This window comes from Phalacrocorax aristotelis, chromosome 10 (genome assembly GCF_949628215.1).
Source record: "Phalacrocorax aristotelis chromosome 10, bGulAri2.1, whole genome shotgun sequence".
Taxonomy (NCBI): Eukaryota; Metazoa; Chordata; class Aves; order Suliformes; family Phalacrocoracidae; genus Phalacrocorax; species Phalacrocorax aristotelis.
Window position 1 is genome coordinate 14,820,024 of NC_134285.1, and position 72,089 is coordinate 14,892,112.

The following is a 72,089-nucleotide window of genomic DNA, read 5'->3' on the forward strand; positions in this document are numbered from 1 at the left end:
AATGCAAGTCTTCCTTCAAAAAATGTTAAAAAAATGAACACGGACTGTGAAAAATCCCTGCTGCTGAAGATTTGGTACTTAGTCAAGAGATCAAAACATATATCTAAGGCATATTGTTAAATAAAAATAAATATTTTCCTCAGATCAGACTAGTAGCAAATCTTATCCCCATACATCAGTATACATAACGAAATAGTAAGAAAACTGTTAACAATCCTTCAGAAAAGTTTAGTTACAGAAGATTTATTTGCCACATGCAATTGTGCTGTGTTATACATTTTTGTAGACCATTTCAGCAGCAAGTGGATGAACTCATTTATTGATTCCTTACATACTGACATAATAATTTGTTCTTTTAAGCCATTCATATTTTAACAAACCACTGCTCACTTGTTTTCCTGACCTCTTTATTTACCTTTGATGTGAAATGATTGAGAAATGTTTGGAGGGTTACTTAACAGCTGATTAAAATAGCAACTATCTGAAAGACAGAATTACTGGGGCATCAGGAATCTATTAAATGAGCTGGAAAAAATCATGTGGAGTGTAATATATGCATGTGATTAAGAGCTCTCCACTGAATGGATTTCCTTTCCTACTGTCTATTATAAAGGCATTTGGAAAGTTGCATCAATTAAGACACGAGGCCTGAAATATAAAAGTACTCCATTTTTCAGGGAAAGCACAAATAAAGGACAATGTGAAATCTCTATCTCACTTGGTATGACCTTCCTCATGAAAGCAACCCAATGATTTGCACAAATTTTCTTGGGATTCCTTTCAAACAGCCATTCAGTGAACATCCTGTAGAACAGTCACCAAGCAGTCAGTATAAAAATTCAGTTTTAAGCTTTGCTGAGGAGATTCTTGCACCTTGTTTTATTTGTCAGATCTCTTAGAGTAGGCATTACCACTGCCCTTTACAACAGAGGCTACAAATACTTTTTGCACAAATAATCTTGTTCAAATTTGACAGTTAAATGACTCAAACTCAAGTGAATTTTCTCTGACACTTATATAGAAGAATGAAGTATACCTTGTGTATGTTTTCATAAAATGCATAAAACTCTGGAGTTTTAGAATGGAAATTTTCTTCACAGTGTTAAAGAGGTACATTAAATGAACATCAAAACCTGTTGCAATTGGATCTTATATTTTTAGCGTAAAAACATTTTTGAAAGACTGTGTAACTGATTCCACCAGTTGTATTGGCATTTCTTTATTTCTCAGTGGACTTAATAGTCTGGGAAAAGCAAATACCTTCAGCTAAATCTCAGCACTAGCCTCTAGTCAAACTAGAGATGGTAAAACTCATGTTTCCTTTGTTACCAAGCTTCCTCGGAAATACTTCCAAAGGATTTATCACAGAGCTATCTGGAAAAGTAATTTATTTTGTTATGTTCTCCTATAACAACAGGAAATGCTCATGGTCAGTAACATAATGTATAATCTCAGTCACAATTAATTCTAATATGTTTTTTTACTTCCTTTATTTTGTTGGTTTCTATTTTAGTGGGGATTTTTTGGTTTTCTTTTTTTTTTTTTTTAGCACTACATTACTGCATACCTACCTTCACTTTGAAAAAACACTAGAAAATAGGGCCAACATAGTATATTTTAAAATGTCAATTGTAAGCAGCATCTGTGAATCATTGAGGCATTCACCGTTTGCAAAAAGAATCAAAGAGAGTGTAATGGCAAAAAGAAGGAGCTGCCAGTCGTCCTGAGACTAGAAGGTGGAGACATGGAAACAACATGTAGCAATCAGCTGTTTGTGTTTTTTTTTTATTTAACAGTCTTGTATCCAGGACTGTCAAGAACAGAAAGATGAAAGTGGTTTGTTTGTTTGTTTGTGTTTACATCAAGTGATGACTGGCAGCTGAACTCAGTTTCTTCAGGTCTCAGAATAAAGAGATCACAAAGATGTGGTCTTTAATGATTGAAATAGCTCTATTTTAGGGTCCTCTTTCTCAGAGACAGAATACTGACTAGTCAGTAGACACATCAGGCCAGCACCTGCCCCTTCCTTTTCCTGTTGGTTTGTTTGGTTTTCTTTGTTACATAGAAATAACTAAGCTATTTCAAAAGATCTTTCCAGATTGTGTCAGCACTGTATGTTTCTAGGAACACGAATAGTTCCCTGGGAGGCTTCTGCATCAAAAATTTTCCTTTACCAGTGAACCCTACCCTGTCATGACAAGAGCATAAAAGGGTGTCTAACACCCTTTGTTCTCTAGACAGGTCCAAATTTTATCAAATAATACACTCCACTTTAACAATGGGAATCTGGTAAAGGACTTCTGTCATATCATCCTCATATGAAAAGTTGAGCTAAGATCCAAGAGGACAGGGACCGAGGAAGCCATGGATACATGCATATAATGGGTCCATTTCCTACAACTCCTCACAGATGATGTTCCACTGCAAGCAGCTCTTTACTTGAGAAGACAGGATCTGACCCCTCATCTGTTAATGCTTGCACATCACTTTGAAAACACAAAGTGCTCTCTCTAAATGGGAAGTGTTGTCATACTTATTATTATAATCTAAAAGAATGATTTTTTGGAGTACTCATATAACTGAAAACAACACCTTGTTCTTAGTACAAACACATTATTGGATATGATATGCAGGCCATAATGGAATCTATATAAAAAAGGCAAGTAATTCATTAAGAGGCTGTGCCACATGAAAGAGAATATGTGACTCCTAAGTACTTTCTCTTTTTTGCTTTAAAATAAAATAATGCACATTTTCATCAGAATCTAAATTATCTTTCTTGTTTTTAATTCTATTATGATTCAGAAGATCTTATTACCGTAGTAAAACAAAAGAGTAATTAAAAGAATTTCCAAAGGCAGCAGTGTAACATTGTTGACAGTAGAGTGCACATTGTTAAACAGCTCAAACGAGTAGTATGGGGGACATTAACAACCTTAACTTACCTTACAGTCTGATTTTCCTTCCAGACATCAAATAGAAATCTGGAAGAAGAAGCCATCTGCCTCTTTTTCGTAGGTCAAGAGGACCAAACAGGAATGGGATATGCTCTGTGATTCAAAACTGCTCTTTGTAACTCATTTTCCCTCATACAAATCAAGCAGGGAAAAGCAAGCTGCCTCCCTCACCCTACAAAAACCCCTCTCCCTTTCTCTTTTTCCTCACTACCTCATGCTCTTACAAATTACATGCAGGACTGAACAGCTTTAAATAAAGATAAGCTTTAGCACTTTTTTAGGATGAAGCACAAAGCAAGGAAGACAGTGGGGCTACCTGTAAATTCTGCAGTATTCACATCTCACAAGTATCATCACCCATTGCAGCCACAACTCCTTCCTCTGTGCTACCTTTATTGGCTTTGTATTTGCCCTGTATTGAACAAAAGCAAGTTGGTAGTAAAACACCATTATTCACACAAAATGTAGGCATCCATCACTAATTCTTTGCTTTTATCGCATTCAAGCAGAACTTTTCATCCAATATTTGAAATCCATATAGTTCAATAAAAAATTTCTATTGCCCAATTTTGATCTGACACGTCTTGAATATTTTACAATGTTAACCAAGCTTCAGGGTTACTGATGCTTGATGGATTCACATATTAAATTTTTTCAGGGTAAAATTAGCATCATGTTAGCAAGAGATCAAGCTCAAATAGTCTTGTGTAGAGAGACCTACCAGTCAGTGTGGAGTTGGGGAGTTTGTAGCTTGTGTTTGCAGTCACTTGATGTCAATCATTCCTTCATCATTCGTCCTCTGTTCTCCCTTGAACATGACATGTGCAAAATACAGCTCTCCCAAATTAAAGTAAGAAATCCACATACTCACATACCTCCTGGCTTTCTTGACCTCTGCTACTTGTATGCTTTTAACAGCCATTTTACCCCAGCTGAACTTCACCTGTACCAAAAAGATGTCACACAGCAAAGTAATACCAGATGCAACATGGGGCAGGTCACTGTTAACAAGTGATATCTGGCTATCTTCTTCATTCAGGCTCTGCCTTTTTATCCAAAAAGGGTGTGCCAGCCATGGGAATACAAACACAAACTTGACAGGAAGTTTTGTCCAGTAAACAAAATATGAACTGCCAAAGAAACCTAAATTAAGTTTACCTTTTTAACAGTGAATCACAGAATGCTGAAGAAATGTAAAAGCATCTTTAATTGAGGGACATTTGATCACAGCAAGTTAATGATTCCACTAAGGTTACTTTAGGGATATCTTAGTTTGATACAAATGGAAATATCTTTACCCCATTCATCCTTACAGTATTCTACATCTAACAAAACTGACATTAAGTAGATTAAAAAACAAAACAAAAAACAAGCCCCAAACACACAGCATTTTTATGGCTAATGAACAATAGCCATTTACTGACTCTCATCTCATTAAAGCACTAACACAATCTAAATTAATAGATACTGCAATTAAGATTAAGTATTGAGAGGGCTAAAAACTGTTCCTGGTGGCTTCTTATTTAAATAGGGAATGAAAAAACCAACAACAAAACATTTGGAAACAACACGTTATGGTTATGGTACCTGATTTTGTAGATCTGAGTTTTATTTGGTGAGACTGCAGTTAAACTATGCTATGAAAACGTTAAAAATTAAATATTTGTGCAAACATAAAATTGATGATTTGTTGATTAAAACTCCCTTTAGCAGCCAGTTTGCCTAAACATTCAATAGGTTATATTGTGAACTTGTTCTAAAATCCATTGTTTTCTTCAACCCAGCTCAAAACAATTGTTTTTTCTTCATTAAGATCCTGGGATGGATTAGCCCATATATTTTTCTTACTTTGTAAACAGGGATTTTGAAGATCTCTTTGGTCATTTGGTACTTAGGCCTGAACAGTTTTAAGTGTGGAGTATGTTCTGTATAAAGGTGGGACTAAATGTGTAAGCTTACAGCCACATCATTCTGAAGAAATCACACCAGAAGGACTAAAATTTGACAGGTCTAGTTAACCTCATCATGTTAACTGTTGCTAGCAAGGCCAATTCTCCTTAGACGCATTCATTCTCTACCACGCCTTATAGCTGAGCACAAACAAATGGGGAGTGTTAAGCATGGCTTGAAATGTACTCCATTTGACATGCACCAATATACACCAAACTGCTGTTCTTTTGCTCATGTGTAAGAGATGACTCGCATCCATGCTAGAATGAAATAATGGTATTGTCATTACATTAAACACTATACAGCCTTGCGGCAACAAGTTAAACTTGGGTTGAAATATACTCTGATTGAAATACAACAAGATGACAATATGAACAGAATTACTGTAGCCGTTACCAAGCGTACTTTGAACACAGGGCAAATAAGGGGTCATATACCGCTAAAAGGAGGGACTTAAATTAAGTGATAACATGGCAGAGCTTCTGTTGTGGCATCGGACACAGTCATTGCACAGCACAGGAAAACTGTTATTTGTAAAGAAAACCAATGCCTTCTAAAGAATGTAGTAAAGAACTAGATCAAAGTGTTTAGCTTGATCCACAGCTGTCATTCCTAAAACAGGGTTGTAGAAGATAAAACCTATTCATAATAACAGTCTTCATATCTATTTCTTATTCAAAATGCTTCCCTCCTGCCATGAAATTCAGTTTACAGCAGAAAGAGACAAACTGAAATAAAGAGGGTCTTAAAAAAGGTTTCATGTTTGCTGTGTTTTCAGGACGCACTCTGATGCCCTTTAGTATTTTGGTGTCAAGGGATGCTTTTTTGATATATGAGCCAAAAGAGAATTTGTCCAAGGAGGATGGTATGTGACATGGCTCTTTCCGTGCTTCGCTATGAGGTCTTCTAAGGATAATGAGTGCCCTTATGCTAGTGTTATTATAATGTCAAAAAGCAGGTGTTTCTGAGGTTAGAATCAAACAGAAGTAAAACTACTGCTGATGGTTTGGTCCAGTTTGCCATTTTCACATTCCAATATAAAATTATTTTTTGTCCAGATCCTAAGGGTAACATCAAGAGGAAGATTTATTATCTATTCCAACAGTACATAGATGCTTAATGAGCACTTGATGATTCATCTAGAGTATAAAATTTCAGCTGAGAGCCTGGTGTTATTATTCAAGCCCATTTCACAGTCAGACAGCTCCCACTCTTCTATAAAGTACTTTTTTACTCTGTGAAAAACAAGGCCTTGGAGGCAAGTCAGGGACTACACAATGGCATATTGAATTTACTGGCTTTATCTTGAACATGGCAGAAATATTTCAGTGATGCAAGATCTAATCTATAAATGACTTGAAAATGCGCTAAAAGACTGTGCCAACAGATTGTTGAAATCCCCAGTGGTTTGAATGGGAGTTTACTGGAGAGAATTCCTAAAGGGTTACAGTTTCAAGCAGAACTGAACCAAATAAAAATAAAAACAGGGAATCTAAAATGTCACTGCGTAAAGGAATCATCTGATACAGCAGGGGAGCAACACTCAGTCACTCCTTAGCATTTTACAATTTCAAATATTTTTATTTCTTTAAAGTGATTAATTTTCCCCTCCTTTCTTTCTCCCGTCTCCCTTTATTAAATAGGAGTGCATTTTAAATATGTGCACCTTAAGCCAGGAGTGGGAAAATACAGCCACAGTATCAAAGAGTAGTCCAAAATGAAGACGGCCAAATGAGCCATCAGAGCATTAAATACCCCATTCTCCTCCCCCATCTGTTTGCTGGTCATGATTTCCCAGCATCTTCTATTCTTGCTCTGCTTTGCTTGGCAGCTGCTGCAACAATCTTCACCCTAGCCAAAAGTTGAAGCTAAGAGGTTCTTTTCAGTGCTGATGCCAGCGTGGCTCTGTGGAGTCCTGCACCAGGAGGATACAAGCTGCAGAGCTGGCACCTGGCTGCAGCCTGTCAGTCTTGGCAGTGCAGCTCCTCTCCTAAACTTGGATCTGTACTTGAGAGCACAACACAGCAGGGACTTAGACAGCAGTATGCACATACACCTCCAAATGCAGCTCACTATTGAGAGAAGCTTGAGGGGAAATATATTTTTCCCAAATTAACCCTTCCTTTATACCAAGAAAATCTAAACTGGCAGCTTCGACTATCTAGAAGCCAAGCAAGCTGTGATTACAATCATATAGGAGTGAATCACATCTCAGCTACTTCTATACTTGCAAAAAGTGTATTCAAAGCAGCAGGTATTGCATAACAGGTTAAACTTGTCACCTTCCTCTCCTTTCTGAGACACTGCAGTGACATCAGGAGAAAGAGAAACTGGATTCAATTTAAACCATACTAAACTTAAACATTTGAGTTAAAATTCTGATACAAAGCTTGTTTCTATTAGGGGAGCAGGTGAGGTCAATTAGCAGATTACCTAAAAAAAAAACCCCAAACCTGACATCTAAAAGAAATTCAAGATGATAAAGCTGGTTTCTAGCTCCCTGGTATCACCTTCTACCCCAAGATCTGGTTCTGTCCTGGTTCAGGTGCCATTAGGAAGAGAGGCTTTCTGTTGTACTCAGCTTCCTTCTTCCCTCTTCCACATACACTGTTCCTGCTGGTCTTTGAAGAAGGCTCAATTCAGTTAGGGAATTCCTGTCCTCTTAAGATATACTCAGGCTTTCACATCAATTAAACTAATTGGCAGCAAATACAACAGGCACCTTTACTGTAACTGCAAACTCTTTTTCATATTTTTAATTAAAAGATTGATAGCTAAAGTGGGCTGATCAACATCACTCGAACATGAGCCAATTGCAAAGTGCTGTTTCAAATGCGAGAGCTAGGCAGGGCTGCATCAGAAACAGAAATTCGAGGGGCGCAGAGGAGTTAATGGTCTATCCCTGAAAGAGCCTTAAATCAGCTCCCACTCAAAGCACCTGCAGAAGACCTTCCCAACAGTCTTCTAGCTCTCACTAACAATCAGGAACAAACAAGATCCAGGAGAGGAGCACACCACGCAAGCAGCTGCTCTGCCTGGGGCAATAGATATCCCAAGAGAGCTAAGTCACTAGGGAACTTTTTTCATCATTTTCCCACCACTGCTAACACTGATTCAGTTTCACTGATGTTAGCAGCATTGAAAGCTGAGCAAAGTCAGGCTCTTACTGGCAATTCAAACATCACTTTGATTTAAACCTATTTTGAGCTACATGGAATGAAGATAGTGACTTGTCTGTGCAAGGATTCCCAATGTTACTGGCATTAGAAATGCTGCACATCATTTACAGGAGAATCAGGTGAGGCTCCTTCAGGAGACAACAGAGTGGAAGAATCGGGTAACCAAAGGCACTGTTGACAGCACATTGTGTCCCCCCCATGTAACAAAGCTGGATCAAGACTTTTGTGGCCATAGACAGTCTAGAGGAACTGCACCAGTGAGCGCACTTATTTTGAAGTGCAGCCTCCAAGGAGACTGCTAACTGAGCAAGTGGGTTACAACTGAAGCATCTATCCTTCCTTTTATAACTGCCTAAGTCAGACAACATTCAAATTGTTTCCTTAGCATCTTTGAAAAGAAGAAGGCATTATTTCGGGGGAGAGACATCACTGCACCTCAATGCAAGCAACGGTCATAACTGGCTCCATGCAGAATCTGAATGGAAGCAGATGGAGAACGGGAATAGTTAGTCTTCTATTGCCAAGCTGGCAGTTCACACTAAGTTGTACTGCTCTGGCTTCAGACATTCCTTCTGAGCATTCTAAGTTCTACTACAGATATCTGAAACATGTGGGAAAAGTGCTCGAGTGGTTTTGTTTTCATCTCTACTTAACCTAACTGTATTTTCAGGAAGAGCAGTTTGTTATCAGACACATCTAAGTCCTTTCCATCTCGCTGCACTTTGAGAAGCCAGGTTGGTTTAACAGGGTGAGGTATACTTGCTCTAATTTTGCTGGATGCTGTCAGTCACTTGATAAGAACCTGACCTAAACTTTGATTCTCAATGTGTAATGCCATAGCTTTGGGTAGGCTTATTATAAAAGCCTGAGTTTTCATAAATGCAAATTTTCAGACATCCTATGCTTAGGGTAAATTTATTCTAATGTTACAACATAAATAGGAGGAGCCATTGAAGGCATTTTCTATCATGCTTTTAAGGAAAACACCATCCATTTTGATTTGGTTTTAAGTAGTAAGTGAGAGGGAAAGCAGACACGTACACTGATGATACCACCCAGGAGGAGTCCTTTGGGAGGCTCAGCTGGAGAAACATCTGCTCCATTCAGATCTGGCTACCCTAGTCTCCAAGAGGCTCAGCCCTGTGAAGGCATTTCTCTGTGCACAAAAGCAGAACATTTAGACAGACAGCAGTCAATGGAAATGTCAGGATTTCCACTTTGACACTTGAGTCCACAAGTACACCTTTTTTTAGCACTTTAAGGTGAGCAGGCTTCTCTCAGTACTGAGAGAAATGATTAATGCAGAAGAATGCATAACAAAGTTTTATTATATCTAAGTGGTTCACAGAACAATCCTCTTTCAATTAATATAATATTCCATATGAGATGAAAACTTGCTTACAAGGATTGCTAATTGAAACAACATTATGCACAACATGACCAGTTATTGCCACTTCTGAGCTCTACCTTCCTCAGAGCATATTTTTCTTAGCATGCCATTGCAAAGAGTTACTTCGAGGTAATGAAGATTAACTGAAAATGTACTTCAGATAACTTGGAGACTGTAATCTCTTCAGCTATTCCTTAGTTTAGCAAACATCAATACAGGATTATCATTATTTTGAAATTATTACATGAAAAAAAGTCAGAGCTCTGAACTTTCAAGAGTTTTAAAAAGAAAAGTAAGAAGGAAAATTCTTACGGTGTTTTTACTAAAATAGCAACAGCTTGCTTCACTCTAAATAACTTGGAAAGAGAATGCCCTGAGATACTGTGTGGAAGATCCAAGCATAAAAAGGAGGAAACTTGATTATTTTACTTCCCTTCATGCAAAATTAATCTTTGCTGGGCAGAGACGCAAATATCCACTTTCTGTCCCCAGTAGCCAGGATAAATGATATGGCCACAGGAAAGCAAATATAGCTTCAACATCCCTGACAACCATAGGGTATAGATAAAAGTGTAACTACAACTTAGAGGGAATTAGAATAAATAGGAAAGGTTAGAGGGCAGTGTGAAATCACACTGATAACCCACCTAACTCTTCTTTTCCAGAAAGGCAATTTGAAGGATTTTTGGTGGTGGTCTTTATTGGTCTTGGTTTGTTCTTATTTTTTTTAGTGTTGGAATTTGGGGTGATAATTATGCTTATTCCCATGCAAGTGGAAGTAAAAAAAAAGTAAATTACAACTTATAGCTTGCAGTTGGCAGGGTTTTTAGTATTAAAAACATGTACATATATATAAATAACAATTTTAATGAGGAGAGTATCATGAGCAACAATGAATGAGATCCGATTATAAATGATGTCAGGTATTCAAGGGACGTTTTCACTATAATTAAGAGATGATGGTGGAAGCAAAACAGGTTTCAGAAATCGAGACCTTTTACACAATGAAGTTCAAGTAATTTAGATTTGTTCTCATTAAAGGTCTCTCTTCTTCCATCGTTTGCCATTTTGAATTTAATCTTTTTTCTGTCTCTTGAGTTATGCCATTCGTTTTTCTTGCAGGATCTTTATAGGCTCCGTTTCTGCAGTGGCTGTATTTCATTAGTATTTCTCCATAGGGAAACTTTTTTTTTTTTTTTAATAGAATATTAGAAGACTACCTACTGGTGAAATATACTGGCTCTAGTACAATCTCACAATGAAAGTGTCAAATGCCCTATCGCTACAGGCATTTAAAATTTGACTGTACAAAACCTAAAAGAATTTTCCATAGGAAAATGAACCCACATCAGTGAGGGATTACACAAGACCAAAAACCTAACAGTCACTCTTCTTTCTCAGATTTTTATATGCCCTTTTGTCTGAAAATATGTAGCATATGTCAGTAACTTGTGTTCCTTGCTAGTCATCTTCTGTGAACTAGAATAATTTCTTCTCCCTATTTCATATGCAACCCCTTCCTGGTATTCATGTCTGAAAATAGAGTTTGTATATCCTCCAGGGAAAGTTTATTGCAGTGAGGCAGCCACAACGAACAGAAATGTCAAGTCTTAATGACAAGAAAGCAGTTTACTCAAAAGATACTGATCTTGGTATATAATAGTATATGCAAAGCTTAGATTATAGGAATACAACCCTGAAGCAAAGAGGCTCTTAAAGACCCCAGAACTGTGATTGCTTGAAAAGGCGATCTATTGAGTATATACTTCTTATTTCTTTCAACTTTTCAGGCTTGTATGTTCTGGGATTTTTAATTAAAAGATAATAGCAAAAGATCTTTGGGTTTAAAATTAAATTCTCATATTTGTCTGGTTCATTGAGTAGTCTTTAACCCTTGCCTTCAAATATCTCACAACTGTCAGTGAAAGAAACCAAGTACCCAAAATGAAGAGTGAAATGCCCTTCTCTGTTTCCCTCTTTTGTCTTTCTTTCACAAGCATAACAGGATGTCAGATCTGAAGAGAAATTCATGCATTTCCACCGTGGAGGGAATGTGGACAAAAATGCCCCAGAGAACCTACAACCTCTGCTCATTGTGCTCTTCAGTCTGTGACACAACATAACAGAAGTGTTAGTACCATGTTGCTGCTTGATAAGCCCGCTCACCCTTCAGAGGGGTATAGCCACAGTGGAAGATATTACAGCAGCACCTAGGATGCTAGGACTCCATCTCCATAATTGGATGCTACAACCCTGGGGAGAGGAGTGCCTTCACCAGCCATGCCTCTCTTCTCTCAGTCTGGATTCTGAGGAAGATGTAACTGGCCTTGAACAACAGCAGCTCCTGGGCTTCCGTCTGGAGCCTGACAGGTGAGCCATGACGAGCCTGAATCTCCATTTCATAGCACACTCCAGATCCTGACAATATTACTGTAGATCAGAGACGATATACCTGATGTCCCACTTCCCACTGAGATAATTCTCCTCACTAACTTCGAGTGATTGCAAGAAGTTATTCTCAATTGCTGCTTTTTCTTTCACTTTGAGAGAGGGAACAATCATGGTACTTGTGTTTATTTCCCTTTATTTGCTAATTCAATCTTCAGCAATCATTTCACCACAATTTGCAGGTATTGCAATATTTGCAGGATAATAGAGATATTAATTACAGCGGAATAAACCAATCCACTCCCCCCCAACACAAAATTCCCACAAAACCAAAACACTCTTCCTCACCCCTAAACCCAAGTTTATTGTCCAGAACTCGCCTTGTAACTGAAATTGTTTTTACATCAGATATCTGGCTAGCTTATAGCCTTTTAAATATCTTATTAATCTCTGTAGTTCCTATGTAATAATAGAAAAAAGCAAATAGGTGTACATTCATTTCTATGGCATTCTCTTAAAATTTAATATTTTAGCTTGCATTTTAAAGGAAAACAAACCAATATTTAGTAAAGACGAAGGCACGAAACTTTTCCAAAAAAGAAAGCAGATTAGTCAAGCAGTGAAGATTAAAATTACTTCACTGCAATGCTGTATATTAAGGCAGATCATGGTGCAGACAAAATGCCTCTATACTGGTTTATTTACTCTGTCTCTGCCCACCTTCCCCTTGCAAGGTGTTACTTCATTATACCGAGAAGGCTGAAATCAATATAACAAGTAGAAAAGCACGCAAATTAGAGAAGTGTGTGTCAAGTGGTAGCACAAAAAGAACAAGTGAGAATTCTATTCCAGCATAAAATCTCAAAAAATCTTATACGCCATCAATGTGGATTCATTTCCATAAGAAACAAATTGGTAGTTGATGCTGATGAAGGCTGCTGTACACTTTACTGCTAATAAGTGACACCAGGGGCCTTGTTACAAAGTATTTCTAAACATAAGAAATTCTGTAATGGGGCCCCCAAGGGCCATGTCCACAAACTGCAGACCCTCTTTGTGCTGGATGTGCACAGTCACTTGTTTCCAAGGCAACTAACACCGAGCACATAAGCAGTATGAGACACTTGGTGTAGAGAAGTTAAGCAAAGCCTTCTCAGTATTTTCATTTTTGTGATAGGGCCAGTGTATTAGGAAGTCCATTGATTTTGGACTACAGAATCAACCTGCATTTAGATATTGTCTATTATCATCATCTGAAGAAATAATGCAGCATGTCACAACTGAGAATGGTAAGGGCATAATCCTCACTTCTTTTTTTCTTTCTAACAGCTAAAAAAACAAAGTCTCCCCTTTCACCAGAAAGCAGCTGCAAGACATGAATGAGCACAACAAGCAGCTGTGTCCTGTTCCAGGACCTTCAGGTAGCAGAAGAGTGTCAAGGATAATTGGTTTGTTCATGCTCCCCTTTGATTCTGGTCATGCTGCTGCTGCTAATTAACACCAGCCAGATTTTCTGGAGTATGGTATCAGTACTGCACACACATTCTGCATTAACCTGCTCATACGCCATCAGACAGCAACTTTTCCATCACCACAAACATACCTAAAGTAGGGAGGAGAAATAACTATAGACCCCTCCCCCAAACATCCCCAAACTATTATTCATTTCTGTATCAGCTGAAGGATCACTTCGTTCACCTGGAACTTTTCAGGCTTTTTGTAAATGCTGAGGTTTTTTTCAACATTAACCTCAGAAGACCAGGAAAAGCTTAGAACATCAGGATTCCATACAAATTACAGCTATATAAGCTAAAAGTAAACAAATCCTACATCATACTACTTGATCATTCATCCCACAACAGTCAGACCTTAACAATAACTTTCCCTGATAGTCCCAGGTCAAGTCTCACTACAAAAAAGAAAGTAATCTTTCCTGCACAAATGTGCAAACCTCTCAGTTTGTAATGTGCTCACAGTTGCACATTAGTTAGCAATACACACTTCTGCTTTAAATTCTGAAGCCAAAAAGGGAATTTGGACTGCAAATTGTATGATATTGGGTCTGGGTATCTTGCTCAACCCATTTACAACTAAAGTCAGCCAAGCCTTCCATACCTAGGTGCCAGTTAGAACTACAGAAATCTGCCATGCTTTAGATGCAAATATGTAAAGCATCTACAAACATCATCTTTGTTAAATCTTGCTTAGTGATACTGGTAATTTAAATACTAAGCTCTGAAGAAGATAAATTAAGATGCAGACAATTTTCAAGTTTTCAGCTAAGGCTACATTGAATTAATTAGAATCACACTGACTTATCCCAGAAGAAATAACAAGGTTTCCCCACGCCCTGGTTAGAAGTTTTTAGGGTAACACATGCTCTACTACATGCCACTGTCACAACCTGGGAGCCTCTCTCCTCTCCCTTGGAGCACAGCAAAGCCTGCCAGCAACAATGACCTAGACAAAGTCAGCTGCTTGCAGGGTAAACGCGCAGGTGTGAAAGGACTCCCCACACTTCCTCCCAGAAGAGCTTCATGGCATCCATCGTTATAAGCTCAGAAAATACATTACCTACATTTCATTAAAAACAAATCCTAGGAGAGGTTATTTTCCTTTCAAGAAACCAGGCAAGAAATAAGGTTATAGGTACTAAAATACCTACAGTGTATATTAAATTCACTGAAGTTTTGATTAAACATCAGCTGTGCTTCGTAGTAGATGAAAAAAACTCACTCCTGTACAGAAAGCCCCCCCTTTTGCCTTTTCCTCACTTCAGAATTATTTTTTTTTTTTCAGAATAGCATTTCAGATCTCTCTCAAAACAATGTGTCCCATGTAGTATGTTTATAGCCATAAACCTGTCATACAGTAGGACACTTCTAGCTAGGCATCTCATTTTTATAGTCTCTTGAGAAGCAGCTGACTTCTCCATGAGTCAACATATTGGAAACCATACAAAACCTTACAGGAGGAAGCTTCTCATATTCTCCGCAGAATGAGCTATTCTCATCACCTGTCTCTGTGACATACCTGATGACTTGAAATGCAACTGTCTTTCCACTTTACACTGAACGTGCACCAAATTCACAGTACTGATTTGGAAGCTTTTTTACTGAATATATCTTTGTGTAAGTGATGCCCCAACCTGCTGATAACTGTGTCCAAAGCAAGAGTGGGAGATGTCTTTCTCTTTTAAAGTATATCTCCAAGTCAGAATCTGAATAGTAAAAGGTATAACCTACAGGTAAGCCCTCCAACACCTATCAGTACAGGGGAGAAGCAACAGCACAAGTGAAATATCAAAGTACTTTAGTTAAGCCAGCCTAAGGATGCATGTGCTGTCATTACTACCACCACACAGAGACCAGCGACACTAGTGTTGAACACACGAGGGTCACAGTGTATTGGTTGCCATTACAAAAGCACCTCTTCCAGCGTGGCAGCACATTTAGAAGCAAGTTATGTTTTGCTTTTTCCAAAGCCCACAGGGCTGCCAATGAACCAGCATGGCTCCAGAAACAAATCAATGTTTGGCTCCCCTCCCAAAGATGTTTCATAGCTGCATTATCATTGACAAGGTAACCAATGCTGTCAGAGTATGTCAGATGGCAAATTCGCAAAGGTCTTTTGCCACTTATCTGCCAGCAGGGGATTCTCTCCATAACAAGGAAAGCAGAGAAACTCTGGAATAAGCACTTTCTTATTCTCCAGAAACTGGAGTATTCTCCAGAAACTTGTCATTACTGATAGTTAGAAAGGTCAATTTTTATCCATTACCTGAGGAAGATTCCTCTGATTCTAGCCAGTGATGTTGTTGAGAATTTGCTACCTTTAAAATAAAGTTTCTTTCAAAGCCGAGTGTGTTTGCTCCTGAAGTATTACATAAAACTCCAATCTACTGTATATGCTGACAATGCCAGCTGCAAAGGTCTTCAAAAACACTGTTCATACAGCATGAAAAATCTGAACAAATGGAAAGCTTTGTATCGATACAATACGCATAGCCGTCGCTTTCACAATTCCAGTTGACACTTAAATATTTAAAAACAACAAGGGACATATGGGTTATTTATTTTTGTTTTTACTTTAATTCTAGTTCTGAAAATAGTTTCTAACTTAGTTATTTTAACACAGAAATGGCACCATTTTAGCACTGAACTTGTGGGCAATTCATCAGGTTGTGAATTCTAACCTGACACTTACAATACACCAAATGCTTTTTCAATGCTGCTGTTGTACCATCTGCTTTTATGTTGCTTCAGAACTATACTTAAAAATATGTAGCTGGAAGCAAAACGAGGTTTATAGAATTTGACTACAATCTATATCTTTCTGGGAGGGAGGATTAATCTTCAGTGCTTGAAAGCTTTTATGCTTTATAATTTTTGACATTTGAAAGACACAACAACTGGCACCGCCACAAGGATGTGAAAGTTTGCTTCTTTCAAGTTCTAAAATGGTGGTGTTCTTGCTAAGTTCTTCTAAAGAATATTTTGTGTGGTGTCATTTTTCTCCTCAAAATCTAACACACAGATATTGCTGGGGTTTTTGAATGATTCTTTCATGTGACCAAAATATTATGTGACTTTAAAATAGCATGCTACAGTAAACAGATTCGTGAAGGGTAATGTCTGTGTTATTTTCTTACAGACTAAAGATCGAAACAACTCAAAATCTCTATTCTTCTGTGGACATACATAGCATAAGTGAATGGAGAGGTTTTACATTGTTGCAGCTTCATGTCGTAGTACAAATATTGCAGATTTTACAGTTTCAGTTTAAAATTTGTAAGGAATAAGCAAGTTGCAGTGTAGGAAAGCAGACAATTTTATGAGATGTACTGTAATTGTTCTGACCTATTCTTGCTACTGATGAAATAGGGGTAATAAAGTGAAAATCTTACTGTTTCTTTGTCCTCAGTCTAAGTATGACCTAAATGTTGCAAATCTTCGGACAAAAATGAAGATATTTGTACATATTAGTTGGCTTTATTGTTGGAAGTGTTTGTTCAGAAATCATATTTTACTAGAACCACTGAGTGGGAGGCTCTCCAGTCTTTCTCTTGGGCACCTAGTGCTAGCCTCTGTCAGAAACAGAAATCAAAGACTGGGTGGATCAGGAGTTTAAGCAGCACTGTAAACCTCATTCTGATTTATCATTATTCCAAGAAAAAAAACCCAACCCACTTTCAATTTTATCTTTTTGAACTTTTCTTAGCTAGTGGAATATAAAGTAAAAATTAAGCAGGTAAGTTGTATTATTTATATTCATGTCTTTAAAAAACATTTATAAAATATGAAAAATAAAGAAAAACTGTGAAGATACCATATATGCTAACACACTAGCCTTCATTGTAGGTTTCTAACACATTTTCCCTGGTAACTTTTGAATGTGAAAGATGAATTTTATCACTACTCAAGGAGGTTTATTCCTTAGATCAGACGTGGAAATTGCTTGATAGACCAAAGGCAGAGCTGTGACTTGAAGCATTTAAAGATTTCTTTGGAGGGTGCTCTAGTGCTCTGAGTTATCAAGAGAGATGGTCACAATTCTCAGAAACGACAAGCACTTCTTCCAGTGTGAACCTATCTGCATTTTAGTGCAAGTGCAGTGAATTCCCTTGAGCTTGTTAAGAGGAGCATGCAGCCTGATAGAGCATCAGATACCACACTCCTCAGGTGGAGGTACCATTGATTAGAAAACAGTGGTTGTGTACATGGATCACTATTTTTCATTTTGCCCTTCATTCATTCAAATAGTTTTTCCAAAATGGTTGCATAATTCAGAAATTCATTCCGAGTGCTAAGAAGGCAATAAGGAAAATTAATCATTGCATTAATTTTCCCCTTATTTATCCACTTCAGTTAGAAAATTCAGGCCATCACCTTTCCCTGGGCTCACAAAAAACATATGTGTATCCCCTCTGTCAGTCATAGGTTGATGATGTTGTAGATTGACAAAAGATCTATCTTATATTCTTGAAGTTGGTTGCCCCAACAGATTCCTTTGTCTCAAATACAAGTTTCTTTGTACTCCTCCTCTAACTCTGCCACTTCATCACATGATCCCAGCCTCTCTTCATTTCCCAGCTGTTGCACTTTGCCTCACACTCCTCCAGTCTTCTTTCACCCACCTCAGTAATGTTTTTAAACAAACATCTTTGAACACTTACCATTTTGTACTTCTCACTTAGGGGTGGCTCCTTCTTATAAGGCTCATTATTTTTTCTACAATTATCTCCTTAAAGTTCCCATTTGCTTAGGGGGAAAAAATAAAAGAGCAAAACATAATAAGATTGCTGACACATTAAAGCTTCTGCCTATCATGCTCTTGCACTTCCTTTTCTGCTATTTATCTGGGGTTTTTTTCAGAGCTCTTTGCAAGAAGGATTTTACTATGGTCTATAAGTAGGGCTCTCAGATCAGGATAGCAATAGTGATAACATTACTTCCAAAGCAGTGTGTGGTTTATGCTCAACGTATATTAAAAAGCATATTTCTCATCCATGCTTTTTATCAAAATGTGTGATGCTAATTCAACTGGAAGCACTCAAATCATCGTTCAAAAACTAACACTGCAGTGACTGAGGATTGCCCAGCTCCATGGATTCAAAACGTTATATAAACTTTACACTGTTCCAGCTGTGTGGGTAAGAGTTATTCACATTTTATGAATAAGAAACTGATGTGCAAAAAGAAGATGTGGTTTACAAAGATCCCACACTAAGTCAGTCACAAAGTATGTCTAGGTCTGGAAAACGTTTATCTCTCTGACCATTAAATGGTGCAGCACAATCTCACAGAAGTCTGCACACAGCAAAGCTGCCTTTCTGAGCTTTCCCTTTTCTTGATGCTGAATATTTCCAGAGAATTGACAGTGTCAGTTGCCATCACACAGGATGACTGCACTGACTCCAGAATGACCCCTGAGTATCACCAAATTATACATTTAGGTTTGTTTGTTTGTTTTTTAAATATAAAGACTTTTTCTATTAATACTGCAACGTGTGCAACACTGGTACATTCTATCTTTCTCTTCAAGAAGGTCCAGAGTAGCATATTTATGGTTTTGGCATCACATGTGAATCTATGCTAATTATTATATTGATGAAAAAATTATCTGAAGTGTCTTTGGGAAAGCAGAAGTAAACTGCATACTATTCCCTGCATACATAGACACAAAAACACTAATCTGAAACATTCTATCGTTAACCGAGGCTCTTTAATGTATATCACAGTTTAAGAATGAAACACAATTTTCTTCTTCTAGTGCAGATAAACTAAATGGCACCCAATTAATTTTAAACAACATTCCTGCACACAAAGTTGGTGACATAATTAAGAAATGTATTCAAGCTATTACTAATTTAACATAGCTCATCAATACTTCCATCAGAAAGATGTTTATAGCCAACAGTGTCACAACTGAATTTATGCATTGTAAATACAAATATATTTTATTCATAGAAGATTCTTGTGACTTCAATTATGCAATAACTATTTATTTAGAATTCATTATTTTTTGTTTGATAACCATCATTAATTCATGTTCAACTGATTAAGCCTGCTGTAAAGTGTTAGTGAGCATTATACAAGATAAAATACAGATTTGTAGAGCTCTGTATTTTCCCTACAGCTTCTAATCTGGAATCTGTAGACAATGGCGTTATGCTGTTTCACATGACCACTGAATTTTATCTTATAATAGCATCACTCATCGTGGAAATATATCACAAGTCTTTCTATTAAAACCAGTGTAAATCTCTGGACAAGAAGAGAAATCTGTTGATTTAGTAGAACTTCAGCTACTTGCTACATTTAAACTGCACAAAGTTATCGTGCTTCTCACTACACTTTTTCATTTCTATATATGAGATTAAGATGTAGAGTGTTTCCTCCCTTTCCTCCCCACCCCTCCTCGATTTTGTAGGCATGCAAATTCTTGCTTACCAAACAACCAAAATCTCGGCACAAATGCTTCAGGTTAAAAAGGATGGTATGTTTAAGTATACACAGTAAATTTAATCTTCCTTCACATTTTTTTCTTAAGCAAAGGCTGAATGCTAAAATTTGTGTTAGAATATAAAACAAGTTTCTTATGTTCCTGAACTGACTCCAGCTTCCTGGAGTTCAATAAGAAAACAGAGGCAAAAAGAACAAATTAAAACAACAAGTACATGACAGAGAAATAGAGACAGCACTACTACTGTTTCTTATAGTTCCTGTTTCACAGAGAAATCTGCTTTGGTTATCCAAGGGAACAAAAGTTCAGAGTGATGCATAAAACCATTTTACTGAAGTCAACAAAAGCTGAAGATAGAAAGGCTGAATTAGTCCAAACCAAAAACCCCTATTCATAAAACCAAACAGATGTGTTGAGATAATTTCTGGTAAACAAGGGGAGCACAAAGCCAGAAATTAATGGACCAAAATAGCTATGCTGGAAATTAAGCCCAATTTGTGAATAAAATAATGAAAGGGGTTGCTCTTTCCATCTCACTTGCTTCCTCTGATATGCTGTTTTTGAGACCTTTTAATGTCAGTGTGAACCGAAAGAAGCAAGTGCACCTTTACAGCTGCTGTGCTGCACATCGAGGACCTGTGAATTCACTTGTATTACTATTTGGCCATGGTTACCAAAAGCCAAAGACCAGTGACTCAAATGATATCGTCTATATGTGCAGTACAGTCAACAGAGCTCATGTGGCCAGGTTCCTCAATCCCATCCCACTTCCTTCTTTGGTGCCTTTTTGGTTTTTGCCACTCTTCTGAAGAAAAAGCGTAACTACTGGCCAGTTCTAAATATTTTGTTTCGTGAGCCCTTCATCAAAGGCAGCAGCTACAAATGACAACTTAATCCAACATTGTCCATGTTTGTTAGGTCTAAACCCATTGGTGATCACTGCTGGATTACAAGAAAGTACTAAAATCAGAAACATTTTCCTTGCTACTGTTTTCTCTTTCTATTGATTCTGTAAAATTACAGGGGTGTGTAAATGGCATAAATACTTTTTCACATTCACCAAAATTACTTCAGCTGTCCCATCATTTCAGCAGCAAGCATCAGGCATCTGCCTCACTATCACCTCAAAAGAGACCGTCTCTGCATCTTACCCTTCATATTTGGTGTGCCTGGTAGTCTACCTGGTTTTGGAATGAATTCCTTAAGTCTATAGGTCTATAGCAATGCCTTGGTCTGTACATGAATTCAATGACTGTTCTCTTTCTGAAATTTGATTAATGTTCTACAAAACCTATTCTTTATCCAAAAGCAAGTATCACCAATACATACTTACTTTGCTTGTGTTTTAGGCCCAAAAAATACAGGTGTAGTGAAGAGAATATATATACAACTTTTTTCCCAATTGTCACTTCCTTTGTACCAGAAGAGAGTCTTTTCCACAGTGTCTGTTCTGCATGTGTTTAAGGTTACACTTTAAGGAGACAAGCAGTTTGAGTTGCAGTAATGACCCTGAACTCTGCGCATTTGTACCTTGAAACAGAGATAATGAAGTTAATCCTTTTTTCATTAGGCATGGGACAGAAACAGAATGGTATAGACCTGTATTTATTCTTGGGGCATGGTTTGTATGAAGTTAATTTATTAAGAAATATCATACATATCATCAAACTTAGTGGTATAATGCTATTAATATTATGGGACTATCTAGGAGTCTTCATCAAATGACTATTACTTTGCTAGACGATGTGAAAGATGTACATCTTTACATGGCCAGAACTGTTGCTGGTCCAAACTTACTTATATGAGGAACATTTGTCTTCCTTTATTTCACTTACTGCAACCTTTCTACAAGCCTTCTCAAATTTCTTATTTGCATAACCATCTACTGTCCATACACTGCCATTTTTACTTTTTACAAGTATCACAAAAGCATTTCATTTCCTCCCCTTCCAAAGCTCAATATTAACTCAGAACATATTCTTAAATTATTTCTTTCCATTAAAACTAGAACCAACCACTGTCTTCTGAGTTCACACAACTGTTGTAAAACTCATTAGTGAAGCTGGCTTTTGAAATTTCCAGCACCACAGACAGCTACATTGTACACGTGCTCTAAGAATTTAATTTGAATTTGTCAAAACTCTAACATGGTCACTTTGTAATGAGTAATACAATTGAGTGAAATTAAACGTAGGACAAAAGACAAAGTGAAATATTTAGAACATAATTCATATATCTATATTTTTAAGCAGATAATGTAACCCCACATGCACAGAGAAGGCTTTTAATGGTAAAGGAAATCCAGAACATTAAATGCTACCATATTAGTGATTGCTTTTTATGCTAAAATACATTATTCATAATAATTCATACTAAATTTAATCAAAATATTCATAGTAAAAGATATTATTCATAAAATAAATATTGGTTATCAGTCAGCATTACCAAAAATCAAGATTAGAAATTTTAAGAGCGCTTCATAAAGTAATCCTTCATGAAAGGAAAGATGTTGCTGGTTTCAATGAAAATCAACACAATGGAATGTACAGATTAAAGACTGAAAGAATAGCTTCCTTGTTCTTTAGCGATGGCACTGGATTCTGAAGTGAAATCCAGCAGATTGGAAGATCCTAAGTGGATTTAAAGAGCTCTCCTGTTGTTATACTATGCTTGAATATCAAATCAGGTCCCTCCCATTAACTTTGTTTCTTGTTGGGTTGTGATTTTTGGCGGTGTGTTTTGTTGGTTTTCTTAAGAAATCCAATGCACTGTGATCACATCCCTCTGAAGCAAGCACTTCTTTTAATAAACCATTATTGCTCACCAGTAATAATTTATTTTTCTCACACTGCTAGACAGCCCATGCAGGCACTCACACACATTCTCTCCTCTAAAATAGCAGAGAGGAGACCATCCACAAACTTTATTCATTAAGACTTCACCTAAACTGAGGTAGCAATACAGTCAACCCATCATTTCTAAGCATCCATGATTGCTTAGAAAACTGGTAATAGTACAAAGTTCTCTTCTACTGACTTAAATCAGGCATGTAACAAAAAGAGCCAGTGTCACTTCCATTAATCTAAGTTAGTTTGCCCACCATTTTCTGCTGCATCCTTTTTACCTAAGGAGAGAATGTCTTTTTGTTGAGAACTGAAGTGAGCAGATGGACATAATATTCAAGTACAATAATACTGCTTTACATCTCTTTGACAATATAACAGCTCTGGATATTAGTATCATTTACTCCCACTTTAAGTCTCTTTTTTACTGGCAGAACAGCATGAAGAGATCTTCATGTAAGTGAAAATAAGTCCCCCATGAATTCTAGGACAAAATTATGACATAGTGAATGTAAAACAGTGAACAAACCTTGGATGTAGATGGAAAACACACAATTAAAATATCATTCTGACTTGAGGGCTTTCCAAGTATTGCAAAAGAAATAGGGAATATCTATTTAGTTCACACTTAGACAACAAATCATAATTTCTCTGATCTCTAGAGATGATAGCAGTGAGGCACATGATTAATACATTATGGTATATTAATCACACATTATGGTGTGTCTGTATTCTGTTGCCTGTGTTGCACATGAACTGCCTGGGAAGATTTCAGTCTCTTGCAGTGACTACTCTCTGGCAGTATTGACTTCCATGGGGATCATTCTCGGAACAACAACAACAAATTAAATTCTGTATCTTATAAGAGGTGACATCAACTAGCATTATGAGATGTTGGGCACCTCTAGTATACTTCATGATGCAAAACATCCCAGGATATCTGAGACCTCACTCTTACATTCACACAGTATAGAGTTACACAGATTTAGAAACAATGCTGCTGTCTATGCTGCTTCCAGACTTAGGTAAGCCAGAAAAACGTTCAGATAAGCCACTGATTTAGCAGAGATGCTTTATAAAGGCAGACAAATATCCAAAAGTTGCTGCCTTCACGCCTTCCAGTTCTCACACTATTCAGGAGGCAGGGAGGAAGAGGGTGCACAAAGGAAGCCTCTCCCCTGCCTTGCAGAATCGATGTTGTTGGATGCAGTGTGCTCAGAAAATGATGCAGCTTGGGATGCAATGTCACCTGGGGCAGCCTGGAGATGGAGGATTTATTAAATTCCATTGCTAACAAGATTGTGTTAGTACACAATCTCATGAGATACGATTTTGCAATCCTCACCTCACAGGCATACAGCATATGTTTTGCTAACTACTCCAAGGAGTAACTTCATACAAATGAAGCAAGTTACACATGGACAACACCTAATGCTTTTCCCACACAGAGTTTACTAAGCATAGGGAAGTAACTCGAGGTTTAAGACAGTCCTGCAAGGCTCCCAGACATATCCATCTTATCCTTTATAGCTTTTCCTTCTACTGCTGCTTAAAATTATGAGAAAGAATTCTCCTCTCTGATGTGACCTCTGGTCTACTTGTTCAGGAAAGCCCTTGCCTACTTACTGAAAACACCTGGCTAAACTACAGTTCATCTGTGTTATTCTCTGTCTCATGCCAATCTTACTTCAAAAGTGAGAGCAAAAAGAAAGCAAAGTAGTGTTCCCATCATGACGAAAGTTTTAGACTGATGAAGATGTAACCTAGGCATTCAGAATTAGATTTCACAACCAGATAGAATTCGTAAACCAGTTTTCCAATGTATTCATCAACTGGTATTAACTAGTTTATCAATGTAAGATTTAACAAATGATTTAAAAGCATCATGGGATTAGATCTAAATCACAGATGGCAGAAAGGGAAATGTATGGGATGCTAATCAGAAGAAAGGCAAACTACAGTACAAAAGATAATGAGTAAATTCAGTTTTAAACAGCTTAATTTCGTTTCATCTCCTTCTACAATTTTCTCCTAATTCCTCACCTGTTCACCCCACCTACTAAAAAATGGTTATAAAAAGATATAATTATTCCCACCGATAAATACCTTTTGCACATATAAGGGGGGCAACTGAAGAACTTTAATTTGTCCATTTGTCATCTATCTTACACAGTATTTCTACCTCAGTCTGTATTTTACAGGAGTGTAAAGTTTTTAATGTAGTAAAGTTTCAATCCACTAAAACTTAATTTCAAATGCTGCTTTTTCATTTTTAGGTATATGCATCATTAAGTCAGCACAAAAATTCTTTGCATTGCATTTTTAACAGGATACTCAAACTATTCACAGTGAAACATTCTTAATTACTAGAATGAAGCCTTGCTGTCAGCACTGCACTGTAAAAATGTGACATCTAATTCCATTTAATTCTTTCCCATATTCTGTAGCAAAAAGGTTGCAGAATGTGAGCAATTATGGGCTAAGAAAAGTGTGGTAAGGCAGTGGTAGTATAATGGGTAATCAAAGAAAGCTACTTAAATTACAAGGGATTGAATATCTTGGCATCTAAGGCAAATATTCTACCATTCAAATGATCAATCATTTTAGTTTTCTGCATGTGTTTTACTGGTGTGTTTTATTAACAAGTCCTCAAAACCTTGTACAGTATTTGCAGGATTTATCTCAACCTCTTTCTTGGTGCTTTTTCCCCACAACTGGAAGGCCACCTAGTTCAAGTTTCTCATGGCTGATTTCTTTCTCCACTAATGTTCAGTAGCTATTGTTTTATTGCAATGTATTTACGAGAAACAGGCAATTTTTTAAGGTGCCAAGAGCCTCAAGCTTTGTTTGTTTATAGCTCCTCTGTGCACTACTACATGTCTCTTGGATTCAACTGCCAATGTAAGGGATTAAGGGGCTAAACGAGTTTGACTGGTGCAGGAATCTTTCAAATATGTTCTTCTAACTCAACTCTTTCACTGGTAGTTTTTATTTAATGATAACTGCCAAAAAAAGAGAAATCCCTTGGTGCAGCAGGAGTGACAAAACAATCACACATTTGAGGCACAGTTCAATATCTATTCACACCTCTGAAAAAAAATAACATAAAATAAAAGCTGACAAAATTACAAAGCTCTTTGGCCTGTTGCCTAGTTTTTGATGAGGTTTTTGTTTAGTTTTTTTAAATGCCCCAACTAATCTTCAGATTGCTAGAGAGGGTTGGAGCAACTGTTTACTGACCTGTAGCCTGTCCACAGGGCAATAATTATTCAGTTAAGCTCCTGTAAGTGAAAACAACTTTTTGTTAAAGCTATCCTAGAGAAATCTTGCATCAACGTTCTTCAGTTACCGCCTTATTTGTTTCAGACTCCCTGAAACCTTTCCTGGGCTCCTATTCTCCATATATCAGTGACGTTTCTAGTGTTTCATCACTAGAAATGGAAATTGTTTCTTATTACAGAGAGCTTTACATTTGTTTTCTTAGGGAGGGCTGAATTTTCATTGCTGATGAAAAGAGCTATTTAGTAATACCAGCAACTAAATTCAGGCCTAGCCCCAAAAGCATCTCTGCAGATGTAACTTATTTCTGACCAGGCCTGCTATTTTTCTTCTAGTTTCCTGGGCACAGAAATTAAAGTTGTCATAAAAATTATAATGATTTTTGTTTACGCACAAATGGAGATGGGTCCCTCTTGCTCTCAGTTGTTTAACTCCTGGTCCTTGAAGTGAAGTACAATTGTGTTCATTTAAACCCAGGCAAGTATGTTTATGAAACAATTAGAAACAATTAGGAAGGTAATTGTTGTAGGTGATTCCCTTCTGAGGGGGACAGACAGCCCAATATGCCAACCAGACCCATCCCACAGGGAAGTCTGCTGCCTCAGTGGGGCTAGGGTCAAAGATTTTACTAGGAAACTCCCTGGTCTGGTACGGCCTTCTCATCACTACCTGCTATTGGTTATGCAGGTGGGCAGTGATGAAGTTGCAGAGAGAAGCCCAAGAGCAATCAAAAGGGACTTCAGGGAACTGGGGCGACTGGTCAAAGGATCAGGAGTGCAGATAGTGTTTTCCTCAATCCCGTCAGTGTCAGGGAAGAAGAATATTGGAAAGAACAGGAAGACTCATCTGATTAACACATGGCTCAGAGCTGGTGCCATCAGTAGAATTTTGGTTTTTTTGATCACTGGGAGGTTTACAAGGCACCGGGCCTGCTGGCAGCAGATAGAGTTCACCTATCTCAAAGGGGGAAAAGGATTCTTGCACATGAGTTGGCGGGGCTCATCGAGAGGTCTTTAAACTGGGTTTGACAGGGGAAGGGGAAGGCCCACCAGAAAGGGTGGCTTGCCAGGGTTGGGATTGAAACCGATTGCCCAGCTGAAGTGCATGTATGCCAACGCACTCAGCATGGGCAACAAACAGGAGGAGCTGGAAGTCGTTGTGCAGCGGGATAGCTATGACTTATTTGCCATCACATAGACATGGTGGGCTGACTCTTACGACTGGAGTGCTGCAGTGGATGGCTATAAGCTTTTCAGACAGGATAGGCAAGAAGAAGAGGTGACAGGGTAGCTCTATATGTTAGGGAGTGCTTCGATTGCATAGAGCTTGCGATTGTGATGATAAGGTAAGGTGCTTATGGGCAAGGATGAGGGGAAAGACCAACAAGTCAAGTATCCTGCTAGTAGTATATTATAGACCACCCATCCAGGACGAAGAGATAGATGAAGTGTTCTATAAGCAGCTGGAGGAAGTATGACGACTGGCTGCCCTTGTTCTAGTGGGGGGCTTCAATTTACCAGATGTCTGCTGGAAACACAACACAGCAGAGAAGAAACAGTCTAGGAAGTTCCTGCAGTGTGTGGAAGATAACTTCCTCACAGAGCTGGTAAGTAAGGATACCAGGGGAGGTGCCTCGCTTGACCTCCTGTTCACAAACAGAGAAGGACTAGTGGGAGATGTGGTGGTTGGAGGCTCTTGTGGGCTTAGCAACCATGATATGATTGAGTCCTCGATTCTTGGTGAAGTAAGAAGGGGGGGTCAGCAGAACCACTACCATGGACTTCTGGAGGGCAGACTTTGGCCTGTTCAGGGCACTGGCTGGGACAGTCCCTTGAGAGGAAGACCTGAAGGGCAAAGGAGTCCGGGAAGACTGGGCTTTCTTCAAAAAGGAAGTCTTGCAGGCGTAGGAGCAGGCTGTCCCCAAGTGCCGAAACGTGAAACGGTGGGGAAGACAACTGGGCTGGCTGACCAGGGAGCTTCTGCTGACACTCAGGAAAAAAAGGAGAGTCTGCAGCTTTTGGAAGAAGGGGCAGGTAACACAAGAAGAGTACAGAGACCTTGTTAGGTCTTGCAGGGAGAAAATTAGGCAAGCAAAAGCCCAGCTAGAACTCAACCTGGCTGCTGTTGTAAAGGATAACAAAAAATGTTTTTACAAATATACCAACAACAAAAAGGGAACCAAAGAGAATGTCCATTCTCTATTAGACATGGAGGGGAACATTACCACCAAGGCTGAGGTGTACCAAATGCCTTCTTTGCCTCAGTCTTTAACTGTCAGACCAGTTATCCCCAGGGTATTCAGACCCCTGAGCTGGAAGGCAGGGACAGGGAGTGGAATAAATCCCCCATAATCCAGGAGGAAACAGTTTACGGCCTGCTGAGCCACCTGGATACTCACAAGTCTATGGGGATCCACCCGAGAGTACTGAGGGAGCTGGCGGAGGAGCTCGCCAAGCCACTCTCCACCATTTACCAGCAGTCCTGGTTAACAGGGGAGATCCCAGATGGCTGGAGGCTTGCTGATGTGACGCCCATCTACAAGAAGGGCCAGAAGAAGGATACAGGGAACTACAGGCCTGTCAGCCTGACCTTGGTACCAGGGAAGATTATGGAGCAATACATCTTGAGCAAGCTCACCAGGCAAGTGCAGGACAACCAGGGGATCAGGCCCAGCCAGCATGGCTTCTACGAAAGGCAGGTCCCGCCTGACCAACCTGATCTCCTCCTATGACAGGGTGACCCGCCTAGCGGATGAGGGAAAGGCTGTGGATGTTGCCTACCTGGACTTTAGCAAAGCCTTTGACACCATCTCCCACAGTATCCTCCTGGAGAAGCTGGCTGCTCATGGCTTGGACGGGTGCACTCTTCGCTGGGTAAAGCACTGGCTGGACGGCCGAGTCCAGAGAGTTGTGATGAACAGAGCCAAATCCAGTTGGTGGCCGGTCACGAGTGGGGTTCTCCAGGGCTCACACTGTTGGGGCCAATCTTGTTCAATATCTTTATCAATGATCTGGATGAGGGGATTGAGTGCACCCTCAGTAAGTTTGCAGACAACACCAAGTTGGGTGGGAGTGTTGATATGTTCGAGGATATGAAGGCTCTGCAGAGGGACCTGGACAGGCTGGATTGATGGGCCAGAGCCAACTGTATGAGATTCTACAAGGCCAAGTGCCGGGTCCTGCACCTTGATCACAACAACCCCATGCAAGACTACAGCCTTGGGGAGGAGTGGCTGGAAAACTGCCTGGCAGAAATGGAGCTCGGGATGTTGGTTGACAGCCGCCTGAACATGAGCCAGCAGTGTGCTCAGGAAGACAAGAAGCCAACAGCATCCTGGCTTGTATCAGGAATAGTGTGGCCAGCAGGAGCAGGGAGGAGATCGTGCCCCTGTTCTCGGCAGTGGTGAGGCCACACCTCGAGTACTGTGTTCAGTTTTGGGCCCCTCACTACAAGAGGGACATTGAGGTGCTGGAGTGTGTCCAAAGAAGGGCAACAAAGCTGGTGAAGGGTCTAGAGAGCAAGTCTTATGAGGAGCGGCTGAGGGAAACGGGGTTGTTTAGCCTGGAGAAGAGGAGGCTGAGGGAAGACCTTATTGCTCTCTACAACAGAAGTTGGTGGGCCAACAGGAGTAGGGATTTTTGGTTTTTAATATTTTTTTATTATCAACACTCCTACATTAATGTTGTTTTTTTTTAAAAAAGACATACACACACACAAATTGTTATTTGGTAAAATGTCCTGGTAGATCACAGTGTAATGGTGAGAGGTCAGGAAGAAAAATATCACCAAAATGAGAATCATTTTGATCACAGAGTTGAATGCCAATACTCCTAATAAAATTTGTGGATAATAAAAGCTATACGGGAAAGATTTTATCTCTGGAGAAATTTGCATTGAAAGAAATACAGAGCAGAATTACAGACCAGGGAGCCCAGAATAGAGGTCCTACAAGGGTAAAATGCTGTAATTCTATCAAGGAAGTAGAGAATAAGTGGAAAGATAATTTATATACTCTGTCATGATGCTAGCTACAAACAAAAATAAACCCTAAACCAATATCTGACAAAGAAAGAAGAGTAAAGAGTAAGAACAGACACTGTTAGAGTCCATATGACTATATAACATCTGGTAATCATAGTTTTAAAGAGAAATTAGAGGAAAAGTGCAAATATATCACAAATATGATTTCAAGGTTAGAAAAATGTATCTGATTATTGATAGACAAAGACTTGATATTTTTAGCCTATCTAAAAGGAGTCTCAACTGTTACGTGATTCTACCATCTATGCAGCTTCATGGAGAGAAAATAGAGAGCAACAATACCAAGACAGAATAACTCAGCTGTGAGGGAAACATTCTTCACAGTGAGGGTGACTAACTATTGGAGAAACCTATAAAGGAAAATCACAGATTTCCAACTTCTTGACATTCCAGGCCTTTCTGAAATACATACTTATTAAGCAGTGTTGTCCCTACATTTACACTAGAATGACGTTTGTGACATGCACAGGACAGTCATGACCTATGTCATACCACACAAACCGACTGATAGAATGACTCTTTTTACATCCAAAACTTGTCAGAGTAAACATCCTATATGTTTTACCTCTGTAACATGTGGAAATAGACATAACTTAGTAAGTTATGTATCTATATCTCTTCCTTACTTTTGTCTAAGTGTATATATTCCTCACTCACAATCATTCCCTCTCAGCATGAGGGAAGCTTGATAGCTCTTGGCATAAAAGAACACAAGATTAACACACGTGGGCTCAGTGTTCCTCATTTGAGAATACTGACTTCATTTGTATGGAATACAAATTTCCTGAATATCTGAAACAGAACATTTATATTTATGAGGATATAAACTAATTTTCTCAAGTCTCCGATATTTGTGGAAAATTAATCATCCCCTTGTGAAACACATTCACTAGAATATTCATAGGAAGCAAACATAATGAATAATCATATTCAACTTTCATAATCAAAAGTTCCCAAAGCAATTTACAGGAGATAAGTATCATTATCCTCATTTATAGACAGGGAAACTGAGGCATAATATTAACTTGCCCAACATCAAAGAGCAGAAATATGTTACACCTTAGGTTTTTGGCAAACTCCTCGAATTCCTGTTCCTCTAATGCATAAAGATAATCAAAGAAAAGAAGTGTTAATTTCAATCAATATTAATATGTTTCTGTGATCTTCAGTGAGATTTCCCCAAACGGATATTTTTCCAGTGTTCAGAATGTCTTCATTCTTCAAGGCCTACCCATTTTCACTTGAGTTTCCTGAAATATTGCACTAAAAAACTGTGAAAACGTAAAACAGGTTTCCTGGCTTTATTTATAGCAATGCTGAGAAGTCAGAAATACTATGTGGAACCTCTCTCCAACAATTTTTACCTTCATTCTGGTCTGAAGATTTTCTTGTTTATACAGTAAGATTTAATAAGGACACAAGGTCACAGTAACTAAAGTTTGTTTAATCTTTAAGCTATCATCTAAAAAAATTAAGGGAAAAACCCCTCAGTTTAAAATTTAACTTTACAAATTCATAAGATATCATTCTTCCACTAACCATTATCATTTTAATTGAAGCTAAAGGATCCAACCTTTACCTCTATATGGAAAAAAAATATTTTATCATCATTTTTCACTTGGGGGGGATCAGGTTTGCTGCTTAAGAAAAATGAGAAAACTGAAATTGTTAAACAAAGCACTGGCATTTCTTCTCCATTTACATACTTCTTTGATGATGAAGTCAGTTCACTAACCTTACTTAACTAGCATAACTGTATATATACATTCTCACTTCTTATTGCTAAGTTTAATAGTTTCTTTTAAAATTATATATGCCAATGTAAATATAGTTAACACAAAGTAATTATAGTAACAAAATATTTATTACGTTTACTTCCCCATGTGAAGAGTGAAAAATAATATCTCCATGCTTTGCTCAGTGATTTTAATGTGAAACTGCTGGTGAAGTCGTCAACATATTCTCAGTGTAATACATTAATCCAGCATGTGTGTGTCTCAAATAATTGTAGACAATTTCGCAACTGAATTCCTTTAGGGTTTGAACGTTTACTCTATTTTTGCTTGGATACCACTTTTCTGGGTCATTAAGACACAGTTGTCAAAAGAGTAGATGAAACAATCTTCTAATGTTTTATTGCTGAAGAAGAGTTTGAAGGAGTTACTCTACTTCAGTATCTGGGATTTACAGTGGTAAACCTGTATTTTACCTTGCACACACCCCCACCTCCTCCAAGCAGTCTGCTAAGGGTGAAATTCTTTTTAGAGAAGACAATACAAGGTTTTCTAGATTTTGATCACAAATCTTATATTACTGTATTATCTGACATGATCCCCTTCATTAATGCATAGACTAGTTCCTCTGCACCAACCTCTGAACAACTCATTGCCTAAGCTGACTGACAAGCAATCCTTAGGAAGGTAGTCTAACTACATACAAGGAGTAAATCATGTTGTGCTCTACTCCCAGTTATGCTGCTCTGAGGCCAAATCTGCTCAACATGCACAAAGCATAGAGAAACATGATTGGCAAGGGATGCAAAGGGCAGTAAAGAAGAGGTTTTATAGGTACAGTAGCAGCAGAAGGAAAACTAAGGAAAACATGGGCCCACTGTTCAATGAGGTGAAGGACACAGTGGTAAGGGATACAGGAAGGACTACCTGGGGATTAATGTCTCAATCTTAAATGGCAAGGTCTGCTCATGTGCCTCCTAGGTGGCAGACTCTGGGGAAGTGAAGTACTACCCGTAACAGATGAAGACTTGATTACATTTAAGCAAACTGGATATATGCAAATCCAAGCAATGAGATGGGACACATCTGATGTTGCAGGTACAAGACAGATGTTGTCAAACCAGACTAAGTCTGGTGGAGAGCTACCAATGTAGCCAGAGGCTGCTGCACACAATGTATAAGGAGAGGCTGAGAGTTGTTTTTCTCAACCTGGAGAAGACAGACAAGGTTCAAGGTGAAGGGAACAGGAAAGCCATTTACTGCTTTCTAGAACTGCCTACTGGGAGATGTAGAGATAACAGAGCCAGGCTGTTCCAATGAGTGGAAGAAGAGAATCTCTACCCTTGAAGGTATTCCTAACTCAAGTGTGCAAGGCCATGAGAAACCTGATCCAATTTACAAACAAAACAATTATAATTTCTGGATTTTAATCATCAACATTATTATAATTTCAACATATAACATTATATAACATAACATCAACCGTTATAATCTGGTGATTGTAATAGTCAACATTATTATAATTTCAACATCAACATATAATATGAACATAATTATAATTGGTTGACTGAGATCACCTTTTTTTATCCATATGACTATTGCTATTAATATTATGGAAGAAAGAATCTTTAGTACTCTTCGGATTTTGCATAAAATTTAAAGGTTGCATGTCATATTCTAACTCTGCCGTTCACTTAAGCTTATTCCCCGAACTCCTTACCTTTAAGGACACATACCCATGTTCAAGCTATACTGGCTTTATTTGGTTGAGGAAAAATGAGGGAGGAGATTGGGAAGGCAAGGAAGATAGCAATGACAGACTTTTAGAAAAATCAAATAATGAAAACTAATGCAATTCCAAAATGTGTCATACTAACCAAACAACTGCAGAACTTCCCATTCTGTAATATTCTGCACATTAGAGTAAGTATCCACAAACCTGGGAAAAAAAATCTCATGAGCTTAAGGCAGTGCAGATGAAGTGGAAATATAGAAACACCTCAGTGAAGGAAATAGTCTGGAAGGCTGAATGAGGAGTGAGAATTCAGCTTACTGTGAATTTACTGTGTAATTTTGAGGCAAGTAAAAGGTTAGGAGAATCTTGGGCAGTTTAGAAAGGAAAAGTAAGTCAAGGTGCTGCGAACAACTTCTCTATACTTCTGGGATTTATGCATCAGTTTTTGACAGTTCAGTACAGAAAGACAGGTGCATTTGACAGATGTAGCTTTTCTGCAAGACTGAATGAAGAAAATTCCAGACAACTGAAATAAAACACTTATTTCATACTATAAAAATGAACAGAAGACTTAGTTGAAACCCTAGCAACACACAGAGAGCTGAAAGATAGCACTAAAATATGCAAAGAGCTGAAAGGGGGAAAAGGATGAACTGCTATTCATGCTTTCATCTGATGTTGCACTGAAGCAAAATGTGATCAGTTTATTCAAACTCTTCCTTGCCTCTTACTTCATTCACTGTACAGGGGTTGTTACAGTATTGTTACTATTATATGCTCCACTGTGGGTGCAGGTGGACAGGACAGGACATGGACATCACCTCACTGAGTCACGGAGTTGCATCTGCCTTGGGGTTTTTTTTTTCCACGAGTTACACTGAGCTAGTTATGGCTCTAAATCCAGTTAGTTGGCTGATAAATTCCTGGTGGAATCAGCCCATGGGCTTTCATAAACTGCATGTAGAGCTTAATGCCTTACTTGTTTTGATTTTTCAGCCATTCCTTAACTTTTTCCTTCCAGAAAATGGACTCCAGAGTTTTCCCATCCTACAAATGTCAGTGGACAGTAAGGAACAACAGGATATAGAAAAAGAAAGTCTATCAGTGTACATCTGACATCATTTGAAGGGGTAGCTGCTATAGTATACCAAAAGCAGCAAGAATGACCATAGACCATCAATTCTAATGCATTCTGCTGACCATGTAAAGCGAGAAGGGCTGAGGGTTTAATTAAAAAGATTTGATTTGAATAATATGAAGAACTAACCTGATTGTGAGACTAATTAGACTACAAATACTGTCCGCAAAGGGAGAGGTGGAATTTCCACTGCTTGAAACATTATGATAAGACTGAACATAGCTAAGAAGAATCCACAGCAGAATAACCACCTTATGATTCAGTAAAGAGACATTTAGTAGGTACATTCCAACTTTAAATTGTCAAAAAATGAAATTTGCATATTGAAAGAAAAGGACTGCCAGAGGTTGGGCAAGAGAATACACAATTTCTGCAACATGAAGAGGAACAGCAATAGTAACAAGACATTGGAGCTGAAGATGCAACACTGGACAAGAGCATGGTATCTTGCTAAATCTCCAATGCCTTGGAGGGACTCACAAAAGCAGCATATAACACCTTCCAGCTTGCTGCTATGTGGAGGTGGGAACCTCCTCCCACTTCCCTCCAGCAAAAAGCCTAATTAGTCTATGCATTTTTATCAGGTGTAAATACATTCTCTGTCTTGAAAAATGGTGGCAAAACATATCTACTTCTGTACACAGTGTTGATAAGGTTGTATTGAGCCTGATCTCTTTCTGTGAATTTCTGAATAAAAAAGAAGAAAAACAAAAAAAAGCCTAACAAACAAAAAACCAAACACAAACAAGGAGTATTACCGATTTCTTCTGCTATACTTCCCAAACATCAATCTGCTGGGTTTTCTTTCCCCAGAAACCCACCTGTGTTTAACCTGCAGCCTATTTCCTTGCATCCTTTGATTAAATATCTGTTCCTTTCTCTTAGCCCTTTTAAGCCTTGAAATCCACCTCTGCAATGCAGCACCTTCTTTACTCAACACAATAATCATATTCAGCTCCTCTGCAGTTGTATCCCTTAAAACCCCACCATCTCACAAGTAAAATCAAACTTTTTATCCTGTTTGCAATGACAAAACATTCCTCTAAATTTTCAAATATTTTGTTCAGTGCAGCCCAACCGTTTCAAGATGTCTATCAACTAAGTGGCTTATAAATATTGTGCAATTTTGAAGATACATGCCTTATTCAAAGCAACCCTTGCAAATCTTATCATTGCGTACTACTTATATTACAGTTGTGGTTTAAAGTTTGAAACAAGTCAGATCATACTGAAGCATAACAGATGCGACAATATTCTTATTCTCACCATTTTTCTTAAACAGATCATAGTGCAATTCTCCTGTTCTTAATCGAATCTCAATTACGACCCAAGCTTCTTTCAAGCTTCTGATTATTTTGCCATCTAATAATGTCCTACAAATTCAAAACAGATCAAACATTATATCTGCTGCCCCTTCTAGCAAAGAAAAGTGTAATCAAATTTTCTACAAGGAAAAAAAGTATTTGGCAGTACTAGGAACAGCTTTCTAAAAATTTATTTTTGCTACCAGATAAATTTATTTTTACTGGATAAGAATTTCAGTTACTAACTCAAAATATATGTCCTTTACAAACCATGACACAGATTAGAAGGATTTGTAAAAGCAGCATACTTGTCACAACTGATGCACTTTGTAAATCAAGCTACCTATATATGTGTACAGTATTGTGGAAGAGAGGAATTGCTAAACAAATTACTGCATTTCACTACCCAGCAGGGTAATAACCATAGCAACATCTCATATAAGAAGAGGAAGGTTGAGAAAGTGTAGCTCTGGGATTACATATTTGTAGACTCCATTTTGAAGAGAAAATCTTTATTTAATTAAATTTTTATTTAATTTTGGAGAAAGAAAAAGTCTGGCCTGTCTATGATGGGTTAGAAAATTTATATAGAAAGGTATATAACCTTGCTGAACTTATACAATGCTATTCCCATATTTTACAGCATTTTACTAAAAAAGAATAAAATTGAGATACATCTACACAGGGAGTAGCTGTGTAGACATTCATCAAGCATATAAAAGGATGAAGTAAATATATAAGGTTAGACAATTCAGTCTCCAATATGCATCCCCTTCTGGGACTCACCATCCTGTAACATGTGCATTTACTAATATGGTTATAAGCACAGTCTAGCTCATTTAGTATTTCTTGGCTTAGAAGTGAGCTATGCCCTTTAAAATTCATTCAGTAAGATGCTGGGCAATTTAAAAGGTAAGTTCAGAATCTCATGGACAGACTGCAAAAGTCTAGGAGTTGAGGTTTCCCTGGGTTTTAGAAATACATAAAAGCCTGCACATCCACCTGAAATTCTTCAGCTTTGTGACTGAGAAGCCTTCCTGAACATTTCATTGCAAAAGTTTTTTGAGATATGCCAGTCCTTTCAATTCCAGTTTATCTTTGGAGGCAAAGAGGTGACAAAGCTGAATAAAGTGTATTTGGATCATGATGCCCAGAACGTTGGAAGGGATCTCCAGAGGTCTCTAGCCCTAATCCTTGTGCAAAGCAAGTACAGTTAAAGCAGGTTGTCAAGGGCTATGTCCAGCCAAGTCTTGAACACCTCCAGGAATGGACATTCTCTCTAGAGAACAGATTAAAGAGCTCTTTCAGAAAAGCAGAAACACCTACTATGGGCTCATTCAACCAGAAACTATTATAATGAACTCATTCAATTAATTTTCAAAGTATGCGATAACGATTCCAGCAAAACAACCCTTCTCCAGACTCCTTACAACATTCAGTGAGAGCATCAGCATTGCAGTTTGCATCAGGAGCTCACTTTTGAAGCAAGTCTCCCAATTGCCCATATGTCCTCTGCTCACATAGCAGAGCAGTTTTGGACTCCAAGGACTATACTTCAACCAGGTGAGATTCCAGTAAAAGACATGAATAGAAGACTAGAATAATGTGTCAGTATTGTTATGGTGGTTGGCAATCTATGAAGCTTTGGAGGTGTAGTTTATGCTGCTGCTTAAGAATAATTAATATGTATGACTTCAATGATGTAAAATGTTGCAAGTCAGTTTCTACTCATTTTAAGAATTAATTTTTTAATATAGTTACTTTTGGTTTTGTTTTAAAATGGGTAGTTGAGGCCAATTTCACCACGTTATTAAGGGTACCCAAGGTAAAGGAGATGGCACTACAGTATTTTTGGCATTCAGATTCTTAGCATATAATATCTGCAAAGTTGCTTATTCTTTGAAACTATAAGATACTGTTAATAGAGGGATTCAGTACAGTGTGCTGAGTATGTTGCAAGTTTAACTTAATGCACCTTGATGAATCTATCCTTGCCACAAACAAGTATAAGAAATAAAGTTCTTATTGTGAATGCTATATGTATATTTCAAAGCACTAAAATCTATACTCATACTATGTTATTTAAAGCACAAAGTCAAAAGTATCAGAGCATTTACTAAAAGGTGTTATTAACTTATTATTTGACACAGATGGTTTCTCAATATTTATGCTTATAAAGCTATTCTAGATGGTGCATTTCCTTTACAGCTGATTTTCCCAGTTATGCTCAGTGATCATTTTCAGACCCTTGTAATCTTGTTCACTATGAAATGTATAGTAGGCATCTAAAATATGCATAAAATCTATTTCTGCCATGGTTTTGATGCACATAGCACTTTAGTACAAAACAGAAAATGTATTGATCTTAAGATTATACAGTATATTGTGTGCAGAAAAACATTACATGCTAGATAGCATTCAGGAAATAAAATAAAATATTTATTTCATTTTTTTAATGCAGAAAAGATAAGGGGAAAAAATTGCATGCCATCCCCCTCTCTCCCTAGGTGAAGCAATTAAATCTATGAAGTATCTGGCATATCTAGCCAACTCACTGAGTCTGATAACTATATTTACTATATGCAAATGATTCAGAAAAGGATGTCTGACTTAGTCCTTTCTGGAATTCTCCATCATTGAAATAACTACATACTCCTTTGAAGATGCAGGGAAGAAATAAAAGAAAGAACAACAAACAGACAATCACCACCAGTGATGTTTTTGCATTATACTTCATGGGACAAAAACACTTAATATGTAGTTCACATAAAGCACTGAAAAAACCCCTATACTCCTATGGCACAAATCTTCAGCTTTTCTGGACATCATCTACTGTGTTCTCCTAAAACTGGAAAACAACAAATAACAGTCGAAATTGGTGTGTTCTCAGCAGCCTTTCAGTAGTAATTTTACCAACACATTTACCCATCTAATTTAACATTGTCTTACAAAAACTTTAATGGGTAAGGGAATGGAATTGTTCTAAGACAAGAAAATTTAAATTATGCACTTATAAATGGAAAATCAGCATCTATAACCTTTTGTTACCAAGATCCAGAAATGAAAGGCTTCTTAAAGTGAAAACTTCAGTCTTGCTTTTTGCATCCAGACTTTTCGGGAAAAGCTTCTCTGTAACATATGATATTAGTTTTTGTTAGATAATCTGATGTCGGGTCATAGGTAGCAGTAATCAACACAAAAATATCTTTAAAGAAACAAACAACACCTTAAAACATGTGTAGATCAGTAATATAATTCTCAGTCACAGTCACTATTTGTTTTTTTTTTATAGAAGTGCATCTTATTCTAAAATTTTCCTTTCCTCATTCTTTAGTGGACAGTTTCCTTCATGATATAAAGCCAACTCAGCAGTGTCCTCAGAAGACTCATGTTCCACAGCCAGAGAGGGAAAACACACCCAAATGAAATGTTAAATGCTGCTAAGAAGGAAAAAGAATCTCCCAAGAGAAACACAAGTATAAAATTACTATATATTTTTAGTTTGATGATACGAACAGATCACAGTATTTAACCTCTGTCACATCATACGCATTGCCTAAGTTCACCTGTAGGATTCATCCCTCCCAAACCCTTTTCAATTTATTCAGAAATAACTTAGCTCACACATTTTCCTGAAGCCCAAAGAGGTCTCCAGTTACCTGTGATAGAGGAAATCAGTTCCTCAGTATCATCACACTTCAGTGATAGTAACCCTTCTGCTATTCACCTGTAAGAGTCACCACAAGATAATAGTTGGCAATCATGTTGAAAGTAAAGAGGGAGTATGACTAAATAAAACCAAAGGCTTCAAGAAAGCAGAATTCAATATGCTTTGATTAAGCTGAAAGAATTGCCAGGCCTCCGACAGACAGTTCTCCAGCTGACAAATTTTACAGTTAAAGAGAGAAAAATGTAATGATAAAAGAGAACCAAGGATTCCTTTACTAAAAAGGACAGTTAAAGGCAGATTATCTGAGTGTGAACAGACCATCAAAATATCACTTCCCTAAACAACAAATTTATTTTTTCCTTCAAAGGCCAGAAATTAGAAAATATTTTTAATTACCTAGGAAATTATAAAAGAATAGCACAAGTGCATACACAAAATATAAACCCAAGAGCACACAGGCACAACTAGCAAGGGACTGAAAGGTTAACTGAAATAATTCTGAAAGTGTATTAGTAAATAAGAGGAACACATACACACACAGAAGAAGAAAAAAAGCTACTGGATCTGCTACTGTATGGAGAAGAAAATCAAGAAAGAGGAAAATGGGGAAAGCCAAAAAGTTTAATCTCTTTTTTGCTTCAGTCTGCACTATTGACATAATTGCAAGCAGGTGGCCAGTACAGTTAATACCAACAAATCAGGGCAAAATAGAATCCCTCTAAAATATATAAAAAACAATCTAGGACTATTTAGGTAAGTTAAATATTTTCAAAACAATTCGGGTGGATTGAGATAATTAGAGAACTGACTGAGGCAGTGTCAAAATTAATTATAATTTATAACTCATGACAGTGGAGAAGTATTAGAGACAGAAAAGGCAAAATGTTGCGCCTATGTGCATTTAAAAAACAGAAGGAGAAAATAAGGGTCAGGCACTTACAGAGAGTCTGTTTACTTTCCTGGAAAAATATTGAGACAAATAATCAAACTAGTTGTAAAATTCTAGATGATGAGAAACAGTCAGAACAAATTTGGCAGAAAGCAGTTACCAGAAATACATTTAACTTCTTTCTATAACAAGGTAATAGGCATATGAAAAAAACAGAAAAAAAGAGAGAAGAAAAAAAATATAGACATTGAACATCCTGATACATGTAAGCTTGTTGACACATTCTTACGGGGAAGCTTGAAAAAAAAAAACAAAGAAAAACAAAAAAAAGAGAAACAAAACAAACAAAAACAGCCAACAAAAAAACCCTCTGTGAACTAGATTAATCTAATACTGATGCAATACTAATACAGGAGGAAAAACAATTTTCCACACTTGTTAGGCGTCCATCCACCATTAGACAAGGAGCATTAAATCAGGTTCCTTCACTGTCTGCAGTGGTTCTCATGCTGTTTGATATTTTCAGTAACAGGATTATAGCGAGTACACATGTTCTTATGAAGAAGACACAGAGTGCAGGAAGTTCTACAAGAACACAAAAGCAGTCAGAACAAAAACACACCCCAAAACTTCCCCAGAAAAGTATAACTAATTGGAAAAATAATCTAGAAAAGTGAAAGCAATTCAAAAAGAACAAAGAAATTTAGAGCCCAAAGTAAATATATTGAATAGTCAGCTAACTAGGAATCCTGAAGACTTGATCAGAAGGTTACAGCAGACCATAAATTGTTTATGACTGATTAAATGTCATGCCCTTACAAGAAAGGGAACAATTTACTAGGAGGCATAAATGTATGCTATGTTCTAGAAATAACAGTTCATTTAGATATCACCTGAAATATTGCATCTGTTTTGATCAGTGCTGTTCAAGAAAAAGTTGAAGAATTTGCAAAAATTATTTAAAAAATTAACATAAAATTATCAAAGTTCTTGAATTTGTCCTACAAGAAGAGCTAAAATAAACTGTTGATGCCTAGCCTACAGAAAAGGCAGAGACTGAGAGGAGATTTGATAATAATCTTAATGTACTAAAAGGAAGGAAAGAATCTGTTCACCACTTTTACTTGGGATACCACAAGAATTAATGAGCTTAACTTACAGCTAAGAAGATTTAGGTTAGATATTAGGAAAATCTCTCTAATTGTAAGAACACAAGCTCAGGATAGATTTCCCTGAGGATGCTGCAAAGACTTCATAACTGGAGCTCTTTAAGAGCAGTTATGTAGTCATCTGTCAGAGATGAAAAAAAGTACAGTTGACCCTGCTTTGAAGAAGGATGACAGACAAGATGGCTAAGATCTCTACCTTCTCTTCCTCTAAAGTAGAAAATTGATGTGCTAGAGTAGGATCTCAAATGGACTGACTTTGAGTGTGGGAGGTGAGTTAATTTGATGCATAAATTTCAATTACCTACAGTGAAGGAAACAATCAATCCTAACACTCCAATTTTTACTGCGAGAAAGATAAGATATCCAGAAAATTTAAAAAAATTGGTATAATATAATTTGCTAGTAGTCAGTTAAAGGCATTAAATAAGTGGTCTTCCTACTTTGCCTAAAATGTTTCACACTTCTAGTTGCATACTGTTTGGTGTAGTCTCTATCCTCACATTTTTAAAAGCCCTTTGTTTTCAGATATTTGAATTTTAGAGATAGAGGAACTTTTTTATTTCTTATAATATTTTCGTACAACTTTTCCTCTCTATATCGTCTATCTGGCTACCAAATACATCATACATACAGCACAGTCCCAAATGGGAATATACAAAGCTGTTGCGTTTTCTTTTCATGTGATGAAATTTGTGCTGAAAGTAGTGTTTAGCATCATCTTAAATAAGTTGAATTTTTTTTTTTTTTTAAATAAACTTTCTGTATATTTCCAGGCTGTATTTTATTCAGAGGGTGGGACCTGGTAAACGAGACAATCAGGGGAGGTGCCCCGCTAGACCTGCTGTTTATGAACAGAGAAGGCCTGGTGAGCGATGTAGTGATCAGAGACTGTCTTGGGCTCAGTGACCATGACATGATACAGTTTTGGATTCTTGGAGAAGTAAGGAAGGGGGTCAGCAAAACCACTACCCTGAACTTCAGAAGGGCAGACTTTGGATTGTTAAGGAGTCTGGTTAACAGAGTCCCTTGGGAGGCAGTCCTGAACGGCAAAGGCATCAAGGAAGGCTGGACGTTACTAAAGAAGGAAGTCTCAAAGGCACGGGAACAGGCTGTCCCCACGTGCTGTAAGTCGAGCAGGTGGGGGAGAAGAACAGCTTGGCTGAATACTGAGCTTTGGCTGGAACTCAAGAAAAAAAGTAGAGCTTAATCGCCTTTGGAAGAAGGGGTACGTGATCAGGAGGACTACAAGGATGTTGTGAGGTTATGCAGGGAAAAGATTAGAAAGGCAAAGGCCCAGCTGGAACTTAAAGAGGCTGCCAAAATTAAAGATGATAAAAAAAAATTTATAAATCTATCAGTGACAAAAGGAGGGCCAGGGAGAACCTCCCTCCTTTGTTGGATGCAGAAAGTAACTTTGCCACGAAAGATGAGGAGAAGGCTGAGGTACTTAATGCTTTCTTTGCCTCAGTCTTTAATAGTCAGACTGGTTGTCCTTGGGCTTTTCAGGCCCCTGTGCTGGGAGATGGAGATAGTATACAGAATGGAGTCCCAGTTGTTGAAGAGGTGGCAGTCACCGATCTGCGCCTTCACCTGCATGTTCACAAGTCCATGGGGCCTGACAGGATCCACCCAAGGATACTGAGGGAGCGGGCAGAGGAGCTTGCCAAGCCACTCTCCATCATTTATCAGCAGTCCTGGTCAACCGGGGAGGTCCCAGATGACTGGAAACTAGCGAATGTGACACCCCTCTACAGCAAAGAGTATCTGGGGAACTACGGGCCTGTCAGCCTGACCTCGGTTCCAGGAAAGGTCATGGAGCAGGTCGTCTTGAATGCCATTATGCAGCACATGCAGGACACCCAGGGGATCGGGCTCAGCCAGCATGGGTTTATGAAAGGGAGGTGCTGCCTCACTAACCTGGTCTCCTCCTAAGATAAGGTGACCCGCTTGGTGGATGAGGTGAAGGCTGTGGATTTTGTCTACTTGGACTTTAGTAAGGCCTTTGACACTGTCTCCCACAGCATTCTCCTGGAGAAGCTGGCTGCTCACGGCTTGGACAGGTGCACTCTGCGCTGGGTTAAAAACTGGCTGGACAGCCAAGCCCAGAGAGTTGTGATGAACAGAGCCAAATCCAGTTGGTGGCCGGTCACGAGTGGTGTTCCCCAGGGCTCACACTGTTGGGGCAAGTCCTGTTCAATGCCTTCACTGATGATCTGGATGAGGGGGTTGAGTGCACCCTCAGTAAGTTTGCAGAGGACACCAAGCTGGGTGGAAGTGTCGATCTGCTGGAGGGCAGAAGGGCCCTACAGAGGGACCTGGACAGGCTGGATTGATGGGCCAGAGCCAACTGTATGAGATTCAACAAGTCTAAGTGCCGGGTCCTGCACTTGGGTCACAACAACCCCATGCAACACTACAGCCTTGGGGAGGAGTGGCTGGAGAGCTGCCTGGCAGAAATGGAGCTCGGGATGTTGGTTGACAGCCGCCTGAACATGAGCCAGCAGTGTGCTCAGGCAGCCAAGAAGCCAACAGCATCCTGGCTTGTATCAGGAATAGTGCGGCCAGCAGGAGCAGGGAGGAGATCGTGCCCCTGTACTCGGCAGTGGTGAGGCCGCACCTCGAGTACTGTGTTCAGTTTTGGGCCCCTCACTACAAGAGGGACATTGAGGTGCTGGAGTGTGTCCAGAGAAGGGCAACAAAGCTGATGAAGGGTCTAGAGAGCAAGTCTTATGAGGAGCGGCTGAGGGAAACGGGGTTGTTTAGCCTGGAGAAGAGGAGGCTGAGGGAAGACCTTATTGCTCTCTACAACTACCTGAAAGTAGGTTGTACTGAGATGGGGGTCGGTCTCTTCTCCCTAGTAACAAGTGATAGGACAAGAGAAAATGGCCTCAAGCTGTGCCGGGGGAAGTTTGGTTGGACATTAGAAAGAACTTCTTCACCGAAAGGGTTGTCAAGCACTGAAACAGGCTGCTGAGGGAAGTGGTTGAGTCTCCATCCCTGGAGGTATTGGAAAGAAGGGTAATGTGGTGCTTGAGGATACAGTTTAGTGGTGGACTTGGCAGTGATAGGTATGTGGTTGGACTCGATCTTAAGGGTGTTTTCCAACCTTAATGATTCTATGACTCTAATGGTGAAGGGTTAAAAAAAAAAAAGACAAAGGTTTTATTAAAAATTATTGAAGAAGGTTTGAAACATTCCTTACCCATATTCAGATTATAGATTCACAGCACCACCTCTAGAAATTTCTCTTGGCTGAGCAGTGTATCCTCTTGTTATAAAAATCTTCATTCTGATATACATAAGCCCAGAAAGTTTCAACTGCCTTGGTGGTCCTTAGGATGAAGTTTGATAAAAAGATATCTGAGGTAGTAGCCATCAATTGACAATAAAAGTATTAGAGCTGGGTTAGTACACAGTCATAACGTCCAATGGCATACATAATCTAAACTAACTGGTTTTGTACTGTTTCCTTTAGGAGAAATTATAATAATTGGGGGCATACAAAGTCTGCACCTAGTCTTCTAACTAAAGATGAGAAATCAGCCTATATAAAAATCTAACCTAAGTCTTCACAAGACAGGGATGACACTTAAACTGAATATTCTTTTGATGCTAGAAAAAGCTCTGACACAACAGAAAATCTATTTTGACAACTCTAGGAGTTAAACTCTAATTTCAGACGCGTGGTTGTCAGGGGAAAAAAAAATGTTTCTATGCCTACAGAGATTAGAATCTGGCAGATGATCTGAAAACCCAGCTAAATATTCTTTTTTATAAAGTCACCTCCTGGTCCCCTTATTCACATAAGGAGTCTTGGAACGTTCAAGAACAATAAGGGGGATTTGGCTCATCTTGCTTTTCTGTTCAATAACATGCTGTAACATAAAATCAATACAGACAACTGCATATTAAACTGAAGGTCACTCATATGGCAGGTAACTACTTACACTACAACATTTCATGTTCATACACACTGCTGCTGTTAAAGATGACTGCTTTTGCAACTGTTGGCAATTTTTGAGTGTCATTTTCCATGCCTGTCTTGAGGTACAGCAACAAGCAGTGAAACAGCCCACTATCCTAGAACTTGCCCTTTGCACACAAGAGTTTTGCATCTTCAAATACCAACATAGGCAATTTCATGTGCTCTACGCTCTTATAAGGCTTTGATGAGAAAGTTTTCCATCATCACACTCATGATACAGGTCAAAAACCCTTTCCATGATACACAGAAATATAAGGCACACATTTTGAACAAAGGAAGGGATGATTTATCATGGTTATATGGGCTGCAATCACAGTGCAGTGGCTACACAAAACTGCTCGCTGAAAATGAAAACATATTAGACACCTAAGTTTTTACTCCTGAAGTTTGGAAGTTTCAGAAAGATTAATTCATTTCCAGAAGTGCTAAATTTTTTCAGGCTTGACTGAAGCTCAGATTATTCTGCTAAAGAACTGTAAGGTAATTACCCAATAATGAAAATGCTTCACTAGGAATAATCCACATTTTTTGAAATTTTATCTTTCATGCCATTTCTTATTGAGTCGCAAAAACTGAGGCACAAAATTTTTGCATGTTTTGCAAAATTTTGGCTTAAGTATCATCTGAAAGTTGATGAATGCTGCGCTAGCCTTTTGGTCTACGTAAAGCTGTGAGAGAATTCAACAAAAAGGTTTAAGAACAAATATGATTCTGAACAATAATTGTGAAAGAAAAAGATTTCTCCTATATGCAACCTAAGTTGAGTAAAATACATGTAAAAGTACAGATACCTACAATATGATTCAAAACACATATAGGTGATTAAGAAAAAGTTATTTATAACTAAAGAAGGTGTCATCCTCCACTCTCAGCATTAAAATATGGAGCCAGAAGGAATGGGACTTAACACAAACATAAAGTGTTAGAGATATTTTTAGAGACAGTAACTCTGTTCTATGTTTTCAGGTTCTTATCAAACAATTTAAATGAAGACCAGCTGTGTGAGGAAAACTTCCTCACAGAGCTGGTAAGTAAGGGTACGAGGGGAGGTGCCTCGCTTGACCTCCTGTTCACAAACAGAGAAGGACTAGTGGGAGATGTGGTGGTTGGAGGCTCTTGTGGGCTTAGCAACCATGATATGATTGAGTCCTCGATTCTTGGTGAAGTAAGAAGGGGGGGTCAGCAGAACCACTACCATGGACTTCTGGAGGGCAGACTTTGGCCTGTTCAGGGCACTGGCTGGGACAGTCCCTTGAGAGGAAGACCTGAAGGGCAAAGGAGTCCGGGAAGACTGGGCTTTCTTCAAAAAGGAAGTCTTGCAGGCGTAGGAGCAGGCTGTCCCCAAGTGCCGAAACGTGAAACGGTGGGGAAGACAACTGGGCTGGCTGACCAGGGAGCTTCTGCTGACACTCAGGAAAAAAAGGAGAGTCTGCAGCTTTTGGAAGAAGGGGCAGGTAACACAAGAAGAGTACAGAGACCTTGTTAGGTCTTGCAGGGAGAAAATTAGGCAAGCAAAAGCCCAGCTAGAACTCAACCTGGCTGCTGTTGTAAAGGATAACAAAAAATGTTTTTACAAATATACCAACAACAAAAAGGGAACCAAAGAGAATGTCCATTCTCTATTAGACATGGAGGGGAACATTACCACCAAGGCTGAGGTGTACCAAATGCCTTCTTTGCCTCAGTCTTTAACCGTCAGACCAGTTATCCCCAGGGTATTCAGACCCCTGAGCTGGAAGGCAGGGACAGGGAGTGGAATAAATCCCCCATAATCCAGGAGGAAACAGTTTACGGCCTGCTGAGCCACCTGGATACTCACAAGTCTATGGGGATCCACCCGAGAGTACTGAGGGAGCTGGCGGAGGAGCTCGCCAAGCCACTCTCCACCATTTACCAGCAGTCCTGGTTAACAGGGGAGATCCCAGATGGCTGGAGGCTTGCTGATGTGACGCCCATCTACAAGAAGGGCCAGAAGAAGGATACAGGGAACTACAGGCCTGTCAGCCTGACCTTGGTACCAGGGAAGATTATGGAGCAATACATCTTGAGCAAGCTCACCAGGCAAGTGCAGGACAACCAGGGGATCAGGCCCAGCCAGCATGGCTTCTACGAAAGGCAGGTCCCGCCTGACCAACCTGATCTCCTCCTATGACAGGGTGACCCGCCTAGCGGATGAGGGAAAGGCTGTGGATGTTGCCTACCTGGACTTTAGCAAAGCCTTTGACACCATCTCCCACAGTATCCTCCTGGAGAAGCTGGCTGCTCATGGCTTGGACGGGTGCACTCTTCGCTGGGTAAAGCACTGGCTGGACGGCCGAGTCCAGAGAGTTGTGATGAACAGAGCCAAATCCAGTTGGTGGCCAGTCACGAGTGGGGTTCTCCAGGGCTCACACTGTTGGGGCCAATCTTGTTCAATATCTTTATCAATGATCTGGATGAGGGGATTGAGTGCACCCTCAGTAAGTTTGCAGACAACACCAAGTTGGGTGGGAGTGTTGATATGTTCGAGGATATGAAGGCTCTGCAGAGGGACCTGGACAGGCTGGATTGATGGGCCAGAGCCAACTGTATGAGATTCTACAAGGCCAAGTGCCGGGTCCTGCACTTGGGTCACAACAACCCCATGCAACACTACAGCCTTGGGGAGGAGTGGCTGGAGAGCTGCCTGGCAGAAATGGAGCTCGGGATGTTGGTTGACAGCCGCCTGAACATGAGCCAGCAGTGTGCTCAGGAAGACAAGAAGCCAACAGCATCCTGGCTTGTATCAGGAATAGTGCGGCCAGCAGGAGCGGGGAGGAGATCGTGCCCCTGTTCTCGGCAGTGGTGAGGCCACACCTCGAGTACTGTGTTCAGTTTTGGGCCCCTCACTACAAGAGGGAAATTGAGGTGCTGGAGTGTGTCCAAAGAAGGGCAACAAAGCTGGTGAAGGGTCTAGAGAACAAGTCTTATGAGGAGCGGCTGAGGGAAACGGGGTTGTTTAGCCTGGAGAAGAGGAGGCTGAGGGAAGACCTTATTGCTCTCTACAACTACCTGAAAGTAGGTTGTACCAAGATGGGGGTCGGTCTCTTCTCCCTAGTAACAAGTGATAGGACAAGAGGAAATGGCCTCAAGCTGTGCCAGGGAACGTTTAGATTGGACATTAGAAAAACTTCTTCACTGAAAGGGTTGTCAGGCATTGGAACAGGCTGCCTAGATAGTTGGTAGAATCACCATCCGTGGAGGTATTTAAAAGATGTGTAGATGTGGCACTTCAGGGCATGGTTTAGGAGATATTGTAGTGTTGGGTTGATGGTTGGACTCGATGATCCTATTAAAAAACTATTTTAAAAATATTGTAAAAATATTCAAAAAACCATACAAAACAGCCAAAACTCACAACTTTTTTCCCAGGACATATTTAGAGATATATCTTCTTCCAAGAAAACCTTCCCCCCTATCATTCTTTTTTTCCCCTCTAGCATCTTTCAAAAACAAATGTATTATTCAAACCTGTGTGGGTTGATAAACAGCTGGTTTAACAGGACTCTTCCTGTTGACATGCATTAGGCCACTTTTAAAGTGGCCTAATTCCATAATCTCTTTTTCACAAAACCTTTATACGAAAAACTAAGAGGAATTTAAAAAAAAATTTAAAATTATACCATTTGATACACATTTCAAAATAAAATGTGGGTTATGAAACTTTCCAGGCCTAGAATAAAAAAAACTTCTGACCTAAAATGTTCCTACCCCTTCCAAATAAAATCACTTGTAGAAGCTGGAACTAGTAAGCTGTATTACACATACATTTTTAGTTATTTTACACTTCTTTGTTTTCTCAAGTACTTACTGGCATTGGGTCTTTTTTTTAACTGACACTATAGCAATAACTATTTTAATCTCTTTTTCTAGAGACAGAATTCAAACATCTCATTGCATGTGACACTACATGGCATTCTTCATAAAAATAATTAAGTTGGTCAGGGAACTAATTCAGCCAAGACACTGGTAATGCAGACATAATGCAGTTAGATGAAACTATTCTTCATACTCCAGCCCTTCCCTAACAGCACCACACTGTATGAAGGCATCACAAATTAGTAGAAAAAAATCAAGGGATTTTAAGTGTGCTAGCATTTATGCTCTCATCAAAACACAGGAGAATCATTCTGACTTGCATCTTAGCAGGGGCATGGTACATGCACAGCATCTTCACTAAAAGATACCTCAAGGACTGGAATAGATTCTATGTCAGTGTTTCACAATCTTTCTAGATTTTGTGTGAATTTAGCATTGTTTTATTTATAATTGCCTTTTTGGACATTAGCACACAACAACACACCAAATGGTGGAATGAGAGAGGGACATGCCAGAGTCAACAGATGAAAAAAGCACAGAGCAATTGTCACACCCTGGCACTGGGATGCTGGGTGGGAAAGGGCAATCTATTCCTCTATGTCAAGAGCAGCAGATCCTAGTTCTTGTTTTGATTTCCAGTTATACTGTTTTTCCCAGTTGTGAGTGAAAACCCATATGAAAATATATTTAACAGGATCAGAGCTCTCAGCCACAAACTAACTTCCTATCTCCTTTCCCAATTTAATAGCTCTAGATACATAGCATAAGAGGAGAAGCACTTGCATGTGTTCAAAGACCAAGTATAATCCTAAAGAGCAACAATTACTGTAGAGAAGTAACACAGCTTTTAGCAATCTTCTCTGCATTATCTAACAGCTAAGTTCAAGTTTCAGCATGCCAGACCCATGTGGCCACCCTTTTTCAAGGTCTCAGTAAGCTCACACTTCTGTCTTTGGCTCCAGCTCCAGTCTGGAGCAGACTGTTTCTGCTGCCTCTCTGTGAAAGAGGAGCTGTATGGCTATTTGGCTCCAAGACTAGCGATGACTCCAGTTTTTCCCTAGAGTCTTTGGGACTTATTTAGGGGCACATATGACACTACTGAAAGCAAACATTTACTCTCCAAAGCATTCCTGAATCTGTTATCTTTGCTTCAGCTCAAAAATTACATGTGCATCCTGATCTATATGCGGCTGTTTCTTCAATGTCTACATCACATTAGGGTTTTTTTCATGGATTGTTTTGGAAGAGCTCTAGAAAGCCTCTCGGAAATCTTATCCCTTTAAGGGGCTTGTCTGTCCCAAACTATCCTGCACACTTCTTTGACCTTGGCTGCTACTTTCCCCAGAACACCCCTCTCCCTCCAGAACAATCTGCCTTTTGGTGCACTAGACAGCCGCTAGTGGATTCTGCTCACACCAATATTTCCCATGATGCAGCAAAGTCACCAAATTAAACTTCCACATATACAGATTCCCCAAAACATCACTAGTCAGAACAAATCCGTCCTTTCTTCTCGGTTCCTTTTCTCAGCTATAGTTGTTGCTTCAACACTTGCTTAGTACTCACAGGTTTTATTCTCTCATGTGTCAGCAACTCTCTATACCTGCAAGACATCTGAGTAAGGTATCAGAAGCAAGAGCAGGCACTGGTGAAAGCTCAGTCCTCCCTTCCATTCCTGTTGCTGCTACCTTGCCTAACCTCAGGTTTGTACAGAATACTGCCTCCAGCTTCTATGCAGCACATAGCCAGCACCTGCATATTTCAGTCCCTTTCTATTCTTACTTTTTTCCTCTCTTTCTCTCCTTTTAAGGAGCTGTGTTTCTAGAGGTTCCTGGGGGAAAATCTTAAACTTGAAAGGGCTTCTTAATAACCTTGCTTAGCCCCACACACAGGAAATTAAGCCATTCTGCACATTCAGCATTTATTACTCTGTTCTGCAATCCAAAGTTCTCATACAGTTTGCAGCCATTTGGGGATTGACTCCTTCACCATAAAGAAATGCCGGTGAGTTTTCATTTCTGTGTCCGAACTCTTTTGCCTAGAGATGTGGGTAATAGTTCATATATTGAATACAAACAGCCCTAAATATAACAGAGCATCTTTGCGTGGCTGCCAGAGAGATCTGCCAGACAAACAAAACTCATACTGAGTAAAGACATAATTAAGGGCCTTTGACACTCAGATTATTCTCCACTTGACTAAGTGTAATGAGCACCCCCTCCCCTTAAGTAAAAAAAGGCAACTTATTCTTCCCCCCCCTCCTGCTCTTCTAGTGCACTGTCATTTAGGGAGTTCATTCATTAACCACTCTTACTTGCTTTCCCTCTAGTCTAAGGGGCTGATATTTAGGGACACTGCCCTTTTGTATTTACACACCAAGACTGAGAAACTGGCTCTTTAATTTGGCTGCATCCCAGGCAGCCAGTCTGCAAAAACCTCTGCTGCTCTGTGAGTTTAGGAAACATGGTGCCTGGCACTCACAGTGCTCACAATAATTCCTGACCAGTCTGTCCATAAATCTTGCAGAAGGCTTGGACCAAATATTTTTATTCTATATTAAGAAAATCAAAGATCAATGCTGATGTGTTTGCTCTCCCATTTAAATTCACGTTTCCTTGCACAAGTACAATTGTAGATAAAGAGCTATGCTTCTTTCCTGACAGTTAACATACAAGAAACATCTACAAATGCTCACACATCCCACATGTGAGACCAGGCACATTTTTTTACTTCAAAAAGAGACATACCAGGTGCACAAAGCCTTTGCTTCCCCAAATGCTCCACGCTCAAACACTCACCCAGCACTTTGCTGCTCTAACTCTGCACTATCTGCCACAGAGCCATCTTTCCCAGCTTCTAAAATGCCTGCATTAAAATAACATCTCTGTGTTGACATTTGTAAGTGCAGCAAGCTGTGCCCCTCTGAAGTCACCCATCCTTCCACCTCCCTCCTGTGAATGACTGAGTGACCCTTTCAAAACATGAATATAGAAAGATGGGGTGCTGTGCACCCAGGCTATTTGTTGATCACACTATATAGAACACAAAATGCCAAAGGCCGGCTTAACTCCACACATGTTTCAGTGAGGTTTCTATTAAATGCAGAAGGCCACTGAAAACCTTTGCCTAAATTATTACCCATTGGCAACATCTTCTAAACCAAAAAAATCATTTAGTTCTTTTAACCCTCCCTCTACTTCCCACACCTCCCTTCAAAGCCAAAGTAGAAAGCACAGGGTAAAGCGGCTGCAGCACAATGCTATAGCAAGCTCTGTTAATGCAGGGAGATGGATTTACTCCAAACTTTTATCTTGCTTAAGCAGCTTCTCCAGCAGAAAGGCAGAGAAGGCCAGAAAGATCTAGGAAGAGGAACTAGAAATTTTTTCCTCTAATTGTAGCAGAGATACAGAACTCTATCTACCAGCACATGATTCAAAGATGAATTAAGCACCAATGTGCCACAAAAATAGTTAAGTAAGCTGGTCAGTGACTCCTACATAGTAAGTTCCCTCCATACAGTTAGCAATATTATTTTTTAGTTAATTGATGTAAATCAGATTCGGAAAAAAATATTGAGACTGTCAACTCTTAATACCTTCTGTGAAATAACTGGTTTTTACAACAGTTTCACAAACATAAATAAAAGCTTACCGTGCTAATTTTATTTTACTAGCTCCTGTGGAAGATAAAAGAACCAGGCTGAAGAATTCATAGGTAAGATGATCTCAGTGGTTTAAGAGATTCATTACAAGAGGTTTACAACAGTCCCGAGTTTAATTCTCAATCTGACACAAAGAAACTGCATTGTTCTCTTCTGTCAGGACAGTTGAGTGCATGTATCAGCTTCAGCACCCACGAGAAGAACACAGCTCAAAATCCTTATCCAGCCATTGATATCAACACCTCTAGGCTTCTGATTTAAGACTGCAGAAAAAGAAGGTAGGCAAATTAAAACTTCACCCTAAAAAAAAAAACAACAAACCATTCTTTGTTACTGAAGCAATGATGTGTACGGCAGTTACAGAATGTGAAGCAATGGAACATCTCTGTGCAAGGCATTTGCTGAAAGTATTACTTAAATGACTAGAGGACCACAGATTGTGTTCAATATGCATTGTAGTGAGTTTCAATATTAATATCCAAATGCACAGCTAAATAAAGTTAGCACCTGGCAAGTAGCACATATGGAAAGTACAAACCCAAAGTATCACTTAATGATAAAGCCCATTATCAAACCCCTTTTCACTCTATAGTATTCTGGAGCATTCACAAATCCAAACTCCAAAGGAAAGTGTTCATTTTCAGTCTTGACAATCTCCCCCTACACCAGAACTACCAACACAGTTACTACAGACAGATGCTTGTTTCCCACATACATAAAGCAACCAAAAATTGCTTATGGATTAGGGAAAGACTTCAACATTTGTTTTCACTCCATGCTAAAAAATACTTGAGAGCAGTGAGAGAAGGGCCTGGCATAGCTTGTTACAGAGCCAGGAGTCACCACTAACTCAAGTGCTCTTTTAACATTCTCTGAGACACTATCTGCTAAAAAGCCAGTGCCTGCAGAATTGCTGCCAACATATAATTAAATGAAATATGAGCACTTCCTTAGAATCATGTGATTTCCCTTGTTCTCCCGGAAAGCTGAGGATTTTATAAGCACAGAAAATCCCTATCTTTTGTCAGGTGGATCCAGCAACAACATTTCAAATGCAAAGTTGTGGTCTTGTTCACAGATTTGGCATTTTTATTTCACTTATTTTAAAAATAAGAATGGTTATCTTGAAATATTTAAAATAAAGCAGAATTAGTTAGTTCAGCTATCAAGTGCGGGTCCTACATACTCTTTACTTAAGAAATGCACTGCAAAGGGATTAAATGTTAAAACATTAAGTTACCATGGCTATCTTTATATCACAAAGCAAGGAAAATCTGCATTCAAGATAAAGAAAGAAACAAGCCACTATTGTTTGGCCTTTTTTTTTTTTTTTTTTTTGGTATTTTCAGAAGGAAAGTCTACTTAAAAAGAAGCAATTATGCATTGGTTCAAATATTTTTTTCTTGTGCATTTACACAATTTAGGGGTTTTTGTTTGTAGGTAAAATGATAAGTACCTACTACTTGCATTAGTAATCAATGATTTTTACAAAGCACTGAATTCTTCACGTTTGTTCAGGTATTTGAGACTAAGAAAAATATGATAGAATGAACTTCTTTAACAATGCTGTAATTGCAGCTCCGCAGTTTTAGACTAAGTTTTAAAAGTTTTTTCAAAACAGGACATTGTGCAGATGTTTCCTAAGCAAGAAACAAATATAAGTTGTAGAGACACTTTGCAATGAAGGTGAAGTAAAGTTGTTAGAGGAAAATGAATATTTGTTGATTGTACTGTAAGGAATGGTTATTATGAAACACCATATAATAATTGTAGGGGAATACACAGGGATCGGCGACCGGAAGATCACGGGATGTGACGGAAAGATAGACTCCTCCCCATAGGAGTGGCAGGAACAGGAAGCGCAAGAGCTATATAAGCATGTGACGCAGCTAAATAAGCGGACATTTTGTATCCATCATATTGATGTCTGTGCATCACTGTCCCCAGGGTGGGTAGAGCCCTGTGTCCCGGAGATATGCAGCCCAAGATAAGTTCTCCCGTAGAAGCGTACAGCTACAAATAATCATCCATTAAAGTTTCTTGAATACTATGAACTTCTATCAATATAACAGACCTAAGTGAAACTGTGGAAACACTGTCAGATGCTAACATTTAAAGTCATGAAAGCCACACATTTGACAGGAATGTTGTCATATTTATGAAGCTTTTTCTTTTAATGTCTTTATTTTTTTCTACTAAGTATAAATCTAGGAACAGACCAAAATAACTAGAAGACTCTTAAAGAATGTGTTATCTCATAGTATGCCAGCTTGATTCTTTTATTAGAATACTGACTACCTCAATTTATTACCAGCGACCTAAAAAAATTTATTTTTAAAAAATAATTTTAAACTGTTACACTGGAATCACAGATAACCTTAAAAACTTGTGCATTCATCCTGAAAAGGGAGAGAAAGAAGCACCAAAGGCAAACAATGACTTTTTCGCTCTGCATCAAGGTCTGTGGCCAGGTCCTACTGTGTTATGTGGCAGAACAAAAACCTAAACTAGCGAGTTAAGCATCAGTAAAGAAGATATAGCAATAAAGCAAGAGCTAGAAAGAAGCAAGAAGCAAGGCTGGCTTGGTGATGATGGCTAGAGAACCTCTTACTTATCAGAAAGTGAGCTTTGAAATCTCTGTGATCTGTGAAACACAGCATGTGAACCGTCACTGATAAGATCTGCAAGGGCAATTACGAGAGGAAGAAAGTTTTGACTTTTCAAAGTACAAAACAGGGAAAGTACATATGTTTGTTCTTCCTGTTGTGTTTGAAATCTGGGATCAGAGCAGATGCTCATATTCCAGTTGTACTGCTTTTGATTATAGGAACCAAATAAAAACCTATTTGCTAAGGAAGTACATGCTTTAAATTTAACATGAAACAATCCATTGTTAACAGAGTGCACAAAGTCTCATTAAAAGGGCTTTTCCCCCTTTCCCTTGTGCTTTTAAATGACAGCATAATAGCTTCTAAATAAACAAAGAAAACACATTTACTAGGAGCTACAATTGAAAAAGTCTATACATTATGATTGATGGCCAATTCTTTCCAAAGCTTCAGCAGAAGGTTATGACATCCATTATTGCAAATCCCATACACCACCAATGCAGAAACACAAAAACACATCCTGGATGCCATACAAGGATCATCCAGCCAACAGAACTTTAATCATAATAAAATATGGAAATGAACTGTTATTTTAATAAATACATTGAATAACTTGTAAGGAGACTTTCTCAAACAAGAACTACAAGTGTTTAATGGTAATAAAAGATCAGAGTCAAGATAAAAGTCACATATAAAGACTCCATTACTTTTTCTGAGATATTAAAAAACATTATTAGAACTGAAAGGATTTGAGAGAACAACTGATCTTTCATGTTTGTATTTTTCATTTACTTCATGTGTTACATTTATTTTTTGCAAGGACATCCCCCCTTATCTATTTCTTTTATAGTTGAGACTGCAAGGCAAATGTTGTTAGATGATTAACATATTTAATAAAAATTTTCTCTCTCTAAACTGTTGCCAGTTACATATGAAACTGCACAAAGTGTAATGAAGTACACTAAAGTACACTGAAATTAAGCCACTGCTCAAAGCTGTGCAGTATTGGAAAAGTGGTCTCTACAGTTCAAGCTCGCTCTGATGCCTCAGAAAAGGAATCATCTCCTACACCTTCTGAAGAACTCCTCTACAGACATTCAAAAGTACAGTCACTGTTTTATAAAACAACCCCTCTGAGCCTTCACACAGCAACCACTGTCCATTTTACCTAATATTGCAAAGATAGGATAGATAATTGGGATATTTAGGAAAAAAGAAAAAAAAAGAAGCCTTCCTCCAACAACATTTGGAAGACCTACCAGGCTCTCAAAAGGGCAGAGTTTTCCAGGCTGGTTGTTTTGCTGTTTATTATATTATAAAAATGATACGTCTATATTTTCTGTACAAAATAAATAAGCACAAGTGTGCCTGTACGCACTTTGTAAGTTACTGATCTCCATAGAAAAACTTACAGGTGGATTAAGTTACTGCAAGCCACATATGCATAATAAAGATCTGGTCATCTTGTGTAGCTACCTCAGCTCCTGGAATTTAACATTGTAGTGGTTCAGCCTCAGCTGGCAACTGAACACCACACGGCCACTCCGCTTGCTCACTCCCCCCCCACCTGTGGGACAGGGGAGAGAATTGGAAGAGCAAAAGCAACAAAAAAAACCCAACTTGTGGGTTGAGATAAGAACAGTTTAATAATTAGAATAAAATAATAATGATAATAATGATTATTATTATAGTAATAACAATAATTACAATATAATAAAAAGGAAAAGGGAAAAAGGGAAAAAAACCAGAAACACAAACAATACAACTGCTCACCACCCACAGACCAATGCTGCAGGTCACTGAGCCACAATCACTGCTTCCCTACCCTGACCAGCCCCTCCCAGTTAACATACTGGGCATGACGTCACATGATATGGAATATCTCTTTGGCCAGTTTGAATCCGCTCTCTTAGCTGTGCCCCCTCCCCTCCCACCTTCCTGTGCACCTGGCAGAGCATGAGAAGCTAGAAAAGTCCTTGACTAGTACAAGCACTCCCCAGCAACAGCCAAAACATCTGTGTGTTATCAACATTGTTTTCATACTAAGTCCAAAGCACAGCACTATGCCAGCTGCAGTGAAGAAAATTAACTCTGTCCCAGCTAAAACCATGACACACATGCAAGCAATCACCCATAACTGAAGGAATCTTCTACAGACCTGCATGCAAGTTTTTGAAAATAAAATGAAACAAACCCACACTAAACCATTAAAAAAATATAGATAAAAATGGTGCCATAAGCATGATGGAACTTTTGTGGAAAACTGTAAGCTTTCTGGACCACTGAGAAACCTGAACTGGAAAGCATGGTACAGAAAACTAAGAATATTTGTATACTAGCACCTGACTTCAGCAAACGTATACAGTATTTCAGAAAAGTTTGGGTAGTCTCTTTATGAAAACCTGGGATTAAGAGATGACGACTCCTCTAGTCAAATTTGTAAGTCTTGGACGCTAGTCCTCAAAACTCTTGGCTGTTCCACTGAAGCGCTTCTTCTACAGAAGCAAGACCTCCTGTACAGTTGTTTGAAGTAGAAATGCTAAGTGATAGACGTCCAGTTCCCTGAAAAATTCAGTAACAAAGAATTATGAAAAGCTCTTCTGAATTTCAGTTCATTTGAATACTTCATGCTTGCAGAAATCCCCCTAAAGATTAAAATAATCATATTAAAGCCTCTGTGAATATAGCCAATAGGCATCACAGCAACACTGAGTTACCATCAGATGATTCTTTCATCAAGAAACGTATAAAAATAAAAACTGTTTAAGTTTTCAGCTGAGATGCTTTTAAGATGCCATTAGAGATGAACAGATGAATGAAGAACCTCATTAACATTTAGCACATTGTATAAAAATCCCTGTACTGACTAACACTCAAAGAATTTTTTTTGGGGGGAGGTTATTTGTGCTTTTCTGGGACAGAGGGGGGTCACAGGAAGGGGGTGGAAACACTATGCTAACAACATTTCCAAACAATGTGAAAACTGCCTTGTGAAAAGTAGAACTCAGATATGGAGACTGTTAGAAATTTTTCCAGCACTAAACTAAAATTTCTAGTCAAAATGCAGATACATCCAGAACAACGTCTCCTCCCCTTCTTTTCCAAAACACAAAAATAAAACATCAAGATAAAAATCCATCACTTTCATTCAAGAAAAATACATTGCAGAGAGACAAACCAGCTTCTTGGTGCATAGGACAAACTTATGTACTTGTTGTCCTACCTGTTCATAAAAAAATACTAACTCAAACTCTCACGTCTCTCAAATCCGGCCTTTCTTTTAGGATAAGGCACAATTCCCCAAATTCTCCACTGACTTCTAGAATTTTCATCAATTAAAACACACCTTGTTGTTCCTGTTAACTGAAAAAGTAGATGTTTCTATGAAGTTTCTACATCTTAGCAGAGAATCTTTGATATTTTCAAGAGAGGGAAAACCTTTTAAGCCTGGTGGAGATTTTCGTTAGTGCCTTTGGTGAGACACCTTTTACTTTTCTTTATAAGATAGCTTAATACTTACATTAAAGATATTCTATTCATATTAAACTTTGCTCATTAATGAAATCAATGTATCACTATGAAATGAACACTGAATGAGTACATGATAAAGCTAAAACAAATCTCTTCGAAATATCTTGTTTCAATGCTATCAAAATTAGACCAATTTGTTTCAACAATCACCATTTAAAACTGACAAAAACCAACATTTTAATGATATGTTGACAATGTTGAAATGTTTAGATAGAAAAGCACCCTTTAAATATATACTTATTTTAACTTGCACTACCAGCAACAGTACAAAAGACTCTAGACCATGTTTTGATGTTGGTCACATGCCATGTACGGGTTGTTCTTCAAACATAAACTTTAAGCTTGGTCTTGGCCCATCCCTACAGAGATGCCTTATGGCCTCAGCTGGGGACTGAGGGGCAGGGGGATGGGCCTGCCCTGCCAGCCCCAGGGGATCCCCACGGGGACCCCCAATAGCTGCAGGCTCCCAGGGAGCTGCTGGCCCTTGCTGGTCCACAGCAATACTTAACTAGGATCTCTGGTTTATATAGAATCATTTACTTGGGTAATATTACCAATACAGCAAAAACATTCATGTTGGGCCTAAACAATGTAGTCATAACCTTCAGCTTTAGGAGAGTTTAAAGGTAAAGTTTGAGAGACCAAGTCAAATCAGACATGTAAGCGGTCTTTAGAGGCCTGAATGCATTTAATAATGAGGAAAACATGGATTTGGGCCCTAAAGGGAATGATTTGCAAGGTGTTCTTATTTATAATATCAACTACTCTACTTACACAAACATCTCACATGCAGCATAAAAAATATAGATGCCAAGTATCAGACCAGAACAGTCTTCCCAGAAGAAAAGCATGCAGATGTCATAAGCCTAAGTTCATTTGAACTGAGCTTTTTTGAAGTCCTAAAGTTACTCTCATCCTAAGCTATATCTCTAGACCCTTTCCCTTTTGGATATACTGAGAAGATGGGGGGGGGGGGGGGGGGGGATGTTGGCGGGGAAGATTAACATATCTTCACAAAAAGCTCTTTGCTCCTCTCTGAAATTCAATTTAAAAAAAAAAAAAAATCACTCCCACCCCCAAACCCTCCCACCCTAAACCAGGAACGTCTATGTTTATCTTCAGCCTGAGAGTCTGTGTTCACTCCAGCATATGGCACTGCCTCGATTTGGTGTTGGTGGTGCAGAAGACTAATCTCAAATCTTATGGCAACTGGCACAGAATTAGATCTTTTCTTCTGTTTTAGTGTCTGTTCAGTGATTTGCTGCAGAAAAGCAATATTTTTGAACTATAGACTGGTACAAATTTGTTTCAGAGACAGAATGGCACAAAACAGACTATCAGCCATGAAGATTTCCCTCCCCTTCCAAAAGAAATTGCCTCTAGGGACAGTCTCTCACTTCCTTTCTCAGTTTGCTGGAAGCTGAACGGCCATACCTTTGCATAGCTTTAGTGGATTGATCATCTAAGTCACCCCATTCAGAAATATGTTTAATTAGTCCAAACAGAAGTTTCTAATCTAATTCTCCTCTCTTTATTTCAGCTTCCTTGCTGGAAAACAGGACTCTAGGGCTCAAAATTATTGTAACGTACTATTTCCTGAGAAGTTCCTGGAACTGGTACTCTAGGAACCATGATGTTTTCAGGATTAAAGATTTATGAAGTTTGGACCTTTAAAAGGGTTTTTTGATTCTGAGTATATTGTGAAGCCTGCAGCAGCCATGAGTCAGATAAAGGGTATCAATCTTTCAACCTTAAGATGGAACCTTGGATGTAGGAGCCTCTAGGGCCTCAGTAGCAACTCTAACTCTGCTCTTCTCTGGTGTGGTCATGATCTCTAAACAAAGCACAATAAACATCTGCAGCTAAGTGACATTGCCTTTTCCATGCAGACCTGTCTTTACGACTTATCTACTCTAAGAGTTAGCAGCAGGACTCTTTAGGTCAACAGGAACAGGCCCCACCTGTCACTCGGAGAGGCACGCGGCGGCAGCAACGGTAAATCCTGCGACTGGGCGCTAGACTGGGGTAGAAAAGGGCGTTTCCTGTGCAAGGGAACTCAATAAAGAGCCTGGTGAGGCCCTCACACCAAAAACAATCGGCTGCTCTTGTGAGCAAGGCAGACAGGTCTTGGGCATTGCTGGGGCTGCAGTGAGAGATTTTAACGGGCCCCTGGGAGCATGAGCGACCAGGAGTGCAGCGAATGGGATGGGCAAACAGGGCGTGGCAAGTGAGGAAGGGTGTGGCACGGCAGTTCGCGCAGGCAGGGTGAGCAGGCAGCTGGTGAGCTCTCCTCATGGTCTACACTTTCCTGGAAATGACTTAGCCATGGTATCTGCTCAGACAAGAGCTATCGCCAGAAGGCATGTGGCAATGCAGACAGAACTCCCACTAAAACATGCAGCCACCCAGGTCTCTGGCTGCAGGGAGTGCCAGAGCCTTGCTCCAGTCATGGAGGTCCAGAGACAGGACCTGTGTGAGGTGTGAGCAGGTGGAGGATCTGCTCAGCAGGGTGGCAGAGCTGAAAGAAGTAGTTGAAATACTGAGGAGTATCAGGGAATGCGAGAGGGAGATAGACTGGTGGAGCCACTCCCTACCATCCCTGAGACAAGCACCCAGATAGAAGCATCAAGAAAAGGAGTGGCTCTGCTGCCCTCGTGCTGCCAGGCAGAGGGAGGGGACCCAAGAGATGGAAGATGGATGCAGATCCATGCTCAGCGCAGTAGGTGAATCCTCTCCCAGCCAACTTTGCTGCCTCAGGTGCCCTTACACAATAGGTATATGTCTCTGGAACCTGAGGGCCAGGGGAACAAATATACAGACAGTGACCCACCCAAGGGGGTTGACTAGAGGGAACCAGTCATCCCCACGCATTATAATGGCCATTGGTAAAAAAAAAAAGAAGGGTAAGAAGGCTCAGAGCCTGATGCCAGCGGTGGAATTTTGGGTTTTTTGATCATGAGGCACTTTACATGGCACCAGGCCTGCTGGAGACAGATGAGGTTCACCAGTCACAAAGGGGGAAAAGGATTCTGGCTCAGGAGTTAGCAGGCCTTGTTGAAAGGGCTTTAAATTACATATGAAAGGTCAGCAAAACCACTACCCTGAACTTCAGAAGGGCAGACTTTGGATTGTTAAGGAGTCTGGTTAACAGAGTCCCTTGGGAGGCAGTCCTGAACGGCAAAGGCATCAAGGAAGGCTGGACGTTACTAAAGAAGGAAGTCTCAAAGGCACGGGAACAGGCTGTCCCCACGTGCTGTAAGTCGAGCAGGTGGGGGAGAAGAACAGCTTGGCTGAATACTGAGCTTTGGCTGGAACTCAAGAAAAAAAGTAGAACTTAATCGCCTTTGGAAGAAGGGGTACGTGATCAGGAGGACTACAAGGATGTTGTGAGGTTATGCAGGGAAAAGATTAGAAAGGCAAAGGCCCAGCTGGAACTTAAAGAGGCTGCCAAAATTAAAGATGATAAAAAAAAATTTATAAATCTATCAGTGACAAAAGGAGGGCCAGGGAGAACCTCCCTCCTTTGTTGGATGCAGAAAGTAACTTTGCCACGAAAGATGAGGAGAAGGCTGAGGTACTTAATGCTTTCTTTGCCTCAGTCTTTAATAGTCAGACTGGTTGTCCTTGGGCTTTTCAGGCCCCTGTGCTGGGAGATGGAGATAGTATACAGAATGGAGTCCCAGTTGTTGAAGAGGTGGCAGTCACCGATCTGCTCCTTCACCTGGATGTTCACAAGTCCATGGGGCCTGACAGGATCCACCCAAGGATACTGAGGGAGCGGGCAGAGGAGCTTGCCAAGCCACTCTCCATCATTTATCAGCAGTCCTGGTCAACCGGGGAGGTCCCAGATGACTGGAAACTAGCGAATGTGACACCCCTCTACAGCAAAGAGTATCTGGGGAACTACGGGCCTGTCAGCCTGACCTCGGTTCCAGGAAAGGTCATGGAGCAGGTCGTCTTGAATGCCATTATGCAGCACATGCAGGACACCCAGGGGATCGGGCTCAGCCAGCATGGGTTTATGAAAGGGAGGTGCTGCCTCACTAACCTGGTCTCCTCCTAAGATAAGGTGACCCGCTTGGTGGATGAGGTGAAGGCTGTGGATTTTGTCTACTTGGACTTTAGTAAGGCCTTTGACACTGTCTCCCACAGCATTCTCCTGGAGAAGCTGGCTGCTCACGGCTTGGACAGGTGCACTCTGCGCTGGGTTAAAAACTGGCTGGACAGCCAAGCCCAGAGAGTTGTGATGAACAGAGCCAAATCCAGTTGGTGGCCGGTCACGAGTGGTGTTCCCCAGGGCTCACACTGTTGGGGCAAGTCCTGTTCAATGCCTTCACTGATGATCTGGATGAGGGGGTTGAGTGTACCCTCAGTAAGTTTGCAGAGGACACCAAGCTGGGTGGAAGTGTCGATCTGCTGGAGGGCAGAAGGGCCCTACAGAGGGACCTGGACAGGCTGGATTGATGGGCCAGAGCCAACTGTATGAGATTCAACAAGTCTAAGTGCCGGGTCCTGCACTTGGGTCACAACAACCCCATGCAACACTACAGCCTTGGGGAGGAGTGGCTGGAGAGCTGCCTGGCAGAAATGGAGCTCGGGATGTTGGTTGACAGCCGCCTGAACATGAGCCAGCAGTGTGCTCAGGAAGACAAGAAGCCAACAGCATCCTGGCTTGTATCAGGAATAGTGCGGCCAGCAGGAGCAGGGAGGAGATCGTGCCCCTGTACTCGGCAGTGGTGAGGCCGCACCTCGAGTACTGTGTTCAGTTTTGGGCCCCTCACTACAAGAGGGAAATTGAGGTGCTGGAGTGTGTCCAGAGAAGGGCAACAAAGCTGATGAAGGGTCTAGAGAGCAAGTCTTATGAGGAGCGGCTGAGGGAAACGAGGTTGTTTAGCCTGGAGGAGGCTGAGGGAAGACCTTATCGCTCTCTACAACTACCTGAAAGTAGGTTGTACCGAGGTGGGGGTCGATCTCTTCTCCCTAGTAACAAGTGATAGGACAAGAGAAAATGGCCTCAAGCTGCGCCAGGGAAAGTTTAGGTTGGACATTAGAAAGAACTTCTTCACCGAAAGGGTTGTCAGGCATTGGAACAGGCTGCCCAGGGAAGTGGTTGAGTCTCCATCCCTGGAGGTATTGGAAAGAAGGGTAGATGTGGTGCTTGAGGATATAGTTTAGTGGTAGACTTGGCAGTGATAGGTATGTGGTTGGACTCGATCTTAAGGGTCTTTTCCAACCTTAACAATCTTATGATTCTAATGGTGAAGTGGTTACCGTCTTCATATCTTGGTTCACTCTTTCCTTTTAAGCCAAATGCTCTTCTGCTGCTTTTCTTATGCTTCCTTCCTGCATCCCAGAGGAAAACAGCTCACAGGAAAATGAAGAAAGTGAGTCATGTGATATTATTCATAATGACATTACAGAGCTTCTTGTAAAAGTAGGTTCTTGTGCATTTACCACAAAAGCAGGAACAATAAGGCAAATCGTCTTTAAAATAAATCACAATCTGATTTCCCACCTCCTAATCATATGATTACCTGTCAGTTCAGGAGCTCAGCTGGAACTGTGTGTGTTTGCAATTCCTACATCTCATAGGCTCATCATCCAGTAAGTTCATTAGCAATCTGATGGATCAAAAGTAGCATAATCAGCTTCAGGGAGCGCCAACAAGGTAATTTTGAAAAAGAGGAAAATATTTATTTTTGCTTTTCAAAAAAATTTGACAAAGACAATGAGCTTAGGCAGCATTCTGACCATCAGGGGATAAATCAGTTTTTGGCTACCGTGGACAGGTAACGAGGGCCTGCTGTTGACAGAGTTGTGGAGGAAAGATTCACTAGCCATTTTTTATTCCTACTGCAACAGCAGAAACTGGGTGCAGTTTATTATTATTTGTGACAGTGTTTCATGCAGAACAGCAGGTCCTCATTAAGAAAGCCACATTTACCACAAATATTCACCCCTCTTACGCAGAGATCAAGTTACAATTTGAGCCCACAGCACATAAAAATCTACTTTGTCAGGAGGCAAAAGACAATCAGAAGGAATTAACATACACATGCTACCACAGGCATATTTTCTTCTTTCAGCATTACATCTTTTTAATTTCAGTAACACAGAAGATCACCATACCATTAGGAAAGTTTGCCTACCTAGTTTTCATGCAGGCCTTAAATGGAGCAGGAGAGGGCTCAGTAAAAAAAGTAAAAGTCTTAGAAATTTGTGTTCCTTCAAAAGGACAAATATATGAGTGCGTTTTCAAAGATTCAAAATTACATATTAAAGTTAATGTTGTAATTAAATACAGACCAAAATTCAGGGCTTTTTATAAGTTGCAGATTTTGGTCACCAAATGAGAACATATGGGGCAAACCCAATGCAATAAAAGCAAAATGGATATGCCCACTAACATAATTTTCTGAAAATTTTAGTATTTAATAGTTAAAAATCTCATACAACTGGAGGCAGCGTGCAGTGGAAGAAAAGACACGAGGGATTTGAATTTCTCAGTTTTCCAGGGATGAACATAGAGGTTTTCAGGAGAAACATAATTAACTGAAAATCCTCACGTTTCCTTGGTCACAAACCTATCTTATATAACAAAACCACTGCAACTCCATCAAATAGTATTTGAACAGTTAACACCACCACATTTACCCAAGTTAAATGAAAACCAGAAAGCAGACCAGGTTAATGGCCATGTTTTGCTTCCAGGAAAAAAAAAAAAAAAAAAAAAAAAGAGGAAAGGAGAAAAACCACTACACTAGTTTTTGAGATTGGAGCGCTTTGTAATTCAGATGTATGACTTTACCTCTCCTTCCTGCCTATACTTTATCTCAAGTATTTTATTCAGATTACTTGTAGAATATTCAAATAATACCTCATGCTGATACAGAATGTTCAGACGAAAGCCCTCCTAATCTTTAATAATGGTTTCAATAATGCAACACATGCACACATTTCTAAGCAGCTGCACACCACCTTGGCTATACACTGCTGCCTTCTGCAGAAGTGCTGCTAAAAATACCATCTCTGGCTATGCTGTTTTATTAGAAGTTAGCAAGGAACCACACGGACTGTAACCTACTTACATTATATAAAATAATACTGTGGGCATCATGTTAACGAGGGATCACAGCTCTCTGCAATTAACAGATAAATACCAGCTTTACCGAATAAGACCACATCTAGAAGATGTCATTGTAGGAAATCATATAGGCATTTTAAATTTTATGAAATTGCAACATTGAGGACTAGATTTTGATCATCGTATAGGGGCTGGTGATCATATGTTCCAAAATGCTGCTACTGAAACTCTGGTAAGCATCCAATAATTAGAAGGGAGAGCTAAAGGTAGAATTGCCTGAGAGAAGTCTGAAGGAGGACTTCATGATTAGAATCAGCAGAAACTTCAAAATTGCAAGTTATAACTAAGATTTGTGCAAGAACAAACACAGTAGCTAAAAAAAAAAAAAAAAGTGAGTTATTTTTGGTTTGATTTTCTTTGTTTTAAGGAGACATAGGTTTTAACCAAAAATTTGGAATCATCACAGCATGGTTATTTTTTTAGTTTCAGTGATCTAGAGATATGGATCACCTGTGGAAATAGGAAATGGTTTAAGTCTTTTTCCATAAAAAGTATTAACCCAATACTCTTTGTGTACTTAGGGATAGAATCATTTTCATTTACAAAATGTGTTCCAAAAGATGTCTTTATTTTTAATCAGTATTTTCTCTGATCCCAAATTTTGCAGGAATCATATCATCCAAGCAGCGTCCCATAAAAGCTAAAGTAAAACATTCTGTTCAACTTTGAGACAGGCTACCCAACATAAGTAGTATTTATTTTTTCCAATTTTTTAAAATATTTTGCATAACTAGACCATAAAGTTTATTTGGTCACAATGCAAATAATGCCACTAGAAGAAAACATAATAAATAAATAAATAAACCCCCACAAAAAAAACCCCAAACCAAAACCACGTTACACTTTTCCCAAACTTGCACATCTATAATAAAGTTTCTAGAAGTATTTTATTGGACATGCAGGAAAGCTTTTTGTACTCCTGGAGATAGCAGCAGCAGTGTCAAAGAGTAAAAAAGTAATCTATATTCCAGAATTGTGTTTTCAAATAAACAAAAGAACAGCACAAGCAAAAATGTTATGGGCACATCTAACAGTGCCAAATGGTTTGAACAGGGCATATATCCGTAATTGTGGAAAGCCATTTCCTCATAAAGACAGCATAATTTAACATGTAGCTCAGCAAATAATGAAGAAAATAAAATCTGTTAAATAGTAATTAACTTGCAATTATCTCAAATTAGTCAAGAGTCATGTACACAATGGGTGATGGAGTCCATAGTGTATTAGAGTGAGAGTAATTGCTGCATAAAACGGAAAGTGAGGAGAAGTTCAGGAAGAGTACATATAGGTAGGGAGAATTTTTCCAAGTTGAACATAAGGATTGAAAACAAAAAATGAACTCCTAGTAGGTTTGAGAAAATGACTCAACAGATTAAAGAATGAAAACAAACAATTACTGGGAAAAGATAAGATATTTAACATAGCCCAGAAAGTAAGAGACAGCTGACAAAAGAAATCATCACAGATCACAAGAGCTTTGTATGGGATAAAACCCATAAAGGAGTCCAACTGATTAAGAGTGATGATTGGAAATATCTAAAATTAAGATTTTTCTGTCATCCATTAGAAGAAACTCATGAAAACTTGTGTGGTATTTCACCTTGAGAAACAGTCCTGAAAATCACTACTGACCTGGTTTCAAGGGGAAGAAAAGAATAGTTGGTTTACAAGCAGCTTGTTACAGAAGATGTAAAAGGTGGCACCAGCAGGCGGGATAAATCAGCAGCAGTATAATTGGTATAACATGGGATAAAAAAGTACCGATATAACAAAAACCAACTACAAATCATCATTACTCAGGAGATATTGCAATTCAAGTTTGGAGTGGAAGGAAAGACATGTTATCACTGGAATGAGAGGAACACGGACACGTTATCTAATGTGAACCTGCCCTTTAAGCTTTGGAAAGAATGACTAAGGGTTAGTAACTGATTATTTGTGCAAGCATTAGGGAAATGCCTTTTATTTCTCTACCAAGCTTTGGAGAGCTAAGCAAGATACACTAAAACAGAAAATCTAAAATATACTAGGATGACAATGGCTACAAATTGCCAGGAGAGTGAAAGGCTGTAAAGACATAAACCATGGTAGTAATAACAGATTTTATTTAGTCCCCATATAGCATAGTTTGGCTACACACCATGTTTGGTGGCCACACTAAGCCACAAATAATAGCTTTTTGGAGCTCACAAGATTAAAAAGAGTTCTTAAATCAGCTCAAGATTTAAGATTAAGTTATCCATGAAAAACTGGAATAGACACTACTACACACTCAGATACAAAACAGCTTGTATGAGAGGGAAAAAAAGGCAAAAAGAAACCCAAAAGGAAACCCACGCGAGGTTTAACTTGAAAGGTTAGCTTGCTTAACTTGGAAAAGAAGAATAATACAAAAATGGAGAAGATAGTTAAAAATAAATTAAAAAGAATCAGCTAAAATTTTAAAATATTCATATAAATATTTTAAAGCTTTCTTTTTATATAAACTAGCATAGAGACTCTTTAAAGGCACCACAGTAAAAGCTCAGAGTCCATGTATATTACCTATCAAAAATAATTTTAAATGGGCTTCCAAAAGTCTGTGTGTTCAAATAGCAGAGTAAAGGAGACTATTAGACATGAAAAGACATTCTTCAAAAAGCAGAAGATACATCCATCTGAGAAAACTGAAAATACCAACCTCTGAGAAAATTAACCTAAAACCAGAATGGGGGCGGGGGGGACCCAAACCAAAAAAACCCACCAGAATATTTCAAGAAGTAACTTGATAAAGACATAAAAATTAAAAATACCAAGTTTTTCAATAGAAGAAGCAACAAGCCTGTTCAAGCACATGGAACTGATCAATGTGTATGAAGAACATACAAGGAAGGCAAACTGAATGAATCCTACACATCCATTTTTTTTCCATAGAGAAGCTTAGTGGTATCTCTGGACTGGAGAGATTCTTCATATAGGGTGAGTAGAAAATACTTCCTCAAACTGACCTGTCAATAGAAAGCTTTTAGAATAAATTATAGAATTAATAGAAACACATGGTATACGCCCAGTGGTTCCAAAGGAACTCAGATATAAAATATGTGATTATCTAATTGTGGTTTGTAACCTACAATTTAAACCAGTGTTGACAGCAGTAGAACAAAAGATAACAAGCACAGTATCAGGAGCTCAGGGAATCTGACTTCTGGAATGGGTATATTGGTAGAAATTATAATGAAAGACTAAAATGTTTACCTCATTGATCAAACATTGAAGACTTGAAAGAGTCAACATCCTGGAAGGAAGCTGGGCCTCCCAGGTCTCTCAGTAAGAGGAATGAAAAAAGTGTGATCCAATCAATACAGTGTACTTATGTTCCCCCCCAAAAAATCTGACGTAGTCTTTCTCCAAAGATTGTAATGAAATAGAAAGAAAAGTCCTCTTGTAGATTAGTAACTGGTAGAAAGACAGGAAACAAATTATCAGATAGGCTTTATAAAAGCAAACACTAGACTGAAGTGTTCCTCATTATAAATTTCACTCTGATGTTTAAAAGCAGTTCTAACAGAAGCAAGCTACATGCTAACACATCATGCCATGAAAGCAGCTGTACCTCCTAATCTTTCATTAGTTACTTCCAAAAGAAAATAAAAACTCAGCTCAAAATAATAAAGTAAAAACAGTATAAGCAATTTCTGTCTGTGCTACTGCTGAATGGAGGAGTCAGATCTAGTTGGTTTTAAGAACAAATTATGCTAATTTAAACAAGAAAGCTACAGTAAGAAATAAATTGTTGCACAAGTTACTCAGAAACATCACATAACAAGGTCATTGCAGCTGAGGCAATTATTTTAGTAAACTGTTGTGGAGGGATAAGAGCTAATAACACAAGACAACTAGTGAATTGTATGTATGCATCTCAACCCTCAATGGATAAATAAATGTATTTCTGTAAATTAGCAATACGATAAATGAGGCAGTATTCTATATAGTTATCACTGTTCAGGAATCAGAAATGCCAGCAGATGACACATTGTTATTTGAGCGATAGGCTTTTCTTGGTCTCATTATATGAATTAAACCTAGTATCAACTGACCACTTGAATGATGGCTACAGCAGAGCAACACCTCTAATTCCTCAGAGGATGGAACTAAACTACCAGATAATCCCCTCTTTTAGGGCACCAGAGAGAGAGGATGTGTCTACTACAAAAAAAAACTATGAACATTTTTATTCACAAATAAATCTGGCAACTTTGCAAGGCCAGAATTTAATTTCCAACAGCAAATGCAGCACTTGGCTGTGATACCATGGATGTAAACGCAGAAACGCGGAGCTCTGCACGCGAGCAGTGCTGCTGTCCTGGAGGGGACCCGGGCCTGGGAGCCCAAGGGGCACTGCATGTTCTCTTGGGACTAAATGATAATCAGTGCTATGTTTGTTTGCTGTATTAGTTTCATTGTGGGAAAAAAAAAAATAAAAAAATAAAAATCATAGGAGTCAGGTGGGGTGTTTTTTTTGGTTGGGGTTTTTTGTTTCTTTTGATTTGATTTTTTTTCCCCTAAGAAAAAATGAGGAGTTTTCAAACATTAGCAGCAGGAAAACTGGAGAATGAGCAGGTTCTGCTCAAGCTCAGGGAATGAGCTTTACTCCCAGAAGGGAGCTAGCCAGTAGCCAGCTCAGTTCCACAAGCCTTCTGCTGATATGCATCCTGAGAATACAATTTTGACTAACTGACCAACTGGCTGACAGACCAATCAGCCCCAGTTCATTAGGCTAAACTGTAACAAAAGAAGTTTGAGGCAAAGATTGCACCATATCAATGCCCTACACATATCATGAAGAAGAGACAACATGCTAGGCCTGGTCTCAAGATAGCTGTTTTGCAGAGAATGAAATGCACTATGCTAGTGCAATCAACTGTGAAACACGGCTAGGAAAAAAACGTAGCTGAAAGTGTTTCAACCACTACAGATGACAAAAATCTCATCTGTCTAAATACTTTGGAAAAGGAATATAAAGTTTTAAAGCAGAAAGGAGTAAAAGGAAGTAAAATGCTTGATCCACAGCTCAAGGGCAGACTGGAAACAATTCTTTTAGCTCATGCAGACATAAAATTGCTCGAAGGATGTTCTCATAAACAAAGTGCTGGAGGCCATGCCATCGTCCACCTCCCCCTGTTTCTCTCTACATCTAAGGAAGCCAAGTACATCTCATAAAACAGAAGATGCACGCATTTCAGGAATATCCCAGAGGCAAAACGAAAGAATAGTAAAACAGTAACAGCCTTCAGAGCTGGAGATACAGCTTCTTCTATTTAGGTTAAAAATCCTCCAGGGCCTGTTCCTAGTTCTGATTTCCACGTCCTTGCTGGATTTTCCGCAGCTTCATTTTTCAAAGAAAATAGCTTGGTTTTACTAAGGTTGGCCATTGGGGGCAAAATTCAGCTGCAGCAGAAAGTCAGATGAAGGTATTTGCACCATGTAAGTTCCAATCACACTCTCTGGGGTACTTAAGTACCCATTAAACCCTCTGGGCCTGAACAGGATTTAAATGAAGGAGCAGACACCTAATCTTTTTTTCTCCCATTCACTTATGCCCTGCAAAGTGTTTTACATTACAATTTATTCATCGCTAACGTTTGCCTAGCTAATCATTGCAAACACTTTCACACTTTGGTTTGAAAAGGTCTAAACGCAGCTTGCTAATGTT